The following is a 72,089-nucleotide window of genomic DNA, read 5'->3' as shown; positions in this document are numbered from 1 at the left end:
CTCCAGTGCTTTGGGATTCATGGCTGGGAAATTTCACTGGCCGTGCATGGCTTCAAACCCAAAGTATGAGACTGTGGGGCTCTCAGGGAGGATGCTTGAATTGCATTCATTGTTGAAGACAACAATGCCTGGAGTCAGAGTGGAAAACGCCATTTAATGAATAGATTTACCTTTTTCTAGCCACGTGGCATTAAGTAAACCAGGCTCTTTGAGTCTCTATGCCCTTATCTGGAAAAATAAAGGATAATAGAAACATGTGCTTTGCAGAATTGTTGTGAGATCAAATAAGAGACTGTATTAAAGCTTTTAGCTCATTGAGGGCACTTAGTCAACTCCAAGGAGTGATAGTTGTGATTATTATCACCTTTGACTCTTCTGTACTTAGACACTGGATATTTGATAAATGTAAGTTCGGTGAACAGGTTCATTATTTGATTAAACTATTTCTGTGTCTACGACCTGCCAGGCCCTCTTCAGTACATTCTTCAGTAATGTATGAACAGATAACATCCTCTAACCTCATGGGATTTACAGTTTGGTGGGGATACAAGCAATAAACAACTAAATGAATAAATAAACTATCTGAAATGTAACTTACAACAGTGATAAGTGCTATGAGAAAAACTGAGCAAGATGGGGGGGAGAAAATGACTTCATGTGTGTGAGAGGGAGAGAGGGCGAGAGGGAGACAGAGACAGAGAGAGGCTAAGAAGTGAAGGGATGTTGCAGAGACAAGAAAATAAAGAAATCAACATTTCTCTAGGAATGTGTGATGCACCCTGCCATGCTTGTTTTAATTCCTCAGCCCACATGTTGGCTCAATGACTTCTCTCTTTACGTGACGAATTTTTGTGGTCTAGAGTTTCTCACTGCGCACTAAGGTAAGATAATGTGCATTATCTGTGACTCCTTATTCTTTTTCATCCTGAGCCTTGCATCCTTTTTTCTTAAAGTGTTGCCCACCCAAACCCAAGACGTCACCTCAAAAGTGAACACTACAACCTGGAAATTTTCCTACAACATTTTTTACTTGAAGGAGTTAGGAAAATGCCCCTCTTTTCACAATTGACATTCATACCTCCAGGCTTGCCTTCCTGAAGTGGACAGCCATGGATTCAAAGTGTCTCCAAGTTGGAGGGAGGCTTTGCTTTCCCTTTGGCTCTGCAGTGTGTTGCACAACTAGACTGCCATATTGAATTATTTTCAGCAGTAGGAATTCTTTGGTGTCCCATCTCAGACCAGGCTGTAATGTGAAAGTAATAATGTTTGGGCAAAGCTCAGATGCACTAAGTTGTCGCCGAGGGCTTGGTGGGTTTTGAGGTAATTGGTTTTACTCAGTTGCTGATGCTTCACTTGGACAAATGAGAAATCAAACTACAGCTCAGTTTGCAGAAAAGCCCACGTCAGCAGTTTAGTCCAACTACTATTTCAGAGCTTGTTATGTTATTGGCAATAAAATGCAACTAATATACTGTTAATTAATATTGTGTCCTACAGCTATTTATCACATTATTAATCAGAGCGATAAAGCCAAGGAAAAATGTGGCTCACCTTAGTGTCTTTTCATCTCTTTTAAACACTTGTATTTATGCACAAATACGTGTGTTGGTCAACACTGCCAAGTGCTTGGTTGTTCCTGGATGAGCGTATTCTATTTTCAAATGGTAACTTGCCCCTCAGGAATATTTTATTTAGCAAGACAGGACTTAAAGTGAAAGGGTAACCATTTCTGATCGTAACCTTGGCTTTGTGCTTCTAGTAATTATCCTTTAATTGCATTACCCTATTTGAAATAGAGTTGTAATTGGAAAAAAACAATTTGACATTCCCTGATGCTTACTCTGACATGCACTATTTGCTTTTTATTCAAATGTAAATTTTCTCCATAATACTATCAAAGAAAGAAAAAAAAATTAAGCAAAATTGAAATGTCAGTAGCAATTTCTGACATGTAGGCTTGTGTCATTCACTCGCGCTGTCTGGAAGGCAAGACTTTCAGTTCAGATAGAGAAAAACATCCAAGTATAAAATTAGCACACTCGGCGGAGAGGGAGAGATGGATGGCAGGATCACAGCCCTCCCTCTGGGATACGTGTCCACTTTGCACAAGGGGTTCAAAGTATTAAACAAGCTGCCAGCTATAATTTTTGGATGAATAATCCTCTTTGCTTTCCAATTAAAAAAACAACCATCTATTTTTCCTTAAAAAACTGAAGGGTCATGAGCTTTAACGTCAGAGTTATTTCACCTTAGGTGTCTTGAAGGGGAAAGTTTAATTTGGGGGCAAGCAGTATGTGTTAGGCAGACTCAGAAATGAGACTCTCCTGATTGTCACACCCTTTTGCAATCTCTTTAGTTTGAGTGTGGACTAGACCTTTTGACTTGCATCTAATGATGAGAACATGGCAAAAGTAATGGAATGTCACTTCCAAGATTAGGTTACACAAAGTATTGGGGGCTTCCCGGTCTTGCTCTCTCCTGTGCTCACTCTGAGGAGAGCCAGCTGCCGTGTTGTGACCTGCCCTGTGGAGAGGCCATGTGGTAATGGAGGAAGGTCTCTGGCCAACAGGCAGAAAGCAACCAGGACTCTCAACCAGCAGCCCACGAGGAACCGAATCCTAGCAACAGTTTGGAGGCAAATCAACCCTCAGTTGAGCTTTCAGATGAGCCTGCAGTCCAGCTGACACTTGATTGCAACCTCTTAAGTCTTAAGTCTGAGGCATGCAGGTGAATAGCACCTGAACTCCTGAACCACAGAAACGGTGAGTTAATGCGAGTTTGTTATTTTAAGTTTCTAAGTTTCAAAGTAATTTGTTATGTGGCAATCGATAACTAATACAGGGCTGGAGAGAGTGATTATTAAAGAAATAAATAATTTTGGATGACGTTTGGCTTGTCACGCACGTAGTCTGCCTGGGAAAAACATGAATAGCGGTGGAGGAAAACAGCATATGCCATTACCTCGATGCATTTCCTCGGATAAGCCATATCATCTTTCTGTGCCTCAATTTTTTTTTAATCTTAGATATACCTTGCTCTAAAAATGTTCATGAGCTGCAAATGAAATGCAAAAGCACTCAGAAAACTACAAAGTACCGCACATATATGAAATGACTAGAGTTAACATTTTTTTTGTAGCTTGGACAGCTCTCTCAAGCTAACACTCAGGGCAGGACTCACGCTAGAGTGGAATGAGCTCTATGCATCAGTAGACCCGGGTTCCAATCCAGGCTTTTTTTACTAACTGGCTGTATGACCCTGAGAAAGCCACATAAGCTTATTGGTTTCAATCTGCTGACCTGAGAAACCTTTTGGATTATGAAAGGGAGGGAGATAGAGTAAATATGTTTTGATCTCTGAGGGCAGCCAGAGTGTATGGTTACAGTATTTGGGACGCTTTGGCTAAAAGTGACAGAAGTCTAAGTTGAAATAGATGATCTCTGGGATCTACTTTTTAGATTTACAAACACTTATTTTTAGTATTTGTTTAGCTTTTACCTAGGTTTCCAGCAGGGTGTGATTTTCTTTCACCTAAGCATCAACTCTTAAGGACATGAGTGTGGCAGGTGGGTGAAAAAAATTCGGAAAGCAGTATGGAAGCCCTCACGGTGAAGATTAAGGTTTAACACATTTTCCTCTCTGTGTTAGCAGTGAGGAGGTTGTCTGTTTAACATTTAGTACACTGACAGGAAGGGAGACAGGTTGAGTATGCTCTAATAAATAAGCACAGGGGAGGGCATCTTTCTATGATCGAAAGTGAAAAATATTCAACTCAAAATAGTTTAGGGAAAAAATGAAGAATCTTTATGAAAGGGCATCACACCGAACCTGGAGTAGAACAAGCGTGGAGTTAGTCTGCAGGGAAAATGGGGGAAAGCACTCAAACTCACCAGCGGTTCACTCTTCTCCGGAGCGAGTGTCCTCTGCTATGTAGCCAGCTTATTCTTTATACCTGGGAGCTGGTTGGTGGGTGTCTCCAATATTCAAATTCTATCGCTCCCACCACACAGAGGAGGCTGATCCTCTCCTTAATTTCCGTTCTAAACATTCCAGGGGAGGATGCTGATTGGCTTGGCTGAGGTCAGATGTCTACTCCTAGACCCACCGAGACCAGGGAGGCAGAATCCCAGATGCATGCCTAGCAACTGCCTTTCCCAGAGGGGCGGAAACACCAAGGAGCAGCCCCCAGATGTTCTCTGTAGTAAGTCCCCAACCAACAGCTGGGCTGTCACCGGCTGCCGTGTAGGCTGGGCAGTGTGCTGGATACAATAGCCTCACCTACCTGGGAGAAAACCAAATACCAGGCAGCTTCATTCCTCAGGAAAATGCACCCTACATGGTGGCAGCAAAAGAAATCCTGCAAATGTTCGTCCTAATGAGGGGATGGGACAGGTTTCCACTAGGAGGAGGACTAGGCCTCTGCCAGAGAAGTCCTCCTCAGTGCTTTGGGCAGAGCCTACGTGTGAAGAACCTAGGCTGGGGTGAGTGACAGTTCCGTTCCCTCATAGGCAAAAAGCCTTCCACCTTTCAAATGAATGAAAGTGGAACGAGAAACTCAATTCTAATTTTGAATGGGAAAAGCCACTAATATGAATGGCGAAAAATGGGAAAACTACAAACTGGAAGTTACCTCCACAGGGTTTAAAGGAATGATCGTCCTTCCCAATGTTGTGGGTGGCATATTTGAAACTGTCTGGGTTGCTCATGTCAAAGGACTCCAGTCCCCTTTGTTGTCTGCTGCCAGGATGATTAAGTGGCGCTGACCCCACGTCATGCCTCGTGCTGCTGGGTTCATTGTCCTCGAGCCTGCATGCCCTAATCCTCTCTCCACCGCCTGCAGCTCCTCAGCTGGGCACCCAAGGGCCCCACACAACGGCCTCAGCCTTCCTCTGCAGGGTCATCTCTCACTTTCTCTCTGGTCTGTACGTGTAGACCTTTGTTCCCAAATATGTCAACCGCGTCTCACCTCCCAGCCTGTGCGTGGGCTCTTCCTTCTGTCTGGATTGAGCTGCCTCTAGAAACCTTCCCTGTTTGTCTTTTATGAAGCCTCTCTTGGTTTGTCCAAGTGGATGTAACGTTTCCTCCCCTGCCCCAGAACTCATGTCCCTCAGGACACTCACCGCACTGTCTTCATCACCTTACATAACATTTGCACTTGTTACATTGCATTATTCCAGGTGAGAGAGCCTTGAAGGATTAAGAACAAATGGTGGTTGTAAGCATGTACATTTCAGACTATGTGCCAACACTGCCAAATGTTCTTTGATCCTCATAACAACCCTTAAAAAATGTTTTTGTTGATTCAAGAGAGGGAGAGAGGAAAGGAGAAAAAGAGAGAGCGGGGAGAGAGAGAAGCATTGACTCATTTCACTTAGTTATTCCATTTCTTTATTTTTTGAGTGAGATTTTTAAATATATTATTCTTTGTTATCAATTGATAGATTTTAGAGAGAGAGAAAGAGGAAGAAAGAGAGAGACAGAAACATAGATCTGTTCCTGTATGTGCCCTAACAGAGGATTGAACTGGCAACCTCTGAGCTTCCGGGCAATGCTCTAAAGTTGTTTCATTTAAGTTATATACTCATTGATTACTTCTCATATGTACTCTGACTGGGAGTCAAACCTGTGACCTTTGGTGTGCTGTGTTAATGCTTTATTTCTCTATCCACTGAACCATCTTCCCAAGGCCTTAACAACCTTTTTTTACAGATGAAAAACTGAGGCACAGAGAGGTTTAGTAACTTGCCGAAGGTCACACAGCTAAGCAAGGATTTGAACTCAGGTAGCATGCCTCCCTGAGTCTATGTTCCTGATAACTATTATATCATTTTTCACAGAGGCAGACATGCATTTGCTATGATCCCAACAAAGCCCTTTCAAATGTTGTGCACTTGTTATTTATAATTTTGTATTCTTTTTCTTTCAGAGGCCCTCAATATTGGACTAACTTCAGGTTCTATAAGACTGGATGGAAATCAATGTCTTGTTCATCTTTGAATCCTCTTAGTAACCTTGTGTAGTAACGATGATGATGATAATGATGATGATGGTGGTGGTGGTGATTCCAAACCTTGTACAGAGCACTTACAAGGCATCCTTAGCCACCTCACTGCATGCTTACAACCTGAAATTTAGTCATGGTCATTGCCACTTTCACAGATGACAAAACTGACCTCAAAGACCCTGAGTGATTTAGCCTAAGGATACTCATCTAATAATGGAGCCTGAGCTAAAGCTCGGGCTTTCTGATTGCATATGTCAGGCTTCCTCCACTTAGTTATTGGCTGCCGGTGGGTTCAAAGAGCCTCTCAAGGGTTTAGTGGGTGGTGCTTCTCCTTGCCCCTCCCCTGCTCCCTGCTGACCTATTTGAAGAGCCCTCCATTACATCCAACAGTTATCTGCATTGAAGTTATCCATTCTGCCTTTTGAGTTCTTCTCCAGATAATGCATCTTTTCAACCAACACAGGGTGCTCGATGTTAATCACAAAGAGAAGTGCAAAGTTGATCTGTTCAACTTTGAATAGATAGAGCCTAGAAGGTATAGGAACTATACAGGAATTGCATTGAACTTCCAAAGCCTAATCTTGATAATTTTTTAGGGGACAACTTCTTCAACTGCCTCTCTTCAAAAGTCTGTCAAAACCCTCAAGCAATTGCTAAATGATCCTAGAAATATATTTTCCTGTACTAGAGATTCAGGGCTAGTAGCCTACAAAGTAAAAGCCCTAGAGAATTGTATTATACAGAAGCGTTCAGCTTTCACAGCTGCTATGTAAATACATTCCAAGAGCAGAGGAGCCCTGGATCCTTAGTAATGTCTAAACAGTGACCCTAGAGAAATCTCTGGACGGGCAGTCATTTGCAAGGACATGCCAACTCCAAGTGTCGTGCAGGGAGGTACCTCTGCCAACAGGCCCTGTCTTCTTTCTCAGACTTGAGCAGTCAGGGGAAAGAGGGAAACAGAGGCCCTGGTTGAGATTTCAGCCTCTGGAGCCAGGCCAGCCTAGGAGCGACCCCAGCTCCACCACTAACCGGCCGTGTGGCTTAGGCATATTGCTTAACTTTTCCATTCATTGGCTCAACTTATATTTCCTGAGCCAGCCAGTGTTGTAGGTCCTGAGACGAAGGAGTGAACAAAACAAAGCTGTCACGTGGAAATTCTAATTGTCTGCGAAATGGAAATAGTTGAAGCACTCGGCTCATAAGGCTGTTTGAGGAAAACCACTAAGCCTGGGACCTGGCTCCAACTTCTACTATGAAAAAATAGTGAAGCAATTTTTTTCCTCGGTGCTAGATTAAAAAAACAAAACAAACAAACAAACAAACAAAAGACCCCTCAAGTTTGTTGGTTTATATTTAGACCCTCTTTAAGTTCTATTATCCAGAAAGTCCTGGAGGGCCATGCCTTGATGGGGCCCATCGGTCTGAAACATAGTTCCCGGTGCTCCGGGCCATGCAGACAGGAAGTGTGCACGAGGTAGGGTGCCAGGAAGGCGAAGGAGACTTGGTTAATCCAACCGTGGTCAGAGTCTGCTCAGGCGGCCTTGGCGTAGCTGTTCGCAGGGGCTCTTCATTTCCAGTTTTGTTCCGAGGGGATTCTGCTGATACTATTTTCCCTCTGAAGTTTCTGTCTACCTGGAACACTGTGAAAAACTTTGAAGTGAAGCATTTAACTAACACTCCGATGTGGAGGCTCATATTCATTCTGGATCCTCTTGACCTGCAGGTCTGAGGGGTGGGGGTAGAGTTGGATGGCCCAGCCAAGAGAACCTCACCCCTGCCCAGATGTGGATACCTGGGCTCTCCCTGGGCCTCTGAGATGTACAAGAACCCCAGCCTGTGCCGGTCCATTCCTCCTTGGAACACAGACATGGGCACACAGTCACTGATAGCCGAGGTAGGGGGGAGGCTGTCCTTTTCTCCCACTCCCAAAGAATCACGCTTTCCTTCCTGTGTCTTTTTTTTTTTTTCACTGAGAATCCATTTCACAGTAGGATCTGATGTCTATTTCCTCGCTCCAAATTTCTGAGTTGAAACAGTAAGCAAAGTCAGGCTGGAATTAGGTAACTAGTCATTTATTCTGCTCTTTAATAATAACTGTTAGAGTTGATTGAGGGCTTCTTCTATACCAAACACTGGGCTGAGCAAAGTTTTGTAAACATCATCTCAATCATTACAGAAACTGCATGAAGTCCCCTCTCCCCCATTAAATTATTCTCATATTAAGGAAGCAAAAACTGAAGGTAAGAGTTGTCAGCAGACCTGCCCAAAGTCCTTCAATGGTGGGCCACAATCCATTGAGCTGTATGTTATATCTTCTATGTGACAAGGAAGGGTTAGCAATCATTACATAACAACTCCTGCAACCTTTTGTCATGCTCTATTGTCATGGTTATAGAAACAATACTGTTCAATATAGGAGATTTGAAAATTGTAGAGAAAAGGATAGAAGAAATGAAAAATGACATTATATCAAAGATTAGTTTTCTTAACATGGGGTACCTCTCTCACTCTGTTTCTCTGTTTTACTTTGCTTTATTCACAAATTTGAAATTATCCTATTTATCTTGTTTTGTATTTTCCTTAAAAAAAATTTTTTTTTTTTTGTACTTTTCTGAAGCTAGAAACCGGGAGAGACAGTCAGACAGATTCCCGCATGCGCCCGACCAGGATCCACCCGGCACGCCCACCATGGGGTGACGCTCTGCCCACCAGGGGGCGATGCTCTGCCCCTCCAGGGGGTCGCTCTGTTGCGACCAGAGCCACTCTAGTGCCTGGGGCAGAGGCCAAGGAGCCATCACCAGTGCCCGGGCCATCTTTGCTCCAATGGAGCCTTGGCTGCGGGAGGGGAAGAGAGAGACAGAGAGGAAGGAGAGGGGGAGGGGTGGAGAAGCAAATGGGTGCTTCTCCTGTGTGCCCTGGCCGGGAATCGAACCCTGGACTTCTACACGCCAGGCCGACGCTCTACCACTGAGCCAACCGGCCAGGGCCAAAAATTTTTTTTTTTTAATTTAACATTATGTTAGTGTACTGCCCCAGGTCATTAAAAATTCTCCAAAAACCTTATTTGGTTACATTACATTGATAGATAAATATTATACCATTTAGTTGTTCAGCTGTTTTCCTCTTGTTGGAAAATTAGCTCACAAATTTTGCTGTTATGTGACAACATCCTTACCAAAATTTCTATTTGTAAATGTCACTGGCAGGGGTGTTGTCATCTGGGGGTGATCTCCCTCTGAAGAGCAGTGTCATCATTTACATGTTCCGGTTGCTTAGTTACCACGACCTCCATGGGTTGATGGAGCCATTATATTCCAGGTGGGAGCTGACACAGCAGGACCTGGGGTGTGAGTGCCCAGACCAAAGGCCACCGATAGGCAGAGTGATGAGCAGTTACTGCCTCCTGTGTGCGGTGCTGCTCTGGGCTCAGCCTGGAGGGTTTCCCGAAGGACACGGGGATGAGCACAGTGGAGAGAGCCATGAGGATTGGCGGCAAGGGCGGGGGCGGGGGGGCTGCCGTCCTGCACCTCTGAGCGCTCGGTGCTGGCTGCTGCGGACAACTGTGCAGCTCTCCTTGGCATCTGCCCTGACATCCCCGGCTGTGGCCTGGTGGGGCCCCCACTCTGGACACGGCACTTCCGGCCACCCCAGGCCTTCGCCCTCCTTTTGCAGCTGACTTCCTACCCATCAGCGAGGAAACAGAGGACCGTGAACAAACCACTGCCTTTTAATCCCTTTTCCCTGCCTTCCTCCCCAAAACCTTATAAAACCTTATTCTTTCTGGGTCAGACTCACTTTCTCCTCTCAAATAAGAAAGGAAGAAACTGACAAAGGAAGAAACTGACTTACTTTTTTTTTTTTTTTTTTAGCAGAGAAAAGAAAGGAAAGAAGGTAGAAACACACCTACTAGACTCCAATACCGATTTTATCTCTGGCTTCACAATTTCTTTTTATATTTTATCAAACAAAACTTAGTGAATACGTGATATGTGCCAAGTACTGTGATGCAACACAATAGAACTGACCAAGGCTTATCTTAAAGGCAAATTTCATATAATTTTGCTCAGATTGGCTGCTTATTTGGAAATTTAGAATATTGCCATTTAGTGAGCATCTGTCTGGTTTAGGCTCTTAACCTGGCAAGTTTAATCCTCACAGTATCTCCACTATGGAGCTACCACTCTTCCCATTTTGCATGCAAGGAAATCGAGGCCTCTAGAGACCAAGTCGTTGGTCTGAATCACACAGTGTAGGAAGTAAGAGAGACAGCGTTCAAACTGAGGGGTACCTGACACCAGAGCCCACGTTGTTTTCTCCGGGTTATGAATACTTACAACTGAAGTATGGACTAATTCTGGACTCTTCCACTACAAGCTTGTTCTTTGATAGAATATTTGATTTCCAGCTGAAAGAACAACTTATATAAAAATGAGATGGTTGAGAAAGAAAATTCTTCTCTTCTCCACAGAACATTTAGAAGAAACATTTTTCTTCTAAAGCACTTAAGCAAATAGCACTTTAACTCTACCTCAAGTAATTTGGTTTCTAAATGGTTATTGGTTCTAAAGCAGGCTAGAGAAAGTTTTACTGGAAGTTTGTAGTGAAACATCGCCCTCTTCTGGACATATAAGCATCATCTAATGGAGATGGATACAAAGAATTTTTTCAAGTTAGAACTCAAGTAAAATTCAATTATGTGCCCAATGGCACCGAAAGCTGTTGTCATTTATCAGGGATATAACTTACTCTTCATAGTGACTCCTCATAATGGAAGCAAAAAAAAAAAAAAAAAGCCAAAATATTTCAGAACTGGCAGAGCAATAATTTTCTACCCATTTTTATGGAGGTGGCAGAGTGGGGGAAGGAAGTAGATAAAAGCTTTAACTACAGGACATACTTTAACTGATCTATAACAATACCTAACTATAATAATACTCTAGTAATAAACTATAATCATACCTAAACCATAGAATCAAATAGCTCCAGTGAATCCTGAATAGGAATAACATCCTGTGTATAAGATAAATGGAGAAAGAATATAGTGAATACATTATACAGTAGGTCAGCATTTGCACTTTGGAGTCAATAGACCTCATTTGATTTCCTTTTCTTCCATTTATAAGCTGTGTGACCCTAGGCAACTTATTAGACTCTTTGAGCCTGTTTCTATATCTGTTAAATCATAACTGTAAAAGTAGCAGCTTAATTGAAATAAGCCAGACTGGGAAAGACAAGTACTGCACAGCATCACTTAGATGTGGAACTTAAAAAAAAAAAAGTCAAACTCTTAGAAATAATGAGTGGAAAACTGTTTTTTTCAGAGGCCAGGGGGTAGGGGAAATAGAGGTTGGTAAAGGGGTATAAACTTTCAGCTGTAAGATGAGTAAGTTCTGAAGAGCTAATGTAAAACATGATGGTTATACTTGATAGCACTATATTGTAAAACTGGAAAAAAGTCCCAGCTAAGTAGGAATTAGGTGGGAAGACCTAATAGATTTTCCCACCAGTTAAAGTGAAATGAGATAATACCTAACGATGGTAACGCATTGCTATTAAACTCAATACGTGTAGACTGATATTTCATTATTAGGTCTTTTCCAATTATTAATTTTATAGAGCCAGCCAGTAGGGAAGCACAAAAGTCAACAATGTAGAAATATAAAAATAATTTCTTCCTCTGAAGTGTCCTTATTTTTACAGAAGTTCTGACTAACAGCAAAGGTTTAGCAAACCAAATAGTTCTTTAAATTATTTACATTTTAGAGGTGTCTACTTTTTCAAGGAAAGCAATGCTATTCACATTCAATGTTTTTCAGCAGAAACCTCAGAAATATGTGAAACTCATGGCATGAATAACCTATACTTTTTGTAATTTTAAAATGGAAAAAGGGCTTAAAAATCCACCAATATAATAGGTCAAAAAAATTGAAAGCATTTAAATACCTTTATCATAAGTAAGAATTCCCGCTCTGTAAAATACTATCAAGTCTCAGGAAGTCAGTCGATCTCTTTCTTGGCCCTCCTGCCCCTGGAAGTGGCACGCAGGGCATTTGAACGGTGCCAGGTCCCCTCCGTCTGGTGGGAATCCCAGCCTCACACTCCCCCTTCAGTCACACGGAATTACATTTTGGAAGAAGGGCACAGGGAACAAGAACCACACAGCTCTTACTGCTGAAATGTAACTTTCCTGGCAATGTATCATAAATCACAAATCTGAGGCAATTATATACCTTTAGCCCGACAAGTTAATTAATTCAGACTGAGCTGTTAAAAATCTCTGATCATTTCACCTACAACTGAATTCTAGCTGTGAACCATAGACTCACAGAGAGACTCCTTCAAGTAGTCAGTTTTCAAACACTATGTGCTTTAAAAGCAAGTAATACCAACAGGATACAGAAGTCAAAAATGACTGAGCTACTGGTATATATCCATTGACTCACCTAAGGATAGAAATAGTAAAAAAAAAAAAAATAATAATAAAATCTAGTGAAGTGTTTATATTCTGATTGAGAGCCAGGGTCTTTCTGAGAACCAATTTGGAATGGAGACTAATCAGGTTTTTGTATAAGCCAGGGTTCTCCAGGGGGAATGAACGTCAGAAGATGTAGATATGGACAGAAAGTTTTATTGTAAGGAGTTGGCTCACAAAATTGTGGGGGCTGGTGAGCCCCAAATCTGCAGTCTGAGCTCCGAGGGAAGAGCAGCTGTGGCAGGCAGCATGAGTCTGAAGGCAGTCTGGAGGCGAATGCCTCCTTCCTTGGGGACATTGGTATATTTTTGAAGCCTTCAACTAATTGGATGAGGCCATTTCACACGATGGCAGGCGACCTGCTTAATTCAAAGTCTGCTGATTTAAATGATCATCACATCTAAGAAATACCTTCACGGAAACATTGCGAGTCACATATAACCAAACACTCGATACCATGGCCCAGCCAGGTTGACACACAAAATCAACCACCACCGTTATCTACTTGAATTCTGAATAGTCCCTACACTGAGCCAGAGGTGGCCTCTCAATTCTCAGCCTAACCCCAGGCGGATCAAATAAAATATCTGGAGGTGAGACCCAAGTAAGGTTGTTTTTGGATGTTCCATGAGTTATTCCAATGTGCATACAATGTTGAGAGCCACCCTTGTGGAGCAGTGGTTTTTCAAGTGTGGCTTCCAGATGGGCCACTTGAACCTCACCTGCAAACTTGATAAAAATGCCAATTATCTGCCCCTAACCCAGACCTATGCTCTCTTTGAACTAAGACGGGCAGGGTATTCTTAGTAAAGCTCTTTAGGTGAACAAACTAACTCCTTGTTAAGATTTTCTTTAGTAACAAATTGTTTGTTGGAAGCACACATACAAAAATAAGAGCATGGTCAGGCTTCATTGAGACTAAGACACAACAGATGGACAGATCGCATAGCAGTTCTGGTGACTCAGTGGCAGCTCCAGCAGTTGCTTCCAAAGTGTTTTAGAACTCTGGTGTTTCATTAGAGTGCCTCAGCTATTCTGTCATCTCCTTTCTTTATACAAATCACGTTCTTTCTCCCTTACCTTGTTTAAATTCCTGAACTAGATTGACATAGTTGATCGCCTTCGTCACTTGGACAGTTTTTCCTTTAACATTTGCCCAACCTAGAAGCTTCTGGCCCAGATAAAGATTAGCTGTCCTTGGTCAGCTCCCCCACCAAACCCAGTCAGCTGGGCCCAGGGGAACATGAAATTCAGAGTGTTAAGGACCTCCTACGTCCGATTCTTTAAAAGGTCTGAGGAGCCTCCCAACGAGAGCGGTGGGGGCCACACAGTGCGAGGCTTGGTCGCACGGATCTTTAGCTGCTCTCTGACCCTTAAATCCATGTCTAGTTCTCTTATACAAAAAGACATCAAGGAAAAAATATGCATTTGTTCAACTATTCCTTTTGGGATGAGTTGGAAACTTTTATAGAAAAATTTTAGAAATATTTCTTTTTCATTTCAACATTTTCGATAAAGAAGTCCTCTTGTGGCCCAATTTCGGAATGCCATGAGCCAATTTTGGAGTGAAAATAATCTGATTTGCATGCCCAAATAGTAGGGCTTGTATTTTATGCATAAATTCTCTTTGCATAATCTCATTCACTAAACTATAGTGACTAGAAGCTTGTTGGCATTTTTTAAAGTCTCATTTTACCAAACAGAAAACAAACAAACAAAGAAACAAACAATCACACTCTCTCCAGTCATTTCAGATAGGCAGTCTAAGCTGTTTGTAAGTGATCTGACTTATTACACTAAACTGAAAACAGTAAAATCCAATCCAAATCAAGAGGCGAACTAACGTTTGGGGGATTGCATGAGATTAAAAACCTTAACCATGCCACAATTCACTGACCACCCTGAACCATTTTACCTATTTTGTGCCAAAATTGATTTTGTACATTACCCAGAATCTTGTATAATCCTTCTACAGGGCACTAGTATTGTTATCACTCTATCTTATGCCACCAATAACTACAAGTAAATACTACCTTGCAGTCCAAATCATAAATTTCAGCTACCAGAATAGAAGACAATTGAAACTAGTTAAAAAATTTAAACTAATTTTAGATTTATCAAATTGTTCTGTTTGTTGATAACAGAGATATTTACAGAGCTAGTATTTATATCTTGAATTGTTTTAGGTCTTCAATTACAGCCTAATTTGTTTTCAAACTTAATTTTTGATATTTTCTCTTGATAAGACAAAGATCCTGAAACCTGAGACAAGGTCTGGTTTTTCTTTTACTTCATTAAAGTACAATATGCCCTCACCTCAAAATGTGACTCTGAAAAGAATTGGGTATAAAAAACGGTATAAAAATGATCATCCGGCCTGACCAGTGGTGGCACACTGGATGGAACACTGAGCTGGGATGCTGAGGTGCCAGGTTCCAAACCCAGAGGACAGTGGCCCGAGTGCGGGCTCATCCAATTTGAGCGTGGGGTCAGGGGCTTGAGCCCACATGTCTCTGGCTTGAACAAGGGGTCACTGGCATTGATACAACTATGAGATGGATGCTTCCTCCTCCCTCTTTCCCTCCCTCCTTCTTCCTTCCCTCCCTCTCTCATCTAAAAAAACAAACAATAAACACACATACACACACAATATCATCTAGCATGTTTACAGTGAAAATCATAAGCCTAAAACTTTTGTTTTCAGGTATTCGCTGTTGAAGTTGGGAGTTTTAAGTTTTGGCAGTTTTAGCAACATTTGCAAATATTTTATTTTTAGTAAGTCCATTTATCTAAAAAGCATAACCTGGAAAGACTATGGCAACTTTTTAATGAACACATTTGTTTGCTTGCAGTGATAGCAAATGAGAATATTGGAGTTTCTAATTATTAAGTATCTAACAAAAAAAATTACCACAGTTTCAATCAAGGGGGAAAACAATACAGTTCAGTTGTGCCAATTCATAGGGCTGTAGTTAAATACTTTCAAATTGCATTTAAAGATATAACATTACTAACCCAACTGCTTTATCTGGTAAATTTCCTTCATCTTCTAGAAGTTATCTTGGTAAACTATCTCTGAACTGTGCCATCACAAAAAAAAATCTCCAAGTTGGGATCCATATTCTGCAGAAGTGGATTACACCCTTCAAACTGAGTGTTCAATGAAGTGTTCGACAATTTTTTTAAATGCATAGGTAAAACATTATTTTCCCAAGCCTTTCCACTTTATGAAAATGAATGACCAGAAACCCCAAAGTGCCTATGCTTATTTTCGTATCCCCACTCATATTCTTGAAAAATAAAACCGAAGATGGTTGCTTTCCGCTGGGCAAGCCCTCAGAAGCCTTTCTACTTTGAGAAATTTGTAAAAAAATTTCCCACTTCAATGTAATTACCAGTGTTTATAGTTTAATCTAGATGGGATTAAGTGTACAGGAGTAGCCGCAGAGTCTATTTTCACGAAGATACCAGCAGATGTCAGCAAAAACTAAGGCAGTGTCCTACGAGTCCGTACAAGGATGTTAAGCTATTTCTAGCAGAGTAACAATAGTGAAAAAGAACATCTCTAATTACCTAAACCTTTTCCATTTTAGACACCTGTTTTCTACACTATTTGGAAGTGGCAAGGTGAGAATGAGAGGCCACAGTAGCCTGATTCTTCATAACAGCTCTCTCAAAGGGCTGAACTGCTCCAATTCTGTTTAACAAAAACCATCTTCAACATTTTATTACAAATCAAACTACACTTCAGAATTCAGACAGCCATCTTTAGTTTAAAAAAATCAACTGTTTTAGAGAATATTTCATATTACTCAGCAACTCTAAAACATGTTCAGGGATTCTGAACATGCAGTATTAGTGAGTACATGAATATATTTTTATATTCATAAAAGTATTCTTTTAAAATAATGGAGATAGTTCATAGCTTTCATCAGGTTCTCAAAGGGGTCTCTGACCTCCAAAAAGTTAAGAACCATGCTAAAACTTACTAAAATTATATTCTCTGTATTAATAAATCACTCTACATATGTATGTTTCAAAATCCATCTGCTAAAAATTACTTAGCTGAATCCATGCCAGGCAAGCAGTTTTGAAATAGGCTGTTAAGGTTTCTGAACAGGCTGTTATATAGAACTAGATGTAATATTTTAAACACAGAAGAATCTTACAAATAGGGAAAAGATCACACGGGACGCCATTTATTTTATTCAAATACATGCATTTTTTTCATGTTTGGAACCAACGTTACATAAGATCATTGTTTTTGGCCTTACATGAACTTCTCCACCGGGAGCCACGTAAAGCAGAAGTTATATGTTTATATAACTTTTATTTGCTTTTTACAGTAAGAGCATTCTAAAATAATTTAGCCACCTTGAATCATATACAAAATGTAAAGAGTCTCGACATTTTAATTACATACTTCCTGTATCTCTAAAATTTTGTATTAAAAAACAGTAAGTGAACTTGTGTTTTCCAAAACACAGCTTTTATTACAGGTTACTCTAAATCAGATATCTTTCTCTGTAAACACTTTGCATGCTCATTAACAATTTGGCCTCCTAAATAGGCATAATAAACAAATACAGCATAGTTGTTCTCCAAGAAATTTTCCCTTGAAAGATTTAATTACCATTACTGAGAAATGATGCAAAAATGTTCTACCATGTAATGCTGAAATATAATTTGAATTTTAAAGTCATTAATTCCATTGGAAAGATATTCCTATTTTAAACAAAAATATCTCTAAGATTTTAATTTGTTCCTATGAAGAGTCTAAGTAATATCCTAAATCATACTTAGAAGCAACAAAAATGATGGTAATAATGCAATTAGACCTTAATGATCTTGGAATTTCTGATAAAATAGGAGTGTATGTTTAAGTCTTTTATAAGAAAATATTTCCTTAATTCAGAAATAAGATTCAGCATGAGATTTAAGTATGTACAGCTAAAATACTCTTCTCACCAGTGCTCTCCCGGAGCATATCAATCAAGGAATTTTGATTGACTGTACTTCTGAGAACTAGGTCAGTGAACATTTCATTTCAAGGATGAAAATAGCATTCTACCAAAGTAAATCAGTCTTTTAAAGAGATACTAAAAGTATACAGAAATAAAAATAAACCTCTAATGGTCAATAAAAGTGGCAGTATAAATTTATAGTATCGATGGCTAACAAAATATTTCAAATTGTTTAAAGCTAATTTGACTAAGCTAAAGTAATATAGAGTGGACAAAACAAAATAAAAACCTAGTTTAGTGGCAAGTGTCCTAGGTGAGGAAAGATTTTAGACAGAATAACAGGTAGCTGTTTTAAGAAGAGCAGACATTACCCACCCCCACTCCAAACATCCCAATTTCAGCATCAAGTTTCAGTTTCCAAATTAATTTATACTGTCAACCACTTTCCACACTTTTTTAAAAGTTATTATTACTCCTGCCCTCCAAAATTATTATTACTTCTTTAAGGAGTCTTTTTTAGTCTTTTTAATCCTAATCAAAATCTGTATATATATTTATGCATAGTCATGGTTTACAGATAGAGTAATATTTTCACCAAGAATACAGTATAAACAATGAAAGGTTTATAGTATTAAAAGATATTTTTTGAAAAGTTTAAGTGGGGAGAAGAAATAGCATAGTATAGTTATGGTAGATTATCATCAAAATATGTTTAGCACTCAACCTCTTAGTATATAATAAAATTAATTTTTCCTGAAGCAGACACTGCTATCATCTATAGACAGCCCTTTCCTTGTATGACAGAATAGGGCCATATTAAATGGCCATTCAAAGCAATCTTTTAAAATAATGGAGAAAATTCATTGTTCTGTTCAATTAAAATTTAAATTAAAAAGTACTTAGTATACTATAATTTAAAAGACTAGAAAGATTGAGAATTAAGAATATTATTTTATCATAAAAAACGAATCGAGTAGTTTGAACAGTGCTTGCCTTTTTTTGTCAAATAACTGCATCAATGTTTTTCAACCAGTGATCCGCTGATTGAAAACCACTGACTTATACCGTGCCAACTGCCATTCTCCTTTATCTCTGGATTAGTTTCCACCATTGCATCATTTGTACTTTCAATGTTGCAAAATAGTTCTGTAGTCTCCTTTAATGCGAGGTATTTTTAGCATCACTTTCTCGGACACAGTCATCCTTTCATCACAAGCACTTGCCTCATTTCCGTTCTGGGTTTGCCTCCACTAAGCTCCCCTGGCTGCGGAGCTAGAGGCTCTAGAAGGGCAGCAGTGTCCACATGCCCAGGACCAGCGATCCGTCTACAATTCCGTTAATGCTCAACTCAAATCTCACTTCCAGCGTTAGTTTTCATTTCTTCGCCCATTCTTTTCATTATCTACTTTTATAAATGTCACATGCGGGACAAGGAAACAATACACCTGTATGCTTTGCTGTCCGTGAGTGAAATGATTAACAGATGTGCAGTGACCAAATCACTAGCAGAATTTGATATAAGTGATGTGATTGGTCATTGATGATGAAATATATGTGTTACTCACAGTGACTTACAGACTGAAGAGCTGGCAGGAAAATTTGTACTTCATTGTAATGACTCACAGTTAATCCACGTGGTAACTAAAATTTGAACTGTGCTGTTAGAGAATTGGTGTTAATAAACTAAATCACTGTCGTCGTTTGCGTATATGCAAATTGTGCAAATTCAGGACTGCCTAAAACCTTACCTGTTTACTTGACCCAGATAGGCTGCTGAAATAGCCCATTTAAATTTATAAAACTAGTGCACACTGAGTGCATGTTGAGGTGGTTTTAAAACTTTTGTCATTTGGCCATCAACTTTAAAATGTATCTCAGAATGACAGAATTTTAGGAACAGAGAGTGTACTTTAAAGATCCTAGTCTGATACCACAAATTATCCAGCATGTTTATTATGAATTATTTCTCCTCCTTCGATTTCGATTTGCTCATAGAGCCACTTGCGGTCACAGCGGCACTCGGCCCCACACTTGGTAGAGCCGCAGGCAGGACAAGCATAGAAACACCCCAAGCAGTCCTCGTCCAGGCAGTCGCAGAGGTCCATGCCGCTGAAGATCAGGAGACCCTGGCTATCGTAGACCTTACTCTTCGCCGGGATCACTTGTCTGTAAAATAAACACATGGTGAATTACACTTCAGACACATATGATTTTTGAATATTTAATTGAAAATAAGGCAACTAAAAAATTTAAGGACATAACATATTCTGAATTAGGGATGAAGTCCTACCAAGCTCATATATAATGTACCAGACTCAAGGCTACTCTAAGCTAGCAGTGTATAAACTCCATGTTAGAAGGGACCTCACTCTAAAGTCTTGAGCCAAGTACAAAAAACTTGAACATGACTCTCATAGTCCATTTAAAATCAACTCAGCAAAGCAATGAGCAAGAACTTTGTCCAAAAAATAAGTTTATTTCTGTGAAAACTTTCCCTTACCTTTAAAAAAAGGAAAAGAGCCCTGGCTGGTTGGCTCAATAGTAGATCATTGGCCCAGCATGTGGAAGTCCCAGGTTTGATTCCCAACCAGGGCACACAGGAGAAGCGCCCATCTGCTTCTCCACCCTTCCCCCCATCCTTCCTCTCTATCTCTTCTTCCCCTCCCGCAGCCAAGGCTCCATTGGAGCAAAGTTGGCCCAGGAGCTGAGGACGGCTCCATGGCCTCTGTTTCAGGCACTAGAATGGCTCCGGCCACAATGGGCAGAGCATCGCCCCCTGGTGAGTATGCCGGGTGGAGCCTGGTCGGGTGCATGCGGGAGGTGTCTGACTGCCTCCCCACTTCTAACTTCAGAAAAATACCCCCCCAAAATAAAAAAATAATTAAAAATAAAAAAATTAAAAAAAAAAAATGGCTAGTTAATGGTGTTTTTTTTGTTTGTTTTTGGCTACTGATTGCTTTACTGCTTTGTGAACAGTTTTATTTTTATTATACTCTACTACCCTATTCATTTTTATAATGCAACTACTCTATTTCTTGTTCTTTAATGGACTCTTTCAAATCTGGCTTAAAAATACCTAAATGACTCAACAGAAAACCTTAACAGATGGAATAAATGGCATCTATAAAAAATTCTGAATAATTATACTAACATTTTTGTCAATTTGTATGTTAGAAATGCTCAGTTTAAAAAGCCATAAACAATTTAGTTTCCTCATTCATTCTGTTGACTGTACTGTAACTATTTCCATTTTATACCTATAAAATTTCTCATAAAATTTACTTTTTATTTATTTATTTTCTTTTTACAGAGACAGAGAGAGAGTCAGAGAGAGGGATAGACAGGGACAGACAGACAGGAACGGAGAGATGAGAAGCATGAATCATTAGTTTTTTGTTGCGCATTGCAACACCTTAGTTGTTCATCGATTGCTTTCCCACATGTGCCCTGACCGTGGGCCTTCAGCAGACTGAGTAACCCCTTGCTTGAGCCACTGACCTTAGGTCCAAGCTGGTGAGCTCCGCTCAAACCAGATGAGCCCACACGCTGGCGACCTCGGGGTCTCGAACCCGGGTCCTCAGCATCTCAGTCCAACGCTTTATCCACTGCGCCACTGCCTGGTCAGGCCATAAAATTTACTTTTTTTCCTGACCAGGTGGTGGCGCAGTGATAAAGCATGGAACTGGGACAGAGGACCCAGGTTTGAAACCCCAAGGTCACCAGCTTCACTGTGGGTTCATCTGGCTTGAGCACAGGGGTCACTGGCTCAGCTGGAGTCCCCGGGTCAAGGCACATATGAGAAAGCAATCAATGAACAACTAATGTGCCGCAACTATGAATTAATGCGTCTCATCTCTCTCCCTTCCTGTCTTGTCTCTTTCTCTTGCTTAAAGAAAAAAAAAAATACTTTTTAGCTGTCACTGATATAGCAGATATACCAATAACATAATATCAATGCTTTAAAAAAAATCCATTATGTTAATTCATTGTATAATTTATTTAAATTATTTTATTTCTCATGCCAAAAAATATCTTGTTCACTTCACTGATACTTTCTGTAAGGTCGGTGGATGAGGGATAGTCACGTGGGTAACTCAGACCCGCCCACTTTAGCTAGGACCGCCCACAATCAAACCCGCCAAAGGAAGCTTCCCAGGAACCATTTGGAAAGAAGCGATAGTCTGCCAGCCAGTGAAATTTCACCACGTCACAGTAGCTCCACTTCCCTAGAGGGACCCTTTAAATATCTCCCACGCGGTTTAATCCATGCAACTTCCCTAGCCTCCATCTCCTCCATCTTTCTTTCCTTGGGGCCAGGGAACCTTGCCAGACGGGATGTGCGCTCTGTACTCAATAAAGCCGTTTATTATTCCACACTTTGCGGCTACCACCCTCTTCCTTCCTTCTCGGCGGGGAAAAATACCTTACACTTTCTCTCTTTTTTTTTTTCCACAGAGAGAGTCAGAAAGGGACAGACGGACAGGAAGGGAGAGAGATGAAAAGCACCAATTCTTCGTTGTAGCACCTTAGTTGTTCATTGATTGCTCTCATATGTGCCTTGACCCTGGGGATTCAGCAGAGTGAGTGACCCCTTGCTTGAGCCAGCAACCTTGGGTTCAGGCTGGTAAGACTTGCTCAAATCAGATAAGCCTGTGCTCAAGCTGGAGACCTCAGGGTCTTGAACCTGGGTCCTCTGTGTCCTAGTCTGATACTCCATCCACTGAGCCAGTGCCTGGCCAGGCTCTTTTTTTTTTCACTGATAATTTCTTAGAAACAAATATTTACAGTTGAAAAAAACCATCTTAATTTTTTTTATGAGACCCTCAGACGTTCCTACCAATTCTAGATTATCCAATTTAAAATATTTATCCAGAAAATTCAAAACTTAAGAGAATGGTAGGTGTAAGGCCAGGGGCTGCCACTGCCATTGTGGCCATTCACATGCAGGTTCTCATTAAATTCAGGCGGACCGTAAAGAAATGGCGGAGTCGGAGAATGGTGGGCCATTCTGTTTATTGGTGTCTCACCAAGACAGGCAAGCCACAAGAAAAGCCATGGAGGGCAAGGGAGCAGGGAGGGGAGGAAGAAGAAATCCTCCTGCACCTCTCAGTGGTGGGGCAGAACCTCCCTTCCAATAAACATCAGCAAGACAATGGCCCCTCCCAATCAGGAAGGTGACCTGCAACCTCACAGACCACTGAATCTGGCCTTGCCCAGCCCCTAGTGCAAACAAGGGAGCAAACATATACATCACATTTACAAACTTATTTGACCAACAGTAGGGAATACAGAAGGTCAACATGTGACTTAAGTAACACACAGCCTACCTGTCTGAACCAGAGGACGCATTTTTTGTAAGCCTTCTTTTTTCTCTTTTACCAGTCTCTGGAGCAAATTCAGTTTGCTTTCCTGGGTTTGCAAATTGTAATGACTTCAAAGCCTTAGCAGTTCTTCCCTGAGTAACAGTAAACAAATTATCAACTTAAATCCTGACATTAGATCACTATATTATTTCACTTAATGTTAATTCAGATTGTTCCTTAACCTGTTCCAGAGACAGTCTGGAACTCACATAGAAGAGAAATGGTTTTAGAGCCCCAATACAACTAAATTTATTCAACCCTGGACCATATTCAAAATTTATTGGCTAATTTACAAACAATATTTTCATTCTCTCATCTTAGCTTCCGGCATATGAGGAGGAGAGGCGGGCAGGCACGGTGAAACTGCAGCGCTGCTGCCAGCAGAGACTGCTCTCTGGCCCAGGGGCACGTAACCAAGGCTCCTAGGAATGATCCTGTCCTTAAGAAAGCTTCCATTATTATTACATGTTTTCAAAGGCAAAGAATATGGTTTCAAGTCTTGAAATGTATTACAAAATTTTGGTGGTTAAGAGTTTAAGTGTGTTACTTGGGGCACAGAGCTTTATCCACACAAGAGCAGTGGGTCCAGTGGAGAGGACACCCTAAGTGACAGCACAAGCAGTGAAAGGACCTGCAGGATAACACTGGGCCCGGGAGATATGCCTGAGGGGAGCACAAAAGGAAAGCACAGCATGTGATTTAAATTTTTAATTATTTTTATATTTGGATTATTAATATAATGAAGGATAAAATTGAGAAAAATATTCCAGCAGCACTGATAAACTGGTTATAAATAGAAATTTTGAGAAGTGGTCCTTTAACATGCTTGTCCTTGTTCTACACCAGGAGTCCCTAAACTTTTTACACAGGGGGTCAGTTCACTGTCCCTCAGACTGTTGGACGGCCAGACTATAAAAAAGACCATGAACAAATCACTATGCACACTGCACATATCTTATTTTAAAGTAAAAAAGCAAAATGGGAACAAATGCAATATTTAAAATAAAGAACAAGTAAATTTAAATCAACAAACTGACCAGTATTTCAGTGGGAACTATGCTCCTCTCACTGACCACCAATGAAAGAGGTGCCCCTTCCGGAAGTGCAACAGGGACTGGATAAACAGCCTCAGGGGCCGCATGCGGCCCACGGGCTGTAGTTTGGGGACCCCTGTTCTACATCAAAGAGAGTTTTATGAACTCTCAAGTTGTTCTGATGTATTTAACGAATCTGAATAGAGCCCTATGAATAAGGAAGAGAGTTATATTTATTAGTTACAATGTACAAATAAATGAGTGCTTTCTGACCAAAGGCATTCCTAAAATAAGCTTTAACAACACCAGTAAGAGCTAGGAACAAAGCGAACTCGCAAGCACCTCAAACACCCCCACGAGGACGGGGCAGCGCCACAGGAGGACGGGGCAGCGCCACAGGAGGAAGAAGAGCTGACATCAGAAACAGGCCACTCACTCCTCCATGTGCCTTTTACAGCAGTTAATTTTCAAGTCCTTCATAAAACGGGGAATTCATCTTGCTATACATGGACCTGGCATGCCCCACTAAGTTACTATGGTATCAGAAAAGAAACTAAGATAGTTAAACCCTGGCTTTGCCAGAAGTTCTGAAAGCCACTCACTCCTACTGGCTTGGCGCGGAGGAGTTACAGCTTGAGAGTCCTAGCCTATTATGCAATGACTTTCCCAAGCCGATTTTCTTTATCATTCAATCTAGGTGTATGGAAATAGTTAGAAGCACCATTATTTTCACTTCTCCAACTTTATATTCATTGCATGTTAATTTGTATAATAAATAATAGCATAAATGATTTCCTTATAGTTAAACAAAACCCCATGCTATAGAAATGACATAGCAGAAAAAACTACTATACATACATCTGAGTCAGGTTTTCTTTTCTGCCGGTCTTCCGAATCAACATCCACACTTCCATTGATTATCTGTGTACATTTTGGACAAAGCTTCCATCCAGGTACAAGCTGTCTGCCAAATTTTGCACTCAGAAAAGTGGCATCATCTAAGTCAATTACATGCAAATTTTTTTTGGCTAGTTTTTTGTGTATGTTAAATGGGTCACAACATGACTTTTGCAAATCCTCAAATCTGTCAATGTAAATTTTTGCATGATGAAAGCAAATTGTATTGTTCCCAGAAAGTGTCATTCCAGTTCTAAGTTGAAGTAAAAGCATATCATTTGATGACAATTCTTGTAAAGTCTTGAAACCTGTGTGGCGAGTATAGTAAGTTTTATGGCACTCATTTGTGGTACGAAGCTGGACTCCAACTGAACATGGATCCATCATTCTTGATTCTAGCAAATTTCCTGTTTGACTCTGTGGAGCACTCTTTCTCTAATAAGTCATGTGCTAATCACCCTAAAGAAAACATGAAAGAGAGTCAGATTTGTGCTGCAGACTTTTTATTTGAGAAACTGAAAAGGCATTTGATAAAATTCAATACCTATTTGAAAGAAAGAAAATTCTTGCAAACGAGGAATAAAAAAACTGTGTAATAAACATTATTATATTTAATCATAAAATAGAAGCATTCCCTGTAAAGTTAGAACTACATAATACCTGCCATCAAAGCTTCCATTTAACACCATATTAAAAGGTATAAGTAAGAAAGAAAAAAAAAGAAGAAATATTACTCAAAGATGATATAAATAACTACATGGAAAATATGAGATTTTAGCAGACAATTTATTAGAATTACCAAGATAATTCAACAAGGATACTGAAAACCAAAAACACTTTAAGATACCTTTCAAGATATATAAATCTTACAAAGGATATGCAAGACTTTTAAGGCAAAAATTATCAAACAGAAAGACAAAAAGACACTTATGTTCTGGAAAGTCTACAGTAAATATGTCAATTTCTCAGGAATGTATCTATAAATTCAATACTATTCCAATCAAAATTTCCATCAGGTATTCTGTCTGCTCCCTCTTGGAATTTAGCAAACTGTTTTATATGGAAGAGTAAAGGTCCAAATAAGCCAAGAGACCCCTGAAGGCAAACAAAGATATGTATGTACTATAAAGCTATTATATTGTACTTCAAACTCTGGGATCAGCAGAATATAGACAAATAGACCCATGAACACAGAAAGGTGTATGACATATGGCATTATAAATCAATGGATATTACACATTAATGGGAAAAGGATTTAAAGAGAGATGCTTGGAAAACTGCCTAACCATGTGGAAAAAAGGCAGAATAAGAGTTCTTTCTCATAAACAAAAATCAATTCCAGATGCATTCAAGAATTAAACATGAAAAGAAAAACTGTAAAAATATTTACAAAAAAACAGAAGACTGACTTTGTATCACTGGGGTAGAGAAGAATTTCTCAAACAAGAATGCAGTTATCAAACCAAAAGATGGATACATTTGACTTAAGTCAAAATGAAACATTTCTGTATAACTCTAAAAAAGAAAAAAGGACAAAGTTGTAAGCTGTTATTAAATTATCCCAAATATCTAAAAAAAATTCTGGCTTCCACAAATAAATCAGAAAATAACAAAGAATCCATTAGAAAAGTAAACACATATGAAAGTACAATTCAGGGAAGAAGAGAAGAAGAGAGACAATAAATGTATGCAAAGATAGTCAACCTCCTCAATATCAGGAAAATGCAAATACCATTTCTCAATTGCTGGGCAAAATTTAAAATACCTGATAACTGAGTTAGTGCTGGCTAAAATGTACCCAACTTTTACATGCTTCTTATACTTTGGTAGGAATGTAAACTGCTACAAGTGCTTTACAATGTTTTTGTCAATTTTTTTGGCAAAATGAAAAAGTGCATTTTCCAGGACCTTGCACTTTCAGTTCCAAGTATCTGTGCCAGGGCAGTGTGCCCCATATTAGCACATTACATACAAGGAATCCCGATAAAATGGCTCGCACCATACAAACAGATTTTTTAAAGAGAAAAGTGGGTTAAAATAAATTAAGGAGTGTTTGTAGGTAACTATCATCAACTTGTAAAGACTAATCTATAATAGAATTTTTGGGACACAAGACTAGTTCTCAGTATTCAAAGACTTGGGCTACTCTGACCATATTTGACAGACAATATCAAATATAATATTCCATATCCTTGTGACTTAGAAAATTTATTTTAGAAATTCTACCTGTCCATAGTACTTTTTACCCATTTGGAAACTCTTTTCCTTGGCTACTGGGGGCTTCTGTTCCTTTGTTTCCCTTCAATCTTGGTTAAATTACTGCATAGTTCACAAAAATTTACTAGCAGACTGTGTAAAATGAGCCAGCGAAGTTGAACACTTGTTTCTAAGTGATCTTGGACATCTTCCACAAATAAATAAATTCTTTAATTTTGAATGACAATGAACCTGCACTCTAAGTTGTAAAATGTAGAGTTAAAATTGTTTTTTTTTCTTCAGTTTAGCCATAACCCTATCAGTCTTGAAATTGTCCCCTTCTGGTGAAGAGTGGCTTATAAATATTTGGAGCTTTTGGCAGACTTCTGAGTTCTGTCCTATAATTTCTGGAATACCACATGACAGAATTAAAATGACTGCACAATTACACTGTTTTCTAAGGATCTATTCCGTAGAAGTCATTGTGGTGGTAGAATTATTTACTACTGGAAAAAAATATATTATTTACTACTGGAGTCACCAGATACAATACAGAGTGCTCAGTTAAATTTAAATTTTAGATAATACACAAACATTTTCACTTTAATTACATCCCAAATATTGCTAACAAGTAAGCTGCTGTTTGTCTGAAATTCAAATTTAACTAAGTATCCTGTATTTTTATTTGCTAATTCTGGCAACCTCATTTACTATGCAATTTTTTTTCATCTTCCAGTAAGCAGAAATCTTTCTTTGGTGCTAGCTTCAAATTATGTTCCACCTCTTACCTTGTTAAATCTGAACTCACTATGAACAAATTATGGGTCTTGCTCAGTTAACAATGAAACTGTCCTAAAACAATAGCAGATGGAAGTGAAAAAAAGGGAAATAATTTTTTTTTCATCCCAAAATTTTTAGGAGAGATGTGGTAACACTGTGTTCCAATGTTGGTTTCTCATTAATACAGCTTTTTGTTACCAGTCTCCTAATTAGTGAAAAAAGTAGAATTAAGAAAAAATTTAACCAAATGAAAAATTTACTGAATTTTTAGGTTACTCCCAGAATCCTCCCCTTTGATGAAAAATGCCCTTTGGGGAGAAGGGTAAAGTACAGGGTCTTATAATTTATAAAGCATTTTCTAAGTTATCTCTTATTTAATGAAAGGAAAATATTTTCATCTACCCCCACTATGCAAATCAGCAGCTTTACTTGTGGGCACACATACAAATGCCATGTGTCCTTCAACTGTCAATTTTTTGTGCCTATTATCTTCAATTATTAACTATTTATAATACATGTGAATGGGTACTAACAGAAGGATTAAAAGACCAAGATGAGCTAATTTCTATCCTCAAAAAGGCTGAGGCCCAATAAAAAAGGTAAAAAGAATTTAAAACAAAAATATAAGTTTATATTATTTAAAAGATTTATAGTAAGGATTAGGTACAGTGATAGCACAAACATCATCTCATTAATCTTTACAACTTTGAGGTACATTTATAGATGAAGAAACTAAAGTTTAGAGAGCTCTAGTTACCAAGGCTAGCACAATGGCTGATATAGCAGAGACAAATATTTAATTTAAGTATTTGCTTAATGAATTCAAACACAAACAAACAAAACACCCAAACCTAGTTTTACTGTATACAAAGAATCCGTTATTTAGGTCCTAATGATTTACTCTAGGCTCATTCAGTGTACTCCCCTCAGAGTTTCTAATGCTCTGTCCAGTGTATTTTTTAGATAATTTTTGGAACAATGTAGCAAATTCTTCCAGCTTCCAAACCACATTTGCAGTTTGTCACCATTCCTCTGGTCCTTAAAGGCCAGAGAGAACAAGAGGGTTTTCAGTAACTGAGAAAAGTTGTTTCCAGACCAAGAGGAATGAGCAAAATTCTACTTCTATCTTTTCCTGCCCATGCCCAAATTGTCAAAGGATAACTCCTTCACAAGATGGGTGTTAAGTGATTGTGAAATTGAACTGTAACATTGTTGAAAGCACTTTGACCTCTTTGTATAAAATAAAGCGTGGAATAATGCCATTACTTGGTCTAAATGCTGCAATACCCCAGGTCAAACTACGTTACCTACAAAGTTCTCTTTTTAAAAAACTGATTTCAGAGAAAAAGGAAGAGACAGACAGGAACATAGATCAGTTCCTGTATGTGCCCTGACCAGGAAAGAACCAACAATCTGTGCTTCCGCACGATGTTCTAACCAACCAGCTAGCCAGCTTTCACACGGTATGCCTTTTTCTTTTTCTCTGCTTAGAAAGACCTCTTAAAATGAAGCAGCAGAATTCACTTTCTCTAAAACAAGAGACTTTCAGCAGAACTTACTTTTTCTAAGAGTCCCTAACCCTAGCCTTGAGGCTGGTTATGCAGGCTGTGGCCCTGGGCTAGTTCTGAAGGTTGCAGGTGTCTCCAGAATGTTTCTCCCTGAATTAATCCTATAGATAAGGTGACCAACTTTTTTACAATAAAAAGGACAAAAATAAATTGAAGAAAGCAGTATTGTAAACAAAAGAAACATTTTATTCATTGCAACAACAGACTATGATAAATGCATAAAACATTTGTAATATTTTATATTGTAATTATGCTTACATGCCTATTAATTTTTAATAATTGTAACAAAAAAGTACTCATTTAGATACAAATATGTCACATCACACGCAATGGATCGACTCTGCATGGATCAAATGCGGACATTTACAGATTCATCTTCCAATATCAAAAAGGACATGTAGGAGGACACTTTTCGAGGGAGGACAGAACTTATAAAAGGACTGTCCCCCCTAAAGGAGGATGATTGGTCACCTTACTATAGATAAGCATTGTTTCACTACTTTGTTTAAACTGCTAGGCCTCCCCTCCTCCCCATACCCCAATCAGTGTGTAATTCTGTCTTTAAAAGCTGTGTTCGGGGCCACATGATTTGACTGACTTAGGTCTCCGAGCCGTCACCGGCTTTAAAATAAACACTCCTATATTTGGCTACTTAACTGTGTGGCAAAAGGTCTGTTTCTCGCTGTTCTGATACAACACTCTGTCAGGTAATGCTAACTTCTCCTTCAAGACTGCGCCAGTGTCTTCCCTTATCCCCCAGCCTTCCCCAAATACTACTGTTATGGGTATCCTTCCTCTGTTTGTACAACACTTTCACTGTGAATTGAAAAGCTCTTACTATTTCTCAGCTGCTGGAAGACAGGAGCGATACAATGTTAGTTTCTGTATCACCCAAAACAAAATAGTAACTTCAGGGGCTTCCCTTTTTTACACAGCACTCATCTGGTTACCTGTTAAGTTTTTTCCAGTTCGTGTTCAGCCCTGTGAGGTTAAGTCAAAGCTTCTCTAGCACAAACTGACATTTAGTAGACACTTCACAACGTCTTTTAAATGCATAAATACATGATCAGGACCTGTCGGAATCTCACACCAAGAAGACTGAATCTCCCCCAAACAATGTAAATCCCCAGGAGCCTGCAATTATCCCCACCCCGGCCCTGTCACCGTTACATGCATCACCACGCTTCATCAAAATGTCTCAAACTACCAGATACATACAATCATCTCCTACTGTGTTCAACCAAACTTCTAGGCTTCATGAAGCCTGCAACCAAACATCTAGCGTTGAGAAAGTACTGGTTACAAAAAAAAAAAAGAGGGAGATATTATGTACGGGGTTCAAGGCCACAATAGCCCGCATCTGAACTAGTACATTTCTAAACCACAGCTTTGAGGGCTCCAGGTCTCCGGGAAAGAAGCGGCAGAAAGCGCGCCGGCCCGGACACGAAGGGCCGCAGACGACCTGCGGTGGGGGTGGGGGCTCCGCGGGGTGGGAGGCCCACCCGACAGTTGGAAATGTCCCTCACGCTTCCGGGCCTCCTCTCGCACGTGTCCCTGGCCTCTGCGACCCGGCCCGGTCCTCCTCCCCGCCAGGGACCCGTCTCCACGACCCCTGTCCTTCCCTCCCAGTCTCCCCCACGGCTCTCTCCACCTTGCGCGAGGGGCTCCACCCGGTTCGAAAACTACCCGTAACCACGCACCACGAACTCGGCGGTCGGGTCCTGCGCGCGCGACCTCGCACAACCACTGAGAGGAAGGGGAGCGAGAGCTAGAGAGGCTCAGCACTACCATAAAGAGACGTCCGGGAGAAGCCTAGAGCGGCACGGAGCTGGGCGGCCTCGGGGCGGAAAGGGCGGGGCGGAGTTCTTGGTGAACGAGTCAAGGTGAGGCAGCCTTGGTTTCTGATGCCTACTGGATTTTTGTCTGTTGTCGAAGCTTAGGGAATTGTTTGGTCCCAGGGGCCAGCTCTTCCAAAATACAGGTTTGGCTAGCTTAGAGTCTATTTGCAAATTTCTAGACTTGATTCGGAAGTCAAATTTTTGCACCTCAGCCTTTCTTATCCCTGAAGAAGTGAATGAATGAGTTAAAAGGACCTCAAGAACAAACCCTTTATTTAAGATCTCACATTTTATTTATTCAAGCCAAATATATGCCCAAATGTATCTCTTTTAAACTAAAAAAAAAAAAAAAAAAAGAAAAAGCTATTTTTATTACCTCAAGTAAAATCTGGGGTCCAGGAAGATGCTTGTAAATGTTGAGTGAAGTGTTACATCCTAGCGAGATAGACCACAGCAGACACAAAGTAAATTTTATAAGTTTTATTGCAGACCTGCACAGGGACTGCAGGTAACCCATGCAAGGGAGCACTGCAGCCCTCCAAACCTGCACAGGGATGCAGGTAACCCACACAGGGGAACACTGCAGCCCCCCAAACCTGCACAGGGACTGCAGGCAACCCACGCCTCCAAAGAGACTGGAGCACTGCAGCCAACCAAACCTGTGCAGCCAACAAACTGCGCAGGGACTGCAGCCCCCCAAACCTGCACAGGGACTGCAGCCCCCCAAACCTGCGCAGGGACTGCAGCCCCCCAAACCTGCACAGGGACTGCAGCCCCCCAAACCTGCACAGGGACTGCAGCCACGAGCTTCTAAAATGGCTCCTTTTTATAGGGTGGCTATCTAGGATGAGCAAGCATCATACAGAAACTGATGTGGCTGTTAGTCATTGGCTAGAGAGGTTGTGTGCAGTTACGGGGGGGGGGGGGGTATTACTCAGTGGAGAATTTCAAACATAAACTTCTGATAAGGGTCTCTGACTCAATGCAGGATGTTGCTGAACTCTTTGTTCTCAGCATCACAGGGACCTTGTACACTCTTGGCAGCCCCAGCATGTCAGTACTCCTTGAATCTAACATGAAGAAATAACTATATTTCTTGTATCCTTATTGTTTGCCACAGTTTAGGCACTCATTAGTTTTTGAAATAGATTTTATTTATTTAGAATCTGTGAGAACTCAAGATCCCTTAGAGCAGGGGTCTCAAACTTGCGGCCCGTGGGCCGCATGCGGCCCGCCAAACAATTTTGTACTGATTTTGTTTTGTTTTCAACTGCAGTGAGAAAAGTGTTGCGTAACAGTTGCCTTTTGTAGACCTAGTGTGGCCCACCGAACGGCTGTGATCTTGCTCTGCGGCCCACATGCTGAGTTGAGTTTGAGACCCCTGCCTTAGAGTAAAGGGTCTCAGGCTTCAACTGTTTTCAGTTTTCAGGTGGGACTAAGAGGGAACCTGACACCACCACCTCCAACTTTTTTTTTTATACTAGCCAAGTGAGAAAATGTAAGACAGAAAAATACGGGCCACCAAGGCCCATGCTTGCTAGTAATGCTACACACACTTAAGGTATGTTGTTCTCTGCAATGAGCCTATGGTTCTTCCTACTATCTCCATGCTGCCATGCAACTAGGCAGGGTTTTGCTGCTCAGCGAGTTACTCCAGTCTTAGAACTGGGGAATGAAAGACAAAAACAATGAATAATCTGTTCAACTGTTTATTCAGGAGGTTCCATGCAGTAATTCTTTCTGTAGTTATGTCGTGGTTGCCACTGGCAAAAGAATAACACTTATCCCTCCTTTCAAAGAGCTGGTAGACTAGAGAGAGAAACAAAGGAGTGAAGAGTTAATCACAGTGTGATGTGATAAATGTAATGGAAACACAGGTTATGAACAGTTTAAAGTGAGAGTCACTAAAGCGGAGGGGCATTCTGAGAGGAGATTGTTGCTTGAATTCAGCAGTCATATGGAAAACTGACCTGATGCAATGCTGGCCTCCATTGCAAACTACTAGACCAACTATCCCAGAGCTAAGGAAAGAAGACTCAGAGACCAAATTAAGATGCTTGAATAACATGGTTTACGGAATTGATTTTAATATGCAGAGAAAAGCAAGGGAAAAGAGTTGGAGCAAGTTGACACATTTAGTGGAGGACATCACCTGAATCAAGAGTTAAGCAATGTTCATATGTTCCATCTGCCAAATCAGCCTTTTTCATTGATGATATGTTAGAGTTTAGGTCACGACAAGGAGGAGCATAGGTAAAAAGTGCTTTGGGCCAAAAGCACACACTTTGTTGGATGGGTACAGGGAAACCCGCCTGGACAAAAGCAGAGCTTACTAACTAGCCTGAACAGACATGGATTATTGATATATATATATATATATATATATATATATATATATTATTTATTTTTGGATAGACTCTGAGACTAAAATATGTGTCACCTACTGGATGGTTGATTTAATGGTGACATACTGTCAGCTCAGAGATAGCATAATTATTCATAGCTTAGTTTTTCAACCCCCTCCCTTTTTTTTTTTTTACTATAAACAACTCTGGGTTCCATGATATTTTCAATTTATTTTAACTTTGGCATGCCTGATAGTTTACTTAATATATATATATATATATATATATTTAACATAATTCTGCCTGTGTTTCAAAAACACATGCTCACTTAAGTTGTCTGTATAAAACATTCTAGGAACTTTGCATTTATCTCATAAGCTACTAGTGTACTTAACCTTTTTTATGAGTTTCATTCACCCTTAAGGAAACTGCAAGGAATTCAGTGTAGCTGGACTGGAAAACTGAGAGATGAGGAGAAGACAGATAATGCCCTTTTAATGCCCTGGCAGAGGTGCTAAATTTTATTCTGAAGTTAACTGTAAAACTGAAAGGAGTGTGGAGGACAGGGAAGAGGTGCAGTACTGGGCAGGAATGCCAGGTGGGATCTCTTTCCTTGATGCAGGTGATTAATGATGGCCTCCATCGACTCAATGGCTCTCTGGGGTGAGCGGACAGGTTGTAATGTATGGAGACATTTTTTGGTTTTGTTTTTTCAACTAAGGGGTCCTACTGATAGCTAGTGGGGTGAGGACAGGAGAACTGCTAATGATCCTACAATATTCAAGACAACCCCTCATCAAAGAACTGTTTGTTTCAAAATTTCAATAGTACCAACATTGAAATACCTCAAATTAAGGGACTAAAGAAAACAGGGTGGATAGAAGTTAAGCAAATACATTTAGTAACTGATTTAACATAGACATGAGGAAGGAGATAAAGATTTTAGGATTCTAGCTTGGTTAATTGGGAGGCCAAAAGGGGAATAGAGACAAGGAATTAAATGTTAAAGGTTTAACCTAAGACACCCAAGTGCAGGTGCACAGTACACCGTTGGAAAGAAGAGGCAGGCGATGAGAGGAATTTGAGCTGAAGATCGGTTTGGGTAAATGTTAGTACAAGATCAGAATCTCTACTGATGAGCTCCAAGAATCTGCATTTTTGGCAAGTAATTAGGTGATTCTACAGCACTTTAAAACCTGAGAACAATAGATACAGTTCTCAGAGGAGAAGTCTGAGAAGGAGCAGACTGTGAGGTAGTCAGAAAACTAAGGAAGAGCACAGTCCCACATGCCAAGGAAGGGGAGAGTTGAAAGCGGGACCCTGTCAGTACCAAGGGTTGCTAGACGAGTACAAGAGGTTCTGGCCAGTAGACACATAATGAGACTCACATATGTCATTGGTAACTGTAAATGTTCTAGTAGCAGTTTAGAAGGTAAAAAGAAATAGGTGAAATTGATTTTATAAATATACTTTGTTTAACCAATACCTCTAAAACATTATCATTTTATCATATAATTAATATAAAATTATTAATCAAGTATGTTGTATCCCTTTTTTCATACTAAGTCTTAGAAGTCTGGTGTGTATTTTATACCCCCAGTACCTCTCAATTTGGACTAATCACATTTCAGGTACTCAGTAGCTACATGTGGCTGTGGCTACTGTATTGGTTAGTATAACTGTATAAGGTCAAGTAGGAAAAGAACTACAATGTATTCTTTAGTTACACTAATAAGATGGTTGTAAATAGTGTGATAAGAGATCTTTTAGTGGCGTGGAGGGTAGAAGCTGGATTATACCCAGTTAAAGAGTGAGAAATTAGAGGTAGCTACCATAGAGAACATTTTCAAGAAGCTTACTATTATTACTATAGCATGAGAGGCTTTTTTCCCTCTACTGTTGAGTATGAATTTAAGATCAGACAACACAATTCAGGGTGTTTTTTTTCTGTAGGTTTTAACAATAACATTTGGACTTCTGCTTCTGCAGATTGCTCTTCCACTGAAAACAGCAGTTTTCAAATGGACACCAGGCAATACAGAATTGTGATCCCTGAGAGAACAGAAGCAGGGTAAGTCCTGTAGGGACCCCAGCTCAGTGCCTGGAGCCAGTGTTCAGGGCTTGGAGCAGGCAGGGGAACCTAAACAGAGACAGGTGCTTTCACTGAATGAAGGAGAGCGAGATGGAAGTGCAGGGAAGCGGACCTGCTGGTTTCAGAGAGTCAGCCTTTCCCCTTGGACCTTTGGCTGAGTATTGACCTGTGCTGTGGAAGGGTGAAACATCAGGAAGCTGGGGAAAGACCCACCAAAACGTAGTAGGCCAAACAGTTTCTGGCTGATAGTCTGTGCTCCCATCAGCCAGAACAGAGAGAACTCGTAATAAGCCCTTGTCTCTACCAATCAAAAAAAAAGACAACTGGAGCCTGGCCAGTACCTGCTCCCCCTACCCCCTCTTTCTTTCATTCTTTCTTCCTTCCTGTCCTTCAAGCCTTCCCATGTGGTCTCTCTGCTGAGACTAAATTAGTCATCCTGACCCCATGCTAGTTGTACGGTAGCTAGAATTATTCCATGGTGCTTCAGGGCTTCCAGTGCTGGTGTTCCGGCAAGCAAGGTGAAAGCTGCTTCGCCTTTTATGACCTCTTCCCTGGAGTCATGTATGGCCGCTTCCACCTGCTGTTGGTTAATGAGTCACTGCGCCTGGCCCAGATTCGAGGAGAGGGAATGTAGCTTCTACCTTTTGAGGGGAGAAGTATTAAAAAAATATGCCAAGATGTTTTAAAATGCATAAAATGGCACAGTCTGATATTAAATTTAATAACTTCCATAATTTTGAAATAGCGAGGAATGTAAATGATATTTTGAGATATCTGTAACAGCTGTAATTTAATACAAAATATCTGTGATTTCTGTTGGTGATGAGGTTATAGATACTGTAGACAGTTGTTAATATTGTAGCAGTACCAATAGCTACTGCTAATAATTTGTTGCCTGCATTTGTATGTGAATGAAATGCTCGATGTCAATTAGAGATAGGGGAAATAAAAAGAAAATTATAGGGGCATAGAAGAGCAACAGTTAGGGTCTATATGAAGTTAGAAAGCATAAATATGTAGAGACAAAAATCTATGAAGTGAGAATTTCAGTTTCTCTTCTAGTACATAGGTGTCCTTGTGCAGGACCAGTGAAGTCAGACAACTGGATTAATTCAAGGTAGAGGAATTGTCTGACAGGTCCATCAGAAGGACAAGAAACAATATAGTTTTAAATTTTGTCAAGGAAGTTTCTAGCAATGGTAAGAGTTATGAAAGAAGACAACACGTTGGTTCGGTTTACTATAGTATTTCCACAGCCTATGGCTGTTAGTTGAATGGCTAACATTTTCTAAAGCTAAGTGGCTACATGGAATGATTAACATTATAAATCTTTGGAAACAAATCAGGGAAAGCTGATTGGCTATGAGAATGTGAAGAGAACCCGAGCTCCCAAAGTCAAAATAGAAGGTAGGAAGGTAAAGGCGATGATCAAATTGGAAGAATAGAGAGGGGCAGAGAGTCAAACTGAGGTTTAAGATAGCTGGTGGTTCAGTTCCCTGTGAGGCTGAATCTTGACTTCACATAAAAGGCACTTGATGATGGCCAAAGAAACTGAGAATTAGGAAAAGCATGGGACATTAGCATGAATGGGTCCCAAGTTTGGGATGAGGAGGTGTGGTGCTCTGAGAAAGGATGTGGGAAATGGAGAAGGATGGGTGCTTAGGAGTTGGGGTGTTTTTTCTTCTTTTTTGTAAGCGTTCATCTTGAATTCTAACATATCATGGAAAAGTATACAAATCTTAGGTCTATAGCTTGTTGAATTTTGATATCTATCTAATCACTACCCAGGTCAAGAAATTTCCAGCATCTCAGCAGCCTTATTTATACTTCCCCCCTCAATTATTGTCACTTGTCACCAAAAGTAACCACCATTCTAACTTCTTTCGCCATAAATTAGCTTTGCCTGTTTTTGAGATTTGGAATTGTTTCATATATACTGTTGTGTTTGGCTTATTGTGCTCAACATTGTGTCTGTGAAATCCACCCATTTTGTGCGTAGCAGTAGGTTGTTATCATTGTCGAATTGTATTTCTGTCACATGGAGGTGACAATATTTATTTTATCGATTTCACTGTAGATGGACATTGGGTTGATTTCCTTTATGGCTTTCAAAAATAATACTGCTGTGAATAATTTGGTGCACGTATATTTACTGTTATTTGGGTTTATGACAGAGAGTAGAATTGTTGGAATCGTAGGCAGTGTGTAAGTAGTTTGAGTAGATACTGCCAAAGAGTTTTCCTAGGGAATTGCCTCAGTTTACACTCCTTCTAACACCAACTTACACTCCTGAATGTGCTTACCAGGACTTGGGATTATCAGTTGTTATTGAGGGTTTAATTTTTGTTATTCTGGAGGGTGCATAAGCAATTGTTTTCTAAAGCTAAGTGGCTTCAATGTCCTCTACTTGGGGCACAAAACAGAACTCTGATTCAGTGAGCTTTGGAATTAGATACCTGGTTCAAATCTTGGCTTGGCCACTTCTTAGTGGGATAACATATAACAGTTACTTTAATTCTCTAAACTTCATATCTCTTCTATAAAATAGGGATAATATCATCTGCCTTATAGTGTTGTTGTAGGAAATAGATGATCATGTCTCTATGTGTTTAACAAACATATATATACATATACAATATACGCGTGTGTGTGTGTGTGTGTGTGTGTGTGTGTGTGTATAATACATAGTAAGTTATAGTATCCAGCTTAGGCCCAAGACAGAATTGTTTGTGCTAAGCCCCATGTTAGGAAACCAAAATGGAACTAAGTTCTAAGTTCTGCTCTCCCAGAAAAGGCCCAGAACCAATCAGTATTTGCCTGCTCAGCAAAAGTTACCTAACTAGGCTTCAAAACTTTCTTTCACTCCTTATTGATAGATACGTGAATTCCAAATTGCCCCCTTGATGTTCCGCTTATCTGTCAGACCTCACCCTTACTGGACTGTCGCCCCTGAGGCAGAGGAATTCCAAGAAGCTGGCAAGCCCCCCAAGGAGGAGCATTCCGGACATACCAGGACTTTTGATTCGACACCCACTTGCTCGAGACTCTCCTTTTACCCTATAAATTCACCCCCCTCGCTTGTACTGGTGCTCTTCTCCCCAGAGAAGTGCCCGGCAAGGTTCCTTTCTTCCTTTCAATAAAGTCTGTTACTCTGGTCTTTTCAGATTCCCATGGACTCCAACACTTAAGAGTAAAATATCCCTGCTTTAACCAGTCAGTAAATGTCTACTATGTTTTCCCTGTTCTTGCTCCCTTCTGTTGGGAAAAGCCTTCATTTTAAACAGCTCTCCTATTTCCTAGAAGGGACACTGCGTGATTCAGGGATTGCTGAATAGAGCCAAAAGGAGCTTTAAAATATACTCAGTTGAATTGTGTTCTGTATAGATATATATCTATATCTATCATCTATATCTATATCTATCTACATCTAGATTTAGATCTATATCTATATCATCTATATCTATATCTATATCAATCTATAGATATTAGCTACCAATTACTGAGAGCTTAGCTATATGCCAGGCACTATGCTAAAATTTATATATATATATAGTATACACACACACACACACACACACACACTTCTATGATATTTATATATAATATATGAAAGAAAACACCTCCTCCTGTGTTTTCCTTTACTTTTGACACTAGATATGTTGAGTTTTCCACACACCAAGCAGTTCTTTGACACCAACTGGGTGTCCTACAATTTAACTCAGTTCTGATACTATCTGGAGATAGTGTCAGATTTCAAAAAAGTTGAAAAGTTTAGTCCTACAAGAAGGCCCCCTTCCCACTTCAGACTCCAATCATAAATCTAGGTTGTTACTTATACTCCTGACCCACAGCTATAAATCGTCAGTTTCCATGAATCTCTCCTCCACCCCTCCCCTATTAATATGCTAAAGCAGCTCACAGAACTCAAGAAAACGTTTCATTTACTAGATTACTAGTTTATAAGAACAGGACATAACCCAGGAGCAGCTGGCCTAATGGATGTGTAGAACAGGGTGTGTGGGAAGAGGGGCGGGGCTTTCCATGCCTCTCTGGAGCACAGCACTCTCCCCAATCTTACACATGCTCACTACCTGGGTGGCTCTCTGAACTCCACCCCCATTCGTTTGGGTTTTTATGGAGGCTCCATTAAGTAGGCATGGCTAATTAAATCATAAGCCATTGAAGATTGAATTCAATCTCTAGCCCCTTTTCCCTCTCAGATGGGTCCTCAAGTTCCAACCTTCTGATCACGTGATTGGTTTCCCTGGCAACCAGTCCCCATTCCTTTGAGGTTTTCTAATAGTCTCCTTATTAGCAACTCTAGTATTGTTGTCAAGGTGATTGTATTATAAATAACAATGACATCTTTATCACTGTTATCTCTTAGGAAATTCTAAGGTTTTAGGAGCTCCCTGTAAGGAAAAGGAACCAGAACCAATTGTAAATTTTTTATTGTAGATCACAATACCCTTCCATCTATATGTATATATCTCCTTAATACACACACACACACACACACATACACACATATGTATGTATAATTATTCTTGCTACTATTTATGGACTTCCAGTTACATCTGGGAACAAAGAGTATTTATTCAGTGCTCACATGCTCTCTCATTCATGACATGCTATATTTTAATCTTGAAAGATGTAGATATTAAACTGAGAAGTGGAGTTGATACTGGAACCTGTATCTTCTGACCTGTATCTCCCACCACTTTGTATCCTCATTTCTTGCGACAACATTTAAGAGTCAAATGATTTAAAGAAATGTGATGTAGAGAATTTAACTAATGACTGGACGGTAGGACAGATTGAAACTGCATTTTTAGCTTTTGATTTTCTCATTTGAAACAAAGATTTCAGACTGTTGTGGGGGTGGCGTGGGGAAGGAAATGCAGATCTAGTCACAGCTGCTACTCAAAAAACTAGCCATATTACCAGGAGGGAGTTTGGCTCAAATGAAAACCCCAGAGCTTTTTATTGCCATCATAAATAGTACTGTATCAATTAAGATTCATTTGGGACCTGACTGGGTGGTAGTGCAGTGGATAGAGCGTCAGACTGGGACATGGAGGACCCAGATCCTGAGATTGCCAGCTTGAGCGCAGGCTCATCTGGTTTGAGCAAAGCTCACCAGCTTGGACCCAAGGTCGCTGGCTCGAGCAAGGGGTTACTCAGTCTGCTGTAGCCCCATGGTCAAGGCACATATGAGAAAGCAATCAATGAACAACTAAGGTGTCACAATAAAAAATTGATGATTGATGCTTCTCATCTCTCTCTGTTCCAGTCTGTCTGTCCCTATGTATCCCTCTCTCTGACTCTCTCTCTGTCACTGGAAAAAAAAAAAAAAAAGATTAATTTGGGTATCCACAGTGTGTTTGGTGCTATATCAAGGAAGGAAGGTGATGATTATAAGAATGGTTTTAACCATTTTGCTCATGTCTAAAAATAACCCAAATGGTATAAAGAAAAAGAAGAATAAATCATTAAATTTTTGTGATTCGACAGCAATAATAAAATATTAGAATTAGAAAAGTATCCAACAATTCTGTTGTGTAACTTCACAGGCTGGTGAAAGCCAGTTCCAGAAATGGTAATGTTACACAACCAATATAAAAGTAACTGTAAAGGTTACACAACCAGTGAGTAAGAAGGAAAGCCAAGATTCATACCCAGGTCTTCTAATTCAAAATGCAGTGGTTTCTCTACTCCATTCAGCTGCATCTTGATCTATAAGTAAGGGTCATATTCTTAGAAAACCAAAAATAATAAAATACTACACATCTTTCTTCTTTTGAATCACTCTTTTGAAAAATTAGGTGTCAAGCCATTAGTATCTACAGTTTTTGTCTTTTCCATAGTAGCTACTGTAAGGTATTTTTCTTCGCCGAGGAAGAAGGAAAGGGCCAGAGTCACGAAGTGTGGAATAATAAAAAGCTTTATTGAGTACAGAGCGCATCCTGCCCGGTGATGTTCCCTGGTCCTGGGGACATGGATGCAAGGGAAGTCGCATGGAGTGACCCGCGTGAGAGATATTTAAAGGGTCCCGTCTTGGGTGGTTGAGCTAATATGACATGGTGAAATCTCACTGGCTGACAGATGGTTGCTTTTTTCCAAAGGGTTCCTAGGAAGTTTCTTTTGGTGCACCTGGATGTGGGCGGCCCTAGCCAAAGTTCCCAGGTCTGGGTTCCCCAGGTCACTGTCCTTCATTGCTGACCACCCGACATTCCAATCTTTTTGTGTTAATTAGGGGCGCTGTATATTCATCTGGCTACTTCCTGCTGATTAGGGGCATGGTGGGGAAGGGGAGATTGGATGGTGGTGGCTTTGAGGGGTGTCAGAGGAATATGTGTTTGGCCATGACTGGAGAAACTTCGCGGATGTGGTCCTGTAAGGATTTAAAAAAAAAAAAAGGAGGCCCTGGCTGGTTGGCTCAGTGGTAGAGCGTTGGCCTGGCATGCAGAAGTCCCGGGTTCGATTCCCAGCCAGGGTACACAGGAGAAGCGCCCATTTGCTTCTCCACACCCCCCCTCCTCTCTGTCTCTCTCTTCCCCTCCCGCAGCCAAGGCTCCACTGCTGGGGATGGCCCGGGCGCTGGGGATGGCTCCTTGGCCTCTGCTCCAGGTGCTAGAGTGGCTCTGGTCGTGGCAGAGCGACACCCCAGAGGGGAAGAGCATTGCCCCCTGGTGGGCAGAGCATTGCCCCTGGTGGGCGTGCTGGGTGGATCCCGGTCAGGCGCATGTGAGAGTCTGTCTGACTGTCTCTCCCCGTTTCCGGCTTCAGAAAAATACAGAAAAAAAAAAAGGAGTAATAGAGGGATTTTCAGGGTCCAGTCTTTTGGTAAGCTGGAGATGGGTGGAGTCATTGGTTCCAAACTGTTAGCCATCCTGTATAGGGTAAGCTTGAGGCAAACTGCATGTTAGGAGTGGTGTATGAAGAGGAAAAACTGCATGTCAGAGGTGGTGTGTGAAGGGAAAAAGAAGGGGTCCCATTCACTCCCATAACCGAGACCTGTGAGGGAACTAGAGGTCCAGAGTGTGATGGCAAAACAGAGAAGGTAGCCCCCGTGTCCACAAGAAGTGAGATGGACTTACCCGTTCCTGCAGCATTACCCTGGGTTTGGTGAGGATGATGGGGGGTCTCCGAGTCCAGGCCGTGTCAGCCGTTCATGAGGTCTAGGAGTTCAAATGATGGGCCTGTCTGGCTAGCTTGGCCTTCCCATTTGGGCAGCTTGTCCTCCATGTAGAGGTGCTGAGGAAAAAAAACCTGTTTCCCAAAGGGGCAATTACTCCACCAGTGACCAGGCTGCTTGCAATTAGGGCAGGGTTTAGTGGGTGGCCTCAGGCAGGGCCACTGCTGGGACCAGTGACCCTGCTTGCCACACTTAAACCAAGCTGCTGGTGGGATTCCTCCTTGTGGCCTGGACTTGGGTCGACACTTCCTGCGCCTTGCCCCCATTACTCTGCTGGCCTCAGGGTTGCCACAAGAGCCTGCGTTTGGAGTGTTACCTTCTGCTGCATGTGGGCCTAGTGAACAGCTTCAGTCTGTTTCTATTAGTTGGGAACATTAAAAACTTTAAATGCCATGTTCACAGGTCCTGGATAGGGGTTTAGGGGTTGAGAATAAGAGGAGGGGGGCTCACGGCAAGTCCGGCACCCAGATCCGGCAGGAAACACCAGAGCCAGAGTCAGGACAGGGCCAGAACTTCCTGCAAGAAAATTGGGGTTGGGCCTTGGGGTCCTGCAAACCTGTGTAAGAGCCAATAGTAGGCGGAGAATGGCCTGATGGAGGAGGGGCTGACCACCCCACAGCCATTATTAGTGATAGGAAGAGAAAGTACTGATGGCTTTGATGAGGGCAGGGGGCTTATTTATATGGACATTATGAACAATTCTAAATATTTTTTGGATTCCATGAGAGAACCCAGCTAATAAGCTGGGACATTAGGCAGTGGAAAAGGGAGGGGCCCCTGGCCAGCAGGGGAGGAGAAAGAGATATTGGTATTTGCAGGTGAATGAGAAACAGGATCCTGCAAAGGGAAGGGGCTCTTGGAAGGGAGAGACCCAAGTGAAAGAGGTCCACAGAGGGACCAGAGAGGAGTTCCGAGAGAGGGGCACCCCTGGGGTTCAGGTAGGAGGGGGAGAGAGTTGGGAGGCGGATGAAGGAGGAAAGATTTGGAGTGGAGGGTTTAGGTGAGGTTTCTCTGGCTGGAAAACGGGCCTGCACTGTGTAGCAGGTGGTGCAGAGATTAGGACAGGAGTGCAAATAACTAGAAGCCCTGAATGTAAGGGATCTCCAACCAGTTCCCAGCTTTTTTGGAGATAGTTAAATTGGTGAGGGTGTTAAAACCGAAAGTCCCTTCAGGTCTCCTGGTTCGATTATCCAGTGGGTTCTGTGGCCTGGCCAAAGCGAAGAAGAAGAACAGTTTCCTTTTCTTTAGGGAGGGAGAGATTTCGGATAAGGCACTCCAGGAGTGTTTTTGGATATTGTTGTGCCTCCATAGCTGCCCTCAGTCCTTGGAGTGGTCAGAGATGAGCATTGGCGTCCCAAACCTCAAGCCCTGGCCATGGATGGATATGGTAAAGTGAATGTGCTCAGTACCTCCCCACGGGCATACACGCACTCGGAATGGAAAGAGGTCCCTGACGCAGCTACAGTTTCAGACAGGGAGCAGAAAGAACTGAGGGGAAGGCTGGAGGCAAGGGACTTACCACCGTGCACCAAAGTGGGTGGAAGGTGGAGGTCCTGGTTCTTTCTCGGAGGGGAAGAGAAGAGGAGCGGTCCTTGCCGACTTAACTCCTCCTGGGTTTCCGCACTAAAATGTAAGGTATTTTTCCCCACCTAGGAAGAAGGAAGGGGCCAGAGTCATGAAGTGTGGAATAATAAAAGGCTTTATTGAGTACAGAGTGCATCCCGCCCGGCGATGTTGGGGACATGGAGGCAAGGGAAGTCACATGAGAGATATTTAAAGGGTCCTGTCTAGAGTGGTTGAGCTAATATGACATGGTGAAATCTCACTGGCTGACAGACGGTCGCTTTTTTCCAAAGGTTCTTGTGAAGTTTTTTTTTGGCGCACTTGGATGTGGGCAACCGCAAAGTTCCTGGGTTTGGGTTCCCCACGTGACTGTCCCCCATTGCTGACCACCCCACAGCCATTATTAGTGATAGGAAGAGAAAGTACTGATGGTTTTGATGGGGATGCTTTGATGAGGGCAGGGGGCTTATTTATATGGACATTATGAACAATTCTAAATATTTTTTGGATTCCATGAGAGAACCCAGCTAATAAGCTGGGACATTAGGCAGAGTTTTGAAGAGCAATACTGCCAAGAAGCCAGCAGAGGGCGAGCAGAACATTGTTTTGCTCATTTTTACCGTTTCTCTTTAACTCTGTTTTACCTTTTGTTCATCTGCCTCCCACCCCACCCCAATATTTGACGCTTGCCTTGACAGCAGTACAGTGATGAGTAAAATGCTACTCTTTTCTGCACTTATGGGGAGGGCAGAGAATGCTTTTATCAATGATTGGTCAATAGGCCATCAAATGAGCTGGATTTGGAAAGTTCTGAAGTATAGTAGGAATTTATGTAGCTTTCACGTGCTTTTCTCTATGATATTGGGTTAATTCAGTGACTTTAAATATGTAATAAAATTAGATAGGTCTTTTAACTTTTTTTTTTTTTTTTTACAGAGACAGAGAGAGGGATAGATAAGGACAGACAGACAGGAACGGAGAGAGATGAGAAGCATCAATCATTAGTTTTTTGTTGTGACACCTTAGTTGTTTATTGATTGCTTTCTCATATGTGCCTTGACTGTGGGGCTACAATAACTCCTTGCTCGAGCCAGCGACCTTGGGTTCAAGCTGTTGAGCTTTGCTCAAACAGATGAGCCTGCGCTCAAGCTGGCAACCTCGGGGTCTTGAACCTGGGTCCTTCGCATCCCAGTCTGACGCTCTATCCACTGCGCCACCACCTGCTCAAGCCCTTTAACTTTTAATAATTACTTCAGAGAAGTAATAATAAGGTTTGGAATTATTTCAGTCACTTGCTTTTGCTGTGAAAGAGGATAAATATACTGCTCACAAAAATTAAGGGATATTTAAAAATTAATATGAAGTGATTAAATATCCCCATTGAAATATTCCCTAATTTTTGTGAGCAGTGTATATTCTGACTCCAAATAAAGTTTGAAATGATAATTTTATATAGCTAGAAATTTAGAAATAAAATCCGTGTGAGTTAGTTGAAGTAATTATTTCTACATTTGTCTATAAAGCTTTGATAAATTTACATATTTCTTATTAAGGCTTTGTATTTGTATCCTTCAGCATTTGGTGTATAAAACTAAATATACTACACTTTTGTCTTCAAAGAGTTTATAAGAGACTGACACAGAAACATCATTTACAATTGTATTGGCAATGTTAGACAACTAGACATATATACCCATGGGGCAGTAATGCATAGAACACAGGCATTCAGCCCAAGAAGGGGAATTTGGAGTGATTTCTGGAGAAGGGCCACCTGAGCTAAATCATCAAGACTAAATAGGAATATATACTCAATGTATCTCTTAATCTGCCCTGATCTATTGCCTCAGCTTTTTTAGGTGTTTCTATGCACGTGATTATGGCAAAAGCCACAAATTTTTGCCCATGAGTAGACTACTGAAACATGCTGGGGTAATTAGTGTGCTTCCCTAGCTGTTTTTGTTTGTTTGTTTATTTGTTTTTTGTTTTTGTTGTTAGGGTCTGAATTGTTTTTTTTTTTCAATTACAGCTGGCATTTAATATTATTATTTTAGTTTAGTTTCAGGTATGCAGTGTAGTGGTTAGACATTTATATAATTTATGAAATGATCTTCCCAATAATTCTAGTATCCACCTGGAGCCATACATTCGATTTATAACATTATTGACTATATTCTCTGTGCTGTACTTTACATTTCTGTGACTATTTTATAATTACCAATTTGTAATTCTTAATCCTGTCACCTTTTTCAGTCAGTCCTCCAAACCCACTCCCATCTGGCAATCATCAGTTTGTTCTCTGTGAGACTTTTTCTGTTTTATTTGTATGTTTTATTCTTTACATTCCACATATAAGTGAAATCGTATGGTATTTATTTTTCTTTGTCTGACTTATTTCACTTAGCATAATATTCTCTAGGTCCATCCATGCTGTCAGAAGTGCTAAGATTTTATGCTCTTTTATGGACATGTAATATTCTATTGTATATATACATACAAACTGCTCACAAAAGTTAGGGGATATTTTATAGCTTCATATTCATTTTGAGATATCCCCTAATTTTTGTGAGCAGTGTATATCCATATATGTATCACGTCGTCTTTATCCAATTGTTGACTGATAGATACTTAGGTTGCTTGCCTATCTTGACCATTGTAAATAATGCTACAAGCAACACAATGGTACATATATATATTTTCAAATAAGTATTTTGGATTTCTTCAGATAAACACCCAGAAGTGGAAATTGCTGGTTCATATGGCAGTTCTATTTTTAATTTTTTAAGAAACCTCCATACTGTTTTCTATGGTGGTCACACCAATTTGTAGTGGCAGCAACAATGCAGAAGGTCCCTTTTTTCTACATTCTCACTAACACTTGTTGTCTGACAAGTGTGAAGTGATAACTCATTGTGGTTTTAATTTGCATTTCTCTGATGATTAGTGATGTTGAATATTTTTTCACGTGTCTATTAGTCATCTGTATGTCTTCTTTTGAGAAGTATCTATTCATAGATTCTACCTTTTAAAAAATTGGATTGTTTGTTCTTTTGGTATTATGAATTCTTTATGAATTTTGGATATAACCTCTTATTGAATAGATCATTCATTGGTCAATATTTTCTACTAACAGGTAAGTTGTCTTTTGTTTTAATGATTGTTTTCTTTGTTGTGCAAAACCTTTTTAGTTTGATGCAGTTTTATTTGTTTATTGTTTATTTTGTTTCCATTTCCTGAGGCAATGTATCAGAATAAAATAGTGCTGCAAGAAATGTCTGAGATTTTACTGCCTATGTTTTTTTTTTTTTTTAGTGTTTATGGATTCAAGCATTTAAGTCTTTAACCCATTTTGAATTTATTCTTGTGTATGGTGTAAGATGGTGGTCTAGTTTAATTTTTTGCACATATCTATTTGATTTTCCCAACACAATTTATTGAATAGACTATTGTCTGTTCTTACCTCCTTTGTCAAATGTTAATTGACCATAAAGGTATGGGATTATTTCTGGACTCTCTATTATGTTCTATTGACCTATGTCTGTTTTTATGCCAGTACCATGCTGTTTGAATTATGATGGCCTTGTAGTATAGTTTGATATCAAGTATCATGATACCTACCACTTTGTTTTTCTTTTTCAATCTGGCTGTGTCCTCCCTAGGTTTTTTTCAACATGGAACCCAGTGAAACTTCCTTTTCAACAAGGAAGCTTGAGTACTATCAACTGCTTTGTTTTCTTCTGTTTAGTGGGGGGAAAACAGTAATAATTACAGTCTTAAATTACATTGAATACAGGAAGGAGCAGAGACAAGCTATGGAGAGAACCCATCATCCCAGCCTCCAGCATTCAAGTTTCTGGTTCTAATGTTACCTATAATAGATGTTCAGCAACTTCCTTGCCCTTCTGTTTCATGAGACAGCCTGTTACCCTTATAAATTGCTCTTCTTTCTCAAGCTAGTTTAAGTTGGTTTTCTTTCCTTTGCAACCACAAGAATCCCAGCAGATATAGAGTTACTGAGGCAGAGAGAGGATGAAGGGTGTTTCAGAGGCAGGAGGAGAAAAGACATAGAAACATTAAAAAAATGGCATATATATATATATATACATATACATATATACATATATATATGCATACACACACACATACACACACACACACACACACACACACACACACACACCAGGGTAGCCATAGCCAAAGAGTGGAGGTAGGGGGGCAAAAGCGTGGAAGTGAGAATGGAAAGAGACTTTGCTTGGGGCATGGGGGACATGATGTTTTGAACAGAAGGAGTTATATTGTATTGAGTGGAACACTTGAAACCATGTCAACAGAATAAATTAAAAAATTTAAAAATGGCAGATGAAGAGAAATATAAATAGTTAAGTATTGTTGAAACATAAAATAAGAGAAAGAGTGTTAAAAGATGAGGTGGGAGATCTGTCACTTTGAGAAGTTTAACTCACCCTAAAGGCAATGAAGAGTCATAGAATGGTTTACCCAGTGGACGACATAGTCAGATTTGTGGTTTAGATAGATGACTCTGGAAGGACTTTCTTTTATACTGCTGTCATCTCTGGGCTTATGACCTGTGGTTTCTTCATGCAGTGCCCTAGGGGAAGGGGATGGGATGTGGAAAACATATTCCCTCAGTAACCAGAGGAAACCCTATGGTCACTATTTATGACTTCTGTTTAATTTCAGTATCACAATCTGTCTTCCCTTCTATTCTATAAGTACACTGAGCAGGGGCTATGCCTACTTTGTTCACTGTGAATTCCCAAGGCCTCTTATAGCACCTGGAATACATAGGTTATTCAATAAAAACTTGCTTAATAAATAAATGAGTGAAGGAGTAAACATTGATGAGGTAGAGTGAATAAATTCAAGATATATTTTGGAAATAGTCAGGACTTGATGAGTTTGATAAAATCCATATACATTTATTGAGCATATATTATATATCAAGCAGGATGCTGAGTGCTTTGCATACACTACCATATTTAATCTTTACAACAATTCTCTGTATAATATGTAGCATACCTTTTCCCATTATACAGATGAGGGAAGAAAAAGAAGCTTAAAAAGACTAAATATTAGGTTGACCTGTATGAAATTTACATCCAATAACTTGACCAATATAGTTAATGGATCAGGAGCAGGAACCTGTTTAGTGCTAATCTCTGAATCACCATACTATCCTACTGCACATAGAAGTGAAGTGTGAGGGAGAGGGAGAGAGTCAAGAATGATTCTCAGCTTTCAATCACAGGTGAATGATAGCATCTTCAACTGAAGTAGAGGATACAGAGCAGGAGTACTTCTGCAATGGAGATAATGAATTTGATTTGGGACATATAGAAAATGAGGCCTGGGGGATGACCACAGGACAATGGCCAGCTGCAAGTTAATAGGCATGGGTTTGAAAAAGAATATCTAGCCTTTGTTAAAGAATTGGCTTCATTGGTCATTGAGTTGTCAGTGAAATATTTTAAATGAAATCTATTAAGGAAAGTTTGCTGTTCATAAGATGAGTACAGAGTGGAAGAGAGCACCTGGGCAAATAGTGCATAGGAGACACAGAATGGTTGATAGAGATGAGAACCCAGAGAGTGTAGTGCCCTGGGAGAAAAAGGAAATAGGGAATTTAAGAAGGGAGAAATAGGGAGGAGGGAATGACCTGCAGGATCACTCCTGTATAAAGTGTTTGCTAACAGTTGTCCATTGCATTTAAAAACCAGGAGTTTATTGTTGACCTAAATCAGATGAATATTGGTAAAATGGTTGGGTAGAAGCTAGACTACAGGTGGTTGAAAAATGATTGGGAAGTACAGCCAAGAAGACTAAATAATACTCTTAAACGTTTTCAGTGAGAAGGAGAAGAAAGAAGTCAGATATTAGTTATATGAGGATTTAAGGGGGAAAATAGTCGTGTTTTTGTTTTTTTTTTGGAAGAGAGAAACAATTGAGTATGTTTACAAGCTGTGAGAAAGAATCCAACTGAGAGATTGAAGATATGGGAAGCCTGACTTGTGGTGGCACAGTGGATAAAGCATCAACCTGGAACGCTGAGTTCACCGGTTTGAATCCCTGGCCTTGCCTGGTCAAGGCACAAGGCACATATGGGAGTTGATGCTTCCTGCTCCTCCTCCCATCTTTAAAATGAATAAATAAAAACATCTAAAAAATATGTAGGAGAAAAGGACTCATATGAAGAAGTAAAGGAATAAGAGAAAGCTCTGAGATGGAGGAGTTCCCTATCAACAGGAGTTGGGACAAAGAACTTCAGAGCTTAAAAGAAAGTAGGTAGGGATGTATGTGAATGTTCGAATGGGAGCAGAACTTTGAGAGACGTTTTTTGAAAGACAGCATGCTTGATGGGCCTGATTCTCTTGGTGTAGCAGGCAGCCACGTTATCTGCTTTGAGCAGGAGCTTTGGAAGAAAGTGTAGAATGGTCATTATGTGGTCTGGAAGAGCAGACCGAGTAAAGGATTGAAGCTCCGAATGAGAGCTCAGCCGAGGCAAGAGATCCTATGTGGTAAGAGTTACAGTTAGTATGAGTTTCAGGTTTTCTTCTCAGTGCTCTGCTTTCTAGTTGACTGAGGAATAAAGTCATATAAATCATGTCATCACATTGATGAAAAGTGTGGAGTTTATGGGGTCAGTTGTAGTGACGTATAGTTGTAGACATGAGTCAAGAATGCTGTTGACTGGATCTGTGGTAACCCAGGAAGCTGGAGGCTATAGTTTCAAAGCTCTGTTGGGGACAGAAGACAAGGCTTTGAGTTGTGTAAGGCAGAAAGTTCGGACTGAGGTCCCTCCATTAAAGGCAGAACCTTGGAATTGCTGTCTCTCAGTGAACAGGGGATAAGAAAAACTAAACATTAAAACCAAAAAGTAAAGAAAATTGCCCTGAGAAATCAAAGCTCCAAGCTTTTGCTATATGCAGATGTGAAGTCTCTGACATTAGCCCTAGGATTTTTTATATGAATACTAATCTTTCACGCCAGTGGAATTCTAGGGTACTTCCAACAGTCCAGAGCAATAAGGCACTCCCCGGAAGAGTTAGTGATTAAAATTTATAAATTGTAGAAGAAAATTCACCATGAGAGAGAATACTGAGACATGATTAAAAGAATATCAGAACTTTAATAACTCGAGAAAATACCACAATCTGAAAGATACTACAGAGTAACTATCCTTAACATTATTAAAGTGATAAAATAAAAACCAAAAGAAAGGAATAGGATATTATATTAGAATATGTAAATTTGAAAAAGAGGTTGGAAAGAACTCATAGAAATGAAATCATTGAAATTAAGAATTCAGTGGAAAGGTGAAACAACAGACAGGTCATAGCAAAAACTAGAATTATTGAACTGGAAGGAAGAGTGAGAAAATTAACTAACATGCAGCAAAAATAAAAAAATGAAAAATAAGAAAAATGGTTAAGGCACAGAGGATAGACCAAGTGTGGTAAACACTCATATAATGAAAGTTCTAGAGGTGAAGAGTGAAAGTGGAGGAGAGGCAGTATTTAAAGAAATTTCAGTAACTGAATGTGTGATGATTGCAAACAGCATGTGGTTAAGTTTTGTTTCTTCTGTCTGTCCAACAATCTTTGTTTTTCTATTGGAGTATATATTATTTTTGTAATTAACATGATTAGTAATATATTTGAGTATATATTGACATATTTATTTTTTGTCTCAATCATCCTATTGCCTTTTTCCCTTCTTTGTTGGATTAATCATATACTTTTTATTAATTATCTTTTCCATTTGTCAGCATGAGAATTATGAGTTCTATTAGTAGTTAAAGCTGTGCTACTCAAAACATTAATTATTAGGTTCATGTAGCTATTCAAATTCAAATATAAATTTGTATATTATTTGAAATAAAATTAAAAATTCAGTCTTTCATGTCAGGTATGTAGTAGCTATATGTAGATGGTCCCTACCTGATTGGATAGCACATTAATAAAATATTTCCATCACTGCAGAAAGTTCTTTTGGCTAGCACCAAGTTCGATAATCTGAAAGTCCGTTTATATCACCTAGGTTTTCCTTTTGTCTTATTTCTTGGTATACATTGTCATCTTTAATTCAATGATGGATATTGTATATGAGAAAATTGCTTAGGTTCCAAATGCTTTTACCTTCCTTGAGAAAGGGCTCACTCTGTTCTCTGTTCAGAAGCTGGGGTGGAGGTCAGATCACCTTAATTTGATCAGCATCCAAGTTGCCATAAATCATCTTTGTTGTAATTTTAGTTAGACAAATATAAAATGGCTTTGCTCCCTCTCTAACTCTCCAAGGGTCTGAGAGGCGGGGACCGCTTCTTTTTGCTGTGTCCTATGCTCCTATATTTATCTCCTTGGCACTATCAGAAGATGGAAAAGTGGTAATCTGCCTCAATTCTTAGCCTCTGGCTTTGTGTAGCTTAAAAATCTGACTGTCTCTTCACCAGAAGTGGATTTAATGGCAGGCATACCGGGCGCGCACCCTGGGCCCCAAATTCTGAAGGGCCCGGCAAAACCCTAACTTTACATTTTTTTTCTAATGACACCAAGTTTGGTTTCATATGTGCAATTTTAACATTAATTGCTGCAGACCTGTGCAGCTAGTAATTCCAGGTCCTGAGGGAGAATGATGCGGAATTAAGAAAATAGACTCACCAAGAAGAGAGGATGGGATTGGGAGGCCTCTTCAATGCTGATGGCAATATAAGAGAGAGAGAGAGAGAGAGAGAGAGAGAGAGAGAGAGAGAGAGAGAGAGGGAGAGAGAGTGTCCCTGGTCTTTGCTTTATTAGATAGCATAGACCAGGGGTAGTCAACCTTTTTATACCTACCGCTCACTTTTGTATCTCTGTTAGTAGTAAAATTTTCTAACCGCCCACTGGTTCCATAGTAATGTTGATTTCTAAAGTAGGGAAGTAACTTTACTTTATAAAATTTATAAAGCAGAGTTATAGCAAATTAAACATATAATAATTACTTACCAAGTAATTTCTGCTGGATTTTTGCTAAGTTTGGCAGAATAAATCTTTATAAAACAACTTACTATAGTTAAATCTTACTATAGTTAAATTTTATTTATACTTTGGTTGCTCCGCTACCGCCCACCATGAAAGCTGGAATGCCCACTAGTGGGCAGTAGGGACCAGGTTGACTACCTATGGCATAGACAATTAAAGCCTTTAATCCAATATACAAATAGGGAAGTCTCTGATACAAAGCCACTCATCTAAGGCATAAATTGGATACCTCATAAGAGTGCACCACCCTACATCATGCAACTATCAAGGGTGTGGAGAAAAGCTTAGTGTTGAAAAGATCTTAGTATTAAAAGATCCTAGTATAATTAAGAGAGTGGGAAAGGCTTGGTCCCAAACCAAGCCTTAGGCTACAACAACCCCGCCAGCCTACAGCCCGTCTCCCACAATTAATAGTACATAATATCTTTTATTTATTTAAAAATATGGTTAACATGTATTTTTAGTTTCCCTGTCTCTCTCTCTCTCTTTTTTAAGGGGCCCAATATTTTCTTCTGCACCCCTGGCCTCAACTGGCCTTAATCTGCCTCTGCTCTCCCCCTGTGTCCTTCATGTCTTGCTGACTCTGGATGCTACTTGTGTTTTCTGTCGAGCACGGTTACCAGGAACTGTTTCAGCTATTTGCCTCTTAGGAACTAGACAGGTTCTTAGCCTTTAGCTGGAACTAAGAAGTAGGCAATTCCCCAAGGGGAAACTGCTCCACTCACCTCTCTCTGCTTCACTTCTCTTTAGGATCTTGGCCCGTTTATGTCCCCGTTGCCTCAATAGCTCTCAACGCTTTCAAACAGATTTAAAGAAAATCTTTGTTGGTCAAATAAGTTTGTAAATATGATATATAGGTTTGCTCGCTTATAGTTTGCATTGGGTGTGGGGACAGGCTGTAAGTAGGCAGGGTGGTTATAGCCTAAGGCTTAGTTTTAAGACAAAGCTTTTCCCCACACACTTGACTGATTGCATGATGGGGGGGGGTGCACTCTCCTAAGGAATCCCATTATGCTTCAGATAAGTGACTTTGTATCAGAGACTTTCTTATTTGTATATTGGATTAAAGGTTTTAATTTCTATACTGTAGTGGAGCTGACCAGGAGCTTGCTCTCTTGGTTCCTGAGATTAGCATTAGAGAGGAGAGCAGAGAAGGGCCATGTGGAGGAGAGGAGAAGCAGCCAAGATGGTAGAATGCTGAAGGAGAAGCTAGTTTGTGCAGAGTTTGTGCAGAGAGAAGGAGATTGGGAACAGAGGTGAATAAGGCTGGTGAGGTAGAAAATTTTGATTCTAGGAAACTCGGTGTTGGGCAGATAAAATATATTATGCTCACTTTGTTAAAGATGGTGCTGCCCACGTGGAAGCCTGTCACCCAGGTGATGATATTAGTTACCCTTCTTGCATGGGATGGGCATGATTATATTAATGTGCATTGGGGTGGGCTGTGGGCAGGCAGGATCCTTGTAGCCTGAGGCTTGGTTTTAGGACTAAGCCTTTCCCACCCTTTTGGATGTAGGGTGGTGCACTCTCATGAGGGATCCCATTATGTTTCAGATTAAGTGACTTTGTATCAGACTTCCTGGTTTGTATATTGAATTAAAGGTTTTGATTTCTACACTATAAAGTGGGGCAGACTGGGAGCTTGCTCTCTCTCAGTTCCTGAGATTAGCATTAGAGAAGAGAGCAGAGAGGAGAGCAGAGAGAGGCCCTGTGGAGGAGGCCAGGAGAAGCAGTCAAGATGGCAGAGTGTTGAAGGAGAAGCCAGTTTGTGCAGAGAGAAGGAGTTGGGGAACAGAAGTGAATAAGGCTAGTGAGCTAGAAACCTTTGATTCTAGGAAATTTGGATAAGTCAGTAGCTTTGAGAGCACAGAATGAGTGGGTTTTGGAGCCCAGTGTGTGTTTTTACTTGCCCGCCGGGTCCAAGCTAGGATTAAAGGTAATGGTCCAACAGTTCTTGGCTCCATTGTTTCATCACTGTCTGTCCGAATCTAATGCGAACTTGCACTGGCGAGGCGGCTGTGATGGTGACTGTGGCTACTGGTTTTACAATCTTTATTTAGTTTTTCTTGGTGCGAGTGTTCATTGGTTTGCTACAAGTTATGCTATGGTGATGAAAACAGAATCTCTTCCATTTTGCTTGTATTCATGGTTCATTCTGGTGCAAACTTTTACCAATATTGACAGGAGAGTCACTAGTGTAAGCATTATGTCAGTATAGTTATATATCTCTTTCTTGATATTCCCATGATTGCTACTGTGCTTGTATCTGTAAACCTTTAATAAAATATTGGAAAAATTTATATAATTTAATGAGAATTTTCTTTTTGGCAAACTTCTCAGAACTGTATTAACAAGTACTGTATATTAACCACCTACGAAATACCTTGTGTTTTAGATATATATTGCTTCTGATATTAACAATAATTCTGCAACATGTATATTTTTGTTCCAGTGTTACTGCTAAGAGACCCAGCATGGTAAACATTGCTTCCCTTGGCAATTCTGGTCTGACTGAGTTCAAAATCCTCAGGGTTATATCCCACTATGCTTGAGAATGTAGCAGAAGTTTAGGAAGACTGTTCTTCCCATTTCTTCACACAGCTGCAGTCATTTGCTATAACCCAGTTCAGCCCTTCTAGGTGAGATCCCAAAGAAAGAAAAATGGAAATAGTGACAAGCAGGCCATATTTATTGTACTAACAGGCTCCAAAATCTTATTAATGAGCTAACTACCAGCATGTTCTCTGCTTCAGGCAGGTTAGCTGGCTGAGCATACATAGGAAAATCACAGATGAGGATTGTAAAGCCAGTAGCCGCGGCCACTATCACAGCCGCCTGGCCTGTGCAGGTTCGAATTTGATTCTGATAGACAGTAATGAAACAACAGAGCCAAGAACTGGCGGATCATTAGCTTTAATCCTAGCTTGCACCCAGCGGGCAAGAAATACACACAAGTGGGAAAACACTTCCCTTTCTATTCAGGGCTCCCAAAGCCACTGACTTATCTGAGTTTCCTAGAATCAAAGGTTTCTACCTCACCAGCCTTATTCACCTCTGTTCCCCATCTCCTTCTGTAAAGTCAGTGGCCAAGGCCAGGGCCAACATCACAGCAGCCTGGCCCATGCAGGTTCACATTGGATTCGGACAGTCGGTAAAGAAACCATGGAGCCAAAAACTGGTGGGCCATAGCCTTTAATTCTAGCTTGCACCCGGCAGGCAAGTAAAAATACACACTGGGCTCCAAAACCCAGTCACACTCAGTGCTCACAGAGCCACTGACTTATCCGAGTTTCCTAGAATCAAAGGTTTCTAGCTCACCAGCCTTATTCTCCTCAGTTCCCCATCTCCTTCCTTATCCCAGATACAAACTCTACACAAACTGGCATCTCACTCAGCACTCCGCCATCTTGGCTGCTTCTCCTGGCCTACTCCACGTGGCCTCCTTCTGCTGCTGGCTCTACTTTCTCCTCTAATCATCCCAGGAACCAAGCGTCCAAGCTCCCACTTCGTCCCCACTTTATAGTGTAGCAATCCAAACTCTTAATCCAATATACAAAATAGGGAAGTCTCTAATACAAAGTCACTTCTCTGAGGCATGATTGGATTGTACCACCCCACATCAAAAAGGGTGGGAAAGGCTTAATCCCAAAACCAAGCCCCAGGCTACAATGATCCTGTCTGCCTCCAACACACATTAATATCACCTGGGCGACGGCATCTTTAACAAAGTGAGCATAATACATTTTATCCTCCCAACACCTTCTCTCTGCACAAACTCTGCACAAACTGGCTTCTCCTTCAGCACTCCACCATCTTGGCTGCTTCTCCTCTCCTCCACGTGGCCTTTCTCTGCTCTCCTCCTGCATGGGCTCCTCCGCCCCATTTTATAGTGTAGCAATAAAAAACCTTTAATCCAATATACAAACAAGGAAGTTTCTGATACAAAGTCACTTATCTGAGGCATAATGGGATTCCCCATGAGAGTGCACCACCCAACATCATGTAGTGGTCAAAGGTGTGGGGAACAGCTTAGTCTTAAAACTGAGCCTTAGGGCAGGGGTCAGGAACCTTTTGGGCTGAGAGAGCCATGAATGCCACATATTTTAAAATGTAATTCTGTGAGAGCCATACAACGACCTGTGTATGTTACACATTATCCAATAAAAAGTTGGTGTTGTCCCAGAGGACAGCTGTGATTGGCTTCAGCCATCCGCAACCATGAACATGAATGGTAGGAAATGAATGGATTGTAATACATGAAAATGTTTTATATTTTTAATGTTATTATTTTTTTAATTAAATATTTGTCTGCGAGCCAGATGCAGCCATCAAATGAGCCACATCTGGCTCGCGAGCCATAGGTTCCTGACCCCTGCCTTAGGGTATAGCGACCCTGCCTGCTTACACCCTGTCCCCCACACCCAATGCAAACTATAAGCGAGTAAACCTATATATCATATTTACAAACTTATTTGACCAGCAAGGATTCTTTCATTTAGATAAGTTAGCTATGCCATAGCCTTTCATTCATTATCTATAGTAGCAGAGCCAAGTAGAAGATGCTGGGTGTTATCTATTGTTTGACCTGCTGTCTGGGAAGAAGGTTCCCTGACCCCAGCTCTGAAAAGCAGATAGGACTTGAAAACTCTTTCCCCAGCTTCCTGCCTAAGTACAGGTTTTGAACTACCCATTGCTTGTCCTCTGACTCCGGAGACTCCAGCAGCTCTCTCTATATTAATCCTATTCTTTGTGATGTTTATTTCAATCTGAAGTAGAAAGGTGGGAAGAGAGGCAGAATAAAGTCGGTTGGGGCCCTGGATGCAGAAGAAAATATTGAGCCCCTTAAAAAAAAGAGAGAGAGAGAGACAGGGAAACTAAAAATACATGTTAACCTTATTTTTAAGTAAATAAAAAATATTGGGTACTATTAATGTTAAGAGTGCACATATGAAATCAAACTTTGTGTCATTAGAAAAAAGTGTAAAGTTGGGGTTTTGTGGGGCCCTCCAGAAGTTGGGGCCTAGGGAGCGCACCCGGTGTGCCCGCCATTAAATCTGCCTCTGGGTGGGCAATTAAATTATGACTGTGGATACCATGCAGTTCCCAAGTCAGATGCTAGCACAGTGACAGTTGAGGAATGATTGTAATTCATTCATTAAGAACCAGAGGTTTGTTTTAGACCAGGGGTCCCCAAACTACGGCCCGCAGGCCGCATGCGGCCCCCTGAGGTCATTTATCCGCTCCCGCCGCACTTCTGGAAGGGGCACCTCTTTCATTGGTGGTCAGTGACAGAGCGACGCAAAGCACGGCGTTGCTCACATACAGTACTACTTCCAGTGACGCCGGACGCACGTGTCACGGCTCTGGAAGTGCGTCATATCACTTGTTACGGCTAGCAGTGACAAATATGGAACCGGATATTGACCATCTCATTAGCCAAAAGCAGGCCTATAGTTCCTGTTGAAATACTGGTCAGTTTGATTTAAATTTACTTGTACTTTATTTTAAATATTGTATTTGTTCCCATTTTGTTTACTTTAAAATAAGATATGTGCAGTGTGCATAGGGATTTGTTCATAGTGTTTTTTATAGTCCGGCCCTCCAATGGTCTGAGGGACAGTGAACTGGCCCCCTGTGTAAAAAGTTTGGGGACCCCTGTTTTAGACTGTTACTCTGTCTAGAAACCTTTGGAAATAGTTGAGTCCAGATATTAAAAGAAAGAATCTAGTGTTATGAATGGCTTATTACAAGCATGCTCATACTTCAGAGAATGATGTAAAACATCTTTTCTGTTGCCTTGCAGTCCAAACAGAACAATGGGTACCAAGAAATATCCTTTTTTTTTTCAGTCTCTCGCCCTCTGTTCCTTTATTGCCTCTGTTTCCTCTTCTCCCCTACACCCTCCAGAGTTCTTGTAAATTCTGCTGCCCCCGGGAAACCTCTTTTACTCCATCCTTAGATGGCGAAGGGGAATCCTGGGCAAATGCATTTTTTTTTTTTTTTTAGGATCAGGTCAGTAGTAGGGCATCCGCTTGTTGCATTTTTATGGGAGAAGGTTGTCTGCATTAGAGATAAGAGTAGAACGTGATGGGGGAAAAGGGAAAGAGGTCCTTATGCTCTAGGATTGTTAATAAAGAGAGGAGGATGGCATGACTAATGGGAGATTTGAAGAAGTGTTTCTTTTATGTAACAAATGTGCTCTGTAACTCTAGAGGTACAACTGATTCATTTGTGTTTATTAATCATGCACCCTGTATCAGGCCCTAGGTTGAAGACGAATAGGTATGTATTTGGTAAATACAGGATGGTTTCTGCCTTGGTTAATATACAGTCTAGTTGGGAAGACAGAGAGCAAACACGTTCAAACAGTGATAAATCCAATGAAGAAAAATCACAGGATTTGGTTACAGGGAATATGTGCAGCGTGACTGTGTACCTGCACTGATAATATAAGAATATATAAACATAGACGTCATCAGCATAGAGATGCATTTGCAGCTGTTGATATCTAGAAGTCAACAAGGGAAAGAGTTTGCTGAGATAAGAAAAGAGATTTTTGGATTAGCCGCTGAGGGGTTCACTTATTGTGTGTGTGTGTGTGTGTGTGTGTGTGTGTGTGTGTGTGTAGTGGGGGGGGCATTCTAAATCTGCTTCCACCTGCTGAGAGTGCTTGAAAGTTCATTACCATGCATTTTAGTTTACAGACTCTTTCCCATTGTTTAGTTTTTCCAAGAACCCTGGGGATTTACAAGGCCCTTAAAGGCCAACACAACAGTCTATTCAAGGTTAATCACTCTAGCGTGTGGTTCATTTCCAGTGCACAAGGAGTTTAACCAGAGACCCTCACTCAGACCTCCAGGATTAGCTAATTACAGCCCTCTGTAGCCCTTCCGCTGCAGGCGCCTCAGGGAGGATCGGCCCTGAGGGCCAGGGCACATTTGCAATCCTGGAGGATCACCATCCATCAACCTGCCTGGTCACACTCCTTAAAGTGTCTATTCTCCCCTTCTCAGAGCTTCTTTAACTCTCTAAATGGACCTAGACCTTTGGAACAAAAAGATCTCTCGTCTTCGTGGTTGTGGACTTCTGCTTGGCAACTGCTCATTCTGGCTCTGAAACCCAATATGGTTGTTTATTCTTCCATCGTCCTTAGCAGAGTCCAGGCCTTGGAAATCAAGGCCTGACCACACTTCCTTCCTTTCTTCCTTATGCGTACGAGATGTAAGAGTATCCAAAAACAAAACAAAATTATTATTTCAGTAGATTATTCTGGCACTTTAAATAGCAGAATACATGTAAAATACGTTGAAGATCAAAATACACGATTCACTACTGGTTGGAATGGAAACGTTCAATATTTCTGGAAATTAAACAAATAGCATAAGTATGACTCTACTGTATGAGCCAGCAATCACATTTCTGTGTGTATATTATGAAGACATTTTCCTGCATGTGCATCTACGGGCATATTTATTGCTGCTGGGATTCAGAGGCAACCTTGGTAGTCGTCACTAGAAGAATGGATAAGTAAAAATATGAAATTTCCTGTTTATGTGATAGTGTAATCTGTAACTAAGGACGGTATACTTCTCTCTTTACAGTTGTTTTCTTGCCCACTTGTACTGTAGGACAATTATTTATTATAACTTGCATAGAAAATAACTTTGTTTTTTCCTGTTCTTAGTGGCGGCATTCTTATTTATTCTCCATTGAGTGTTCAGCAGCAGTAAGGATTTTGGGTAAATGTTCTATATCAGGTTCTATTTCATTCTAGATCTAGTTTTCTGGGAATCATTACTAGGCATGGGTGTTAGTTTCTGTTCAATATTTAACGTATTAATTGAGATAATTATATGATTTTTCTCTTTTATTATGTTAACATGGTGAATTGTATTCATTGATTTAAAATCTTAAACCACTTTTGCATTCCCGGGATACATCTCAGTTTAGCTATGATATTCTTTTTCTACATTCATTAATGTTTCATTAACCTTTGCATCCATATTCATTGGGGTCATTGGCCTGTACTTTTCTCCTCCTGTGATGTGTATAAGCAGGTTTGGGTTTCAGGGTTATATAAGCCCGATAAAATGACTTGGGAAGTGTTTTCTGTTTTCTCGGACAGTTTGTATAAGATTGGTGTTTTATAATCCTTAAATGTTTAACAGAATTTTTCGTCTGGGTGAAACAGGAAATGAGACCACCACTTTCTTTGTAAGAAGGTTTCTAATTACAACTTAAATTTCCTTAATAGATATCAGTCTATTCCGATTGCTTTTTCTTTCTGTGTTGGTTTTGGAATTTGTGACAAAGAATTTATTCATTTTTTTATCTAAATGTGGATAAAATATTTTTGATATTAAAGAATACTGCTTAGTTCTCTGGTAGGAAAAACCAAGACATATCCTGCAGTGATTAAGTTGGAAGGCTATTAAAGGATGCTAAAGAAAATAGACCGAAGCGTGTGGCCTTTCTGAGGTTTCTGTTGAATGTCTCAGGTGTTTCAAGAGTTGTCTGCTCACATTTCAAACATTCCCAGTAGATATCCAGCTTACAGCACCCTGATATTTGCTTTTTTCATTATAGTTGCTCTTTGACCAGCCATGTGACATCTTAGAATTCAGTGAAGACTTGAGACTCAGATGCAGATTTCTGCATCCTTCTTCTACTTAGTCTGTTCCCTTCTCTGGTATGCTGCCTCAAAATTGCAGCTGCTCAGTCTCCCAAACTCCTGTCTCTGTCTTCTAGGCTCTGTAGATAAGCCTTTTCTGCATGGCTTACACCTCCCATTTTGCAGTGTGGACAGTTCCTTTGGGAACAAGTGTGTGTAGGGGGTAAACATAAGGGATCACAGTCCTGCACTACTGTTATCTAATGTCTGCAAACAGTTCTTTGTTAATTTTGTTCTGTTTTCTGGTTGTTTATGGTGAGCTGTCTATTCAATATCAGTTACACTGTCAGGACCAGAAGACAGTAGTTATGCTTTAACAAAAGTTTGTAGTAGTGCTCTCTAAGGCCAGAATTAGTTAGATTTTCACATTAATTTATAAACCAATTACTAGCAAGGGGTGTGTGATTATTATCTTTGCTGCAAACTAATAATAGTCCACTCACAGAACTGAGGTTGGCAAATTTTCTTACCGACGACATTTTAAAAAGAAAGCATACCAAAGTAATAAGAGAGAACTTTTGTGGGTGAGTTAATGTTTTCTATCTTGATGGTAATGTTTACACAACTTTATACTTTCAAAACTCATCAGATTGCAAACTTAGAATTGGTGAATTTTATTGTAGTTAAATTACCTCAATAAAATCAATTTAAATGATTATTGCCTGTTTTTGTTGCAACATACAGACAACTGTGCTTTGAAAAGTACAAGTATCAACAGAAAAAAGATGCTGGGCTTGTCTCTAAGCCTCACACGAAGCATTGTGAGAAGTAATGTTTTAACTATAGAATTGGGGGAAGTAATGATTTAACTAGAATTACTAGCAGCCAGAGAAAGAGAAGAAGAGAGAGAGAGAGCAGACCTTCCTAAGCCAGAAGCCTTGAGAACTTTTTCTTTACATTCTTTCTTTTATTTTTTCCTGATCACTCTCATCAATCAGGTAGCCAAGTTCTTTCTTATAATGCGCTTGAAGAGATAGTGCTTTCCTCTCTCTGTATTGAAACGGCCTCTTTTTTCTTATGGGACCCATTTTCCTTAGCCTTTCTTAATAACCGGCAGACTCAAATAACAGAGCATGGTGTCTTTGTTTATCTTCCTAGAGAAATAATCTGTCATTTAGTGTCAGAAGTGTCTTACCCTCCTTTTATTAAGAACTGTTGCTGAAAGAAGCCGATAGAACTCTGATGTTGCTGCCCCATGGAAGACGTTCATGGCTGTTTTCAGAGCACCCATCCTCTTTCTTCTACTTGGTAGAACTCTGAGTGTGTCAGTATCCACCACACTCCTATGCAGCCCATGTGATGCCTGGGAAGTCGATCTCATCCTCTTTCCATATGCAGTGAGCTCAGTACTTCTTAGCTTCTTAACAAAGTTGAAAACATGGACTCCAACACAAAAAGTTTTTATTAATAGAGAGGAATGTTCATGATGCATTACCTGCTTACAAGCAATGATGAAACAAAGAAACAAAAATCAAGCAAACCAGCATGGATATATTTCTAGAAAGAGTAACAGCTTCTCAAGAAGAGCCTCAGGTGGGTCTTTCAGGAGGGATTCCAGAAGAAGGCATTGTTGTCATGGGAGATATTATGGATATTATTGCCCCTGAAGCCCTTCCAGTGGGACAAGATGTGGGGAAGACAGTGATACCGATGATCTTGACCCTCTGCAGGTCGAGGCCAATGTGTGTGCTTGTGCCTTAGTGTTTAACAAAACATTTAAAAAGAGTTTTAATAATAATCATAAAAAGTTTATAAAATAAGGGTATAAAGAAAGAAAATATGGAGGTAAGATGGGAGGCTCATGGTGAGCAGCAATCAAGGGATGAAAATAGGTATGCCTGGAAGCAAATTTTTTTTTGTATTTTTCTGAAGCTGGAAACGGGGAGAGACAGTCAGACAGACTCCCGCATGTGCCCGACCAGGATCCACCCGGCATGCCCGCCAGGGGCGAAGCTCTGCCCACCAGGGGGCGATGCTCTGCCTCTCCAGGGCGTCGCTCTGCCGCGACCAGAGCCACTCTAGCGCCTGGAGCAGAGGTCAAGGAGCCATCCCCAGCACCCGGGCCATCTTTGCTCCAATGGAGCCTTGGCTGCGGGAGGGGAAGAGAGAGACAGAGAGGAAGGAGGGGGGGGCGGGGGTGGAGAAGCAAATGGGCGCTTCTCCTGTGTGCCCTGGCCGGAATTGAACCCGGGTCCCCCGCACGCCAGGCCGACGCTCTACCGCTGAGCCAACCGGCCAGGGCTGGAAGCAAATTTTAAAAGCATTTTCTCTTCAAGTCATCTTTTTCCATGCCACCTGATAAACATCTTGATTCATCATTGTGTTTTGCTCACCAGTCCATCCTCAGTTTCTAGCATGCTGCCTGAGACAGAATGCTCGCTGAATATTATTCTTTGAAAGCTTGAATAAACATCTAGGCTGCAAGGCTAGCTAGAAATAGCTGATGAATAGTGGACTGCTTTCCCTGGCTTGGGGAGTGTATTTGTGAAGTAGCCGTGTTTGAATACCTGTAAAAGAAAACCTTGAAGCCTGGCCTGTGGTGGCACAGTGGATAGAGCTTTGACCTGGAATGCTGGAGTCACCAGTTCAAAACCCTGGGCTTGCCCGGTCAAGGCACATATGACAAGAAAGCAGTGAACAACAAAAGTGAAGCAACCATGAGTTGATACTCTCACTCCTCCTCAGTGCTTTCTGTAAAATCAATAAATAAAATCTTTTTTAAAAGAGAAAACCTTTAATAAACGTGGATTACTCTAATCTGTTTCATTAGATACAAACACATATTCTCAGTGACTTTGGGAAAACCTGGCAGAATTTTTATTTTTGAACAAATATATTTTCACCTTTGTAGTTTTCAGTCCATCTTAAGGCTAGTGGATAGGCATCAGGGTGGTACACAGGGAACTATAGTTACTCTAGAAATGACATATCTGGAATGTATTCTCTAGATCAGTGATTTTCAACCTTTTTTGAGCTGCGGCACATTTTTTACATTTACAAAATCCTGGGGCACTCCATCTACCAAAATGACACAAAATGACACTCTAACTGTTAGAATTTATTTAAAGTTTAAATAAATTACATTTATTTAAAAGAAAAGTTAAATAAAAAAGGATAACCCCCTCATATATACAGTCCCATGTAACATCCCTCATATATACAGTCCCACGTAACATCCCCTTATAAATATAGCCCCACATAACATCCCCTCATATACAGTCCCACGTAACATCCCCTCATATACAATCCCATGTAACCTCATATATACAGTCCCATGTAGCCCCTCATATATACAGTCCCGCTAATAGATACTGGAGCTTTCATCAAGTTGTGGGTTCAAATCAATTTGGCAAATACTCTATCTATATAGAGACTGAACAAAATCAATTTTAGAAAATGTTGGGTACTTGTGTAACATCGTAAGTCCTCAGAGTATCTCTATTGTCAGATTGAGAAGTTTGCTTTCTAGGTAAGGATTCTGATAAATACTAGAGTTCTCCCTGAGGTTGTGGGTTCAAATCCCATGGTCAGGTGGGTGCAGGGGCCTTGGTTCTGTCTGTTTAAATGGTGTATATAGAGATTTGAGCTCTTTAAGAAGATGACCCTTCAGGAGGCCATATACAATATAGATAACATTGTGATGCATTGTATATCACCCTCTGCAGGGGCCTCTTTTAAAAAGAAAAAGGTCAAATATCTATATACACCATCAGGATAGACATAACCAGCTGAGGCTGAGGCTTCATCTAGTGGTGGCAACATTGATCTCCAGTCCTGACCAGGATTAGAAATTGGATGGGGAGGAGTAGCAGCTTCAACTACTCGCCATGGCTACACAATGACAAGTGCGGGGCAGCCTGAGCGGGGACCTTCCTGGGTGTGGATGAGAGGTGGCCTACTATTGGTTCATCGCTAGTGGTAGGGATGAATCCTAGAAGGTGATTGGTCAGTGAGCGTTCCCTGTGTCTCCACTCTTCCTGTCGCTTATAGCTGGAGGGATTGTGAGGGGAATGTTTATGTTCGGATGGAGGCGGCTGGCAGTGTGCCTTGGGACCCATGTTTAATTTCTCCACGGCACACCTGACCATGTCTCATGGCACACTGGTTGAAAAAAACTGCTCTAGATCAAATGTTGTTATTCTAACTTTATTCTTCTTCATTATTCTCTCAAAGCATTATTCTTTTAAAAAGAAGGTTTAAGTTAGATTATAGACCCAACCCCATGAATAAGAGTTCCATGGGAGGAAAATTTCATATCTCAATATTTCAACTTCTATATATTTTTTTGGTGACAAACTCAGGCTGGTTTTCATTTGGCATTTAACGCTGTTTGTGTTATCCACAACACTCCTTTCCATTAGCAGAATTAATCAAGGGCTGATTACACCTCCTCCACAAAGTCACTTGGCTTTTCAGTTTTTCTGTCTCCCATTGCTTCATATGCCGATGACACAGCTCGTGATTAATCATTCACTTTAAATATTTTGAACAACAGAACGGCTGTCTTTCTTAGAGCTGGGGGAAGGCTGCCACCACTTTCAGCACACAGGAAGGGGTACAGCACAGTAGCCTCAGGCTCTCCGACAGCTCTGAGGTCATTTTTCACAGAAACATATTTTAAAAATCAAGAGGAGTTATATGTGTTTTCTTCTAAATTGCTGAGCAATTTAATGTCTTTTTAATGCGAGAAGCCATTTGCATTGTCCTGAAGTGTTACAGCCTTTCAAACAATCCCATGCTTGCACTAGGCTCATTTGTTTTCAGATTTCATGTGCAGGGGTAACAGGGAAGGAAAAAGTCATACTCATTTCTCAAACTCTGTTGGCTGTTTCTGTTGCTGCTAATGCAAAGGTTTGGTTTTTAATTTGTTGTTGGTTTCTGCAGAGTGCAAATCATATTATTGATTTTAAATGATGATAGATGCTATTATTTTAGGTATGTGAGAAAGCAAAACAAGATTGTGGTGTGAAAATTCAATTTGGAATTGCTTGATTAATTTATTTTAGTGGCATATAGCAAGGACTATTCTTTATTATGCTGGAATAAGCCAATTTACTGTAAATCAGCCTCAGAAATGAAATGCCGAGAGGCACCTTATAAATTGAAGCACTATTTTTGTTGTAGTGCATATAAATGAATAAAATGCAAATGCCTATGACAGTTTCAAAATGTTTCTAGGAACTTATGTATATACATCATGCACTCAACTTTCATGCGCATACTCGATTTTTATTCAGCTAATATTTTGTTTACGTCTTCTCAATTCTGACATAAATCTGAAATTGCCAACCATTTTGAACTATAGATTTCCTCCCATTTGGTTGGTAAGGAAGGTTCTTTGTGTTTCATTCCTACTGGCTGTGCTATAGACTCAATGCTTGCATCCCTCCAAAATGTATATGTTGAAGCCTAATACCTTATGTGATAGTATTTGAAGGTGGGGCCTTGAGAGGCAAATAGATCAAGAGGGCAGAGTCCTCATGAATGGAATCATTGCCTTATAAAAGAGGCCCCAGATAGTCTCTTTCTCCTTCTACCCCATACAAAGACACAGCAAAAAAGGCCACAATCTATGAAACAAGATGCAGGCTCTTACCAGACGCCCAACCTGTTGGTACCTTGATCTTAGACTTGCCATCTCCAGAACTGAGAGAACTAAATTTTGGTTGTTGATAAGCCATCAAGTCTGTGGTATTCTGTTACAGCAGCATAAACTGACTAAGACAGGCTGGAAGATTGCTTCAATGAGAGGGTGGTATCGCTTTCATAAAAACCTGAGTTGACAATGAATTATTACATAGTGTCAATGTAAGAAATGTCCAAACCTGTAGAGAATTTTTATGTTTATTTGAGCCAAACTGATGACAATTTCAAGGAATTAAAATCTCAATGGATTGAGAAAATGCTCCAGAGAATGGCAGTTTTACAACTTATTTTATATATCACAATCGAAGGAGACGTGAGGGGATTCATTGGTGGTGGATTAGGGAGGCGGGAGAAAGCAGAGCAGGGAAATCGCTGAGATTAAAAGTAAAATGGAGAGTCATACTATTTTTTACACTGGTGGATCCTGGATAGTTAACAACGAACATTTACCGCACTTGGAGATGGTATTCGGGGAGCGCTGTGACTGACAACGAGGGGTTCTGTGGTCCTGTGCTCTGGCGTGCTGGTCGTGCCCTGAGGAGTCTGGAAAGGTATGTTACCTTAGATGCAAAAGGACAACGGTCTATGTGTTATATGTGAAATCTAATGGGTAAAATAAACAAACAAAAAGTAGACACAGACTCATCAATACAGAGAACAGACTGATAGTTGTCAGAAGGAAAGAGTGTTGGAGGACGGGGTGAAACAAGTGAAGAGATTAAGCAAAAAACAAACAAACAAACAAAAACCCCAAAGAAAAACCCTTCATAGACACAGCCAATAGCATGGGGATTGCCAGAGGGAGAGGGGGGAGAGGGAGGTGGACCTGGGTAAGGGGTGCATCAACTGTGACAGAAGGAGACTAGACTGTGTGGTGAACACACCGTGCAATATACAGATGATGTGTTATAGAATCGTTCACCAGAAACCTATATAATCTTATTAACCAATTTAACTCGAATAAATTCAATAATAAAAAAAAATGGTAAAGGTTAACCTTTGTCAATGAAGCTACAGGCCCATACATGGCTTCCAATGTTGCTTTAAACATCCACTCCAGTCAGCTAAGGGGTGAGGAGAGTATGATTTACCTGTCAGGGGTGCTTATGATCAAGAAGTAGCATGAGTTATTTATAACTTTCCATTGCTAGAACTCAGTTATATAATCAAGTCTTTCTACAGGTAAGGCTAGGAAAAAGTAGGGTGGGCCTGACCAGGCGGTGGCACAGTGGATAGAGCATCAGACTGGGATGCCGAGGACCCAGGATCAAGACCCCGAGGTCGCCAGCTTGAGCGCGGGCTCATCTGGTTTGAGCAAATCTCACCAGCTTGGACCCAAGGTCACTGGCTCGAGCAAGGGGTTACTCGGTCTGCTGAAGGCCCAGGGTCAAGGCACATATGAGAAAGCAATCAATGAACAACTAAGGTGTCACAATGCGCAACGAAAAACTAATGATTGATGCTTCTCATCTCTCTGTCCCTGTCTATCCCTCTCTCTGACTCTCTCTCTGTCTCTGTAAAAAAAAAAAAAAAAAAAAAGGTAGGTTGGATATGTTCCTAGGAAGAATAATGAAAATAAAGGGGTTTGGTGAGCACGTAACAATCTCTGTCATAGTACAAATGTCGAAGAACAAAATATTATCTTTCTCCCTCCCTCTTCAAAGATCTTATCTGTTCCCAGGTCCAGTTCCAGGTCCCTGTTTTCCAGGTGATACAATTCTCCTTGTGATTCCAGATGTGGCTCCTCATGGTCTGGCAACCCATGAATAAAAATCACAAGTTATCTGTCTTGTCCCTATCTACCCAGTATTCTGTGATGAAATAGAGACACTTCATACGATGACACTACTCACAATAACACTTTCCTTCATAAGAATCCAGTTTTCTATAAAGGGTTGTTGATGCTGGGCTCACTACTTCATGTGGACATTCAGGAATCTAAGCTGGCAATAGCTCTGTTATCAACAAAGATCACCCTGGGTATTAACATTCAGCTGATAGAGGGAGAGAATTGAAATAACTTATGAGAGGATTTTAGGGGCCAGGTATGCAAATACCTTCTATGACTTCTGCTCACCTTCCATTGGCTGGAACATGGATATACCCGATTGTGAGGAAAGCTGGGATATGTAGTCCAGCTTTACATCCAGGAAGAGACCGGCACAAATCTTCATGAGCACACTAAATCCTCTGCCTCAGTCCCTAAATGAATATTAATGATTGTACACACTAGCTGTGTGACTTTAGGCTCAGGGCTCATTTCACCTTTTTAAAAATAGGCATAAAATTGGAATTACATTTTCAAAGTATATAAAGACGCCTGTTGCTAACTAGCAAGCACCTTATTTGTCTATAAGAATATAATGAACACCTGCATAGATGTTTCCCAGATTTGTATACATTAACGCCATACCATATCCTTGACTTAGTTTAAGATATAAAACATAAATCTAGTTGGAGGTGATGTAAGTATTTCTCTTTAATTCCATTTCTCTTTCTCTTTCCTCACTCCCACAAACTCAGTGTTTATTAATCTTATGCACTGATATCCCTTTTTTAAGAACCACTTAGAATTTAGTACTGCTGACTTAGTGACCAGTTTATAATCATAGTCAGCCAACTCTCTTGTGGGATGAAAGGCATCAGATGCTGTTAAACCATTCCCTGAGTGGAAGGCACAAAATCCTTCCTAAACCTGCGGAGCTAATCTCCAGGCACATAGCGGCCCTTTGGGGATGGGGAAGGGGGAGATAGGGAGTTAGAGAAGTAATCACAGGCCAGACCATGACAGACCTTGTACATTGGCTAAGAATTCGGATTTTATCCTGAAAACAGTGAGAATTCCATTCATTATTAAGAATGCTCAAAGTTGTGATTTAGAGGGATAATTCTTATAGCTATGTTAGGACGGCCTGGAGCTAGGAGAGACCCTTGCATGGGATTGGGAAGAGATAACGTGGACTTCAGCTAAAACAGTGACCCCTGGATATGGGCTTTTTCTTGGCGTGGACCTGGAGGGCTCCCAGTTCTTCTTCTTGCTGCTTCAGAGAGGGTTGCGCTCCAGATTGACACGGGGGAGCTGTCAGCGGAAGCTGCTGTTTTCTCCTAGCATTTGGACCTTGACCTTTTAAGCTAAAGAGGTCTTTATCCATCAGGATTATAGCCCTTCTTTCAGACTCCCAAGCACCTTATCCACATTCTTTTTCCTTTTTTTATTTCTTACAGCAACCCTTTGGGATAGCTATCATTTTTACTTCTTTTCAAAAATGAGGAACGTAAGGCCCGGAGTGGTCAGACAGCTTAACTAAGATTACTGGACAGAGCCTGAGCTGAGCTGTTTTTAATTTAAGTCTAACTTGCCTTCTTGCCATATTGCCTGTCCCAAGGCATAATTGCTCATGTTTATTGAGGAATTGCTAATGTGCCAGGCAACGTTCTAAGGTCTTTGCATGTGTGATTCCATTTAATTATCAATATAGCTCTCTGAGGTAGATAATATTATTATCCTAATTTTGTAATTTTCCTGAGAATTTAAGTAACTTGTTCAAGATAACACATTGGTCAAGATGACTAATACCACTTAACTCTGGAGCCATTGTCCTGATTTACCTTTAATGGGAAGGCAGTTGTTTTGATTTCCAAAAGTACAGGGAGAGGGGAAAGACTATATTGTAAATGAAAGCATTTTATTAAACTTTGTTATTAGAGCCCGGATTTCAATGTGTCAAAATACTGTAGAGAATATAGATAGCTATAAGCCTTACTCAATACCAGATTTGAATGGACCAAGCTGATTATTAAGTCCTACAACTTTGACATAGTCCTTGGTCACAATGACTTCTTGATATGGTGAAGTGGTCACAGGAGAACTGGGCTTAGAGCTGGGAAGCCAGGGTTCTAATCCTGGTGCTGCCGCGAGCAGTCTTTGTGGTCTTGGCTGTGATCTTATCATCCTGGCCTTTAATTTTTCCATCTCAGAAATTGAAGAAATGGCCTGACCAGGCAGTGGCACAGTGGATAGAGTGTCGGACTGGGCTGTTGAGGACCCAGGTTCAAGACCCCGAGGTCGCCAGCTTGAGTACAGGCTCATCTGGTTTGAACAAGGCTCACTAGCTTGGGAAAAGGTTTCTGGCTAGAGCAAGGGGTCACCTGGTCTGCTGTAGCCCCCGGCCAAGGCACATATGAGAAATCAATCAATGAATAACCAAGGAGCCGCAACGAAGAATTGATATTTCTCATCTCCTCCCTTCCTGTCTGTCTGTCTGTCCCTGACTGTCCCTCTCTAACTCTCTCTGTTTTTGCCAAAAAAAAAAGAAATGAAAGAAATGACCTAGAGAATCTTCAGTGTCCCCGACCACTCTGTGATTTTTTTCTTAGAAAATGACTTCAAAAAAATGACAGAAAATTGAAATAAAGAAATACTTTT

The 72,089-nt window shown here is 40.5% G+C and overlaps 1 protein-coding gene and 1 long non-coding RNA gene across 3 annotated transcripts; both read right to left on the bottom strand.

Annotated features, from left to right (window-relative positions):
* Positions 1-16,648: 16,648 nt before the first annotated feature.
* Positions 16,649-31,106, bottom strand: ARL14EP (ADP ribosylation factor like GTPase 14 effector protein). 2 transcript variants are annotated; one of them, XM_066251172.1, is made up of 4 exons: positions 30,979-31,106; positions 24,696-25,193; positions 22,768-22,895; positions 16,649-19,606 (listed from the first exon to the last, which is right to left on the bottom strand). In XM_066251172.1, the coding sequence occupies exons 2-4, from the start codon at positions 25,119-25,121 to the stop codon at positions 19,378-19,380; spliced, it is 783 nt and encodes a 260-aa protein (XP_066107269.1). In that variant the 5' UTR covers positions 25,122-25,193; positions 30,979-31,106; the 3' UTR covers positions 16,649-19,377. The 2 variants fall into 2 exon arrangements, with proteins under 2 accessions (XP_066107269.1, XP_066107270.1); XM_066251173.1 differs by having other exon boundaries at positions 30,930-31,042.
* Positions 31,107-31,581: 475 nt separating this feature from the next.
* Positions 31,582-32,187, bottom strand: LOC136320721 (uncharacterized). The gene is made up of 2 exons (XR_010728367.1): positions 31,713-32,187; positions 31,582-31,660 (listed from the first exon to the last, which is right to left on the bottom strand). It is a non-coding gene; the product is annotated as an uncharacterized lncRNA (long non-coding RNA).
* Positions 32,188-72,089: the final 39,902 nt, after the last annotated feature.

This window comes from Saccopteryx bilineata, chromosome 1, assembly GCF_036850765.1.
Source record: "Saccopteryx bilineata isolate mSacBil1 chromosome 1, mSacBil1_pri_phased_curated, whole genome shotgun sequence".
Lineage (NCBI taxonomy): Eukaryota > Metazoa > Chordata > Mammalia > Chiroptera > Emballonuridae > Saccopteryx > Saccopteryx bilineata.
The sequence above is the reverse complement of the archived record's forward strand: the minus strand, read 5'-3'. Positions and strand labels throughout refer to the sequence as shown.

What these genes read in the sequence shown, in the direction of transcription:
- ARL14EP (XM_066251172.1), bottom strand. Translation starts at nt 25,121, where the DNA reads ATGATGGATCCATGTTCAGTTGGAGTCCAGCTTCGTACCACAAATGAG. An exon ending in AAAGAAAACCTGACTCAGAT is followed by an intron (nt 22,896 to 24,695) that starts GTATGTATAGTA and finishes ACTGTTACTCAG; the next exon opens with GGAAGAACTGCTAAGGCTTT. An exon ending in GCGTCCTCTGGTTCAGACAG is followed by an intron (nt 19,607 to 22,767) that starts GTAGGCTGTGTG and finishes TTTATTTTACAG; the next exon opens with ACAAGTGATCCCGGCGAAGA.